This window comes from Magnolia sinica, chromosome 9, assembly GCF_029962835.1.
Source record: "Magnolia sinica isolate HGM2019 chromosome 9, MsV1, whole genome shotgun sequence".
In the NCBI taxonomy this organism is placed as follows: Eukaryota; Viridiplantae; Streptophyta; class Magnoliopsida; order Magnoliales; family Magnoliaceae; genus Magnolia; species Magnolia sinica.
The window spans coordinates 34,515,452-34,587,540 of NC_080581.1; the positions used below are offsets into that span (position 1 = coordinate 34,515,452).

At 39.3% G+C, this 72,089-nt stretch overlaps 2 protein-coding genes, 1 long non-coding RNA gene and 1 other non-coding gene across 4 annotated transcripts in view; 3 read left to right on the forward strand and 1 right to left on the reverse strand.

Annotated features, from left to right (window-relative positions):
• The first annotated feature begins 32,216 nt into the window (after positions 1–32,216).
• Positions 32,217–37,257, forward strand: LOC131254947 (putative receptor-like protein kinase At3g47110). The gene is made up of 3 exons (XM_058255646.1): positions 32,217–34,520; positions 34,607–34,866; positions 36,582–37,257. Exons 1-2 carry the CDS (start codon positions 32,217–32,219, stop codon positions 34,616–34,618), a joined length of 2,316 nt encoding a protein of 771 aa, XP_058111629.1. The 3' UTR covers positions 34,619–34,866; positions 36,582–37,257.
• Positions 34,650–37,024, forward strand: LOC131254948 (probable LRR receptor-like serine/threonine-protein kinase At3g47570). Its single transcript, XM_058255647.1, has 2 exons — positions 34,650–34,866; positions 36,582–37,024. Exons 1-2 carry the CDS (start codon positions 34,650–34,652, stop codon positions 37,022–37,024), a joined length of 660 nt encoding a protein of 219 aa, XP_058111630.1.
• A 2,068-nt stretch (positions 37,258–39,325) lies between the features above and the next one.
• LOC131256239 (uncharacterized) lies at positions 39,326–52,773 on the reverse strand. Its single transcript, XR_009176691.1, has 2 exons — positions 52,711–52,773; positions 39,326–39,497 (listed from the first exon to the last, which is right to left on the reverse strand). It is a non-coding gene; the product is annotated as an uncharacterized LOC131256239 (long non-coding RNA).
• Positions 52,774–72,041: 19,268 nt separating this feature from the next.
• The window catches only part of LOC131257039 (small nucleolar RNA R71), a 107-nt gene continuing 59 nt past the window's right edge, over positions 72,042–72,089 (forward strand). Inside the window, exon 1 of the small nucleolar RNA XR_009177062.1 lies at positions 72,042–72,089. This exon is cut by the window's right edge and continues 59 nt beyond it. This is a non-coding gene — a small nucleolar RNA (small nucleolar RNA R71).

Sequence of the window (72,089 nt, forward strand, 5' to 3'; positions counted from 1 at the left end):
CCCGATGTATCTATGGTAAAGATGACTACCACCTGCGCAGCTAAATTATTATTCAGGATTAAATCCTGTTTAATTTTACCATTGAACTGGATAGCAAATTGACAAACTTGTAGTTTCCTTACTATTAGTCTAGAGAGATTAGGCTCCAAATTGCAATAATGTTTCTTTCTCAAGATGGACCAGAAATAAATGCAATTGCAATTTGAGAGCTGCTTCCTCATATGACTACTAGACAACACAATACCTTTTGATAATTTCCATTGATTAAACTGAATGTTCCTAATTTAGTTTAATCGTGTATCCAAACAAGCCCTTGATATTTTAATTGAGATTGTTCTGTTCTAAGGGTAGAGAAACAGTCAGACATGTAGTTAATTAGTGAAAATGATTTGCAGGTGTTAAAAGAAGGTAATTGGAGACGAATGTTTTTCGCAACTGCCCTAAAATCATAGATATGCTGCATGACTGGTTAAGAAACCAGTCATAGTTCTATATAATACATTAGTTATTAGTAGCACTGGCATAGTTCTATATAATACGTTTTAGTTAGTTAAGAAACCTAACTCAGACATTTCTGCATGACTGGTTGTCAGAAATCATAGATAGGCTAATAAAAGAAGGGCTTCTAACTTTAGCTGGAAGGGATAGTTACACCATAAACAAGCCAAAGGTTAGATAAAATCAGATCTTCCTTTTTCTTCTCAGTGCTGTTTTCATTGAATTTGCTAATGGGAAAATAATGCAAAAACATCAGAAGCTCAATCCTGCATTTGGAGCTGTGAAGGAAGAGACCGATATGGAAATCCCAAATGGTGAAAAGACTCCCAAAATCATGGATGAAGATTACATGTACATGAAGGTGAGTACTTCCATTGTTCTAGTAGAGGCTGTTGTAACTTGAATTGCGATTGTAATGGTTTGTAACAGTTACCCAACACCGCTGTTACCATCATTATGTTTTGACTGATGTTATGGCCACGGAGTAACTGTCATCTATGTTGTGGTAGGATTTGAGTATTTAACTATGTTATGATGAATTTTTATTATTTCATGTTGAGTAGTTATTATAATGATCACGGACAGCCTGTAGCATGCTGAGTTCACATGCAAACACGCCTGAGCTGTGAAAAATGTGGACCCACCATGATCCCCCTCTGCTGTGAAAATCAAGCTGTCCACACCTATCTTTTGGGTTGCAGAGGCATTGATTTCGATGATCTGGCTGATCTCATTTATATGCCAAGGCATTAATTTGTCATCCACTAGTTTCTGTAAATGAAAATAAGAGAATTGATCTCAACAGTATTGTCGTCATGCACATAGACAGAAAATGCTTGCAATGAATGTTTATGAGTACTTGGTAATTTTGGAGTCCTTGATTAGGGTTTGGGCTGAAATTACGAGTGCTGAAGCCGACACTTTCGGAGTCTGAACTCATTCTTTTGAAAAATAGAAAAATGAGAATATCAGTAAATATGGATTTTCTTGTTAAGAAGAAAATGGAAGATGGATTAAAAAAACATAAAAGAGAATTTTTCTTCTTCTTCTTCTTTTCTTCAAGAGAGAGAGACGGAGAGGTGAGAGTGGGGAAATCAAGGGAGATAGTGGGGGAATGAAGTGGCCACGTGAGATTTGAAAATAGCGAGTGTAGTTTGATTTGAAAATGATGTTTCGCATGCGTGGCGTGCGTGGCTATGAGAGGTGTTTACGGATGCAGATATTTACTTGCCCATCTTTGTTCATGAAAACTTTAAGTTAATGTTGGAAAAGTAATTACTTTATTACAACTATTATTATTTAATTATATAGGGTTTTTACATTTTATTTAATTAGTATCCACATTGTAGATAGCATTTCTTTTATTCTCTCTGGTAATAACTGGTTTTGCTAATATTATTTGTATGTTGGGTTATTTGTGCATTGGTTGAGGTGTCTTTTTTTTTTTTTTTTTGTCTGCTATCAGGAATGGAATGTATGTTCAAGTTCATGGTTAGTTGAAAGGGCTTCAAGGAAAACAACATGTTGTTTCCTTCTTGGTTAGGTATGCGTTTACCTTTTTGTCAATTTCATGTGCTTCCAAATAGTCACCTATATAGCAATGCACTATTCTATGTGCATTTTCAAGTCATCTTGCAAGTTAGTGGTTGATCCGAGTGAAGTTTCTTTTTTACTACCATTGAAATGGATGTTTTATTTTGTTTTTACTTGTTTTTATTAGCATCTTTCTACATCCCCTTAAATTAAGCAAATTATACAAGAAATAAAAGGATAAAAATATATATTACCAACTTATTAATGTTTTCCTATCTTAGAAGAAGTGTTTTTAACTTGTCTTTAAAGGAATAACCAGGCATTTGAGATCATCATCATCTAATGCTCAGTCTTGTAAAGGAATAATCATGCTTTTGAGATCATTATGTTACTCATTATCTTATGCTCAGTCTTTCAACCTTGGTCTTTTAACTCAAAATCAACCTAGTACATAGAAGGAATATAGATACATTAGTAATTCCCCTCAATATCTTCATATAAATGTTTGTTGCTTTACTTACCTTTTATGTTGTTTTTAAATGTATTAGCTCCAAATTGATGGAGCAGACTTGGATATGTGTCGAAGCTATCCGAATGTTGAGCGGGGGTCCCTGGAAGGTGGGAACCGCTGTTATGACCATGATGAAGTTGTCTATTTCCTATGGACAACATTAGAGTGGCCTGACCATTTGGACAGGTCGTGCTTATGTGATTGCTCGAAATTGATGGAGCAGACCTAGATATGCGTCGGAGCTATCCGAATGTTGAGCGGGGGTCCCTAGAAGTGGGAACTGCTGTTATGACCATGATGAAGTTGTCCACTTCCTATGGACAACATTGGAGTAGCCTGACCATTTGGGCAGGCCATGTTTATGTCTGTATTTGCAAGGACCATACCCTTAACCTAAACCTTAACCTATTCTCAATTCCCTAAAGCTATAACTTATAACATAAACCTAAACCTTAACCTAAACCTATAACCTAAACATAAACCTTAACCTAAACCTAAACCTATAACCTTAACCTAAACCAAAACATATGACCTAAACCTTAACCTATAACCTATAACCTATAAACTAAACTTATAACCTACAACCTAACCTTAACATTAACCTAAACCTAAAACCTAAACCTTAGCTTATAACCTAAAACCTAAACCTAAACCTAAAACCTAAATGTATTCTCAAATCCCCAAACCTAAACCTACACCTAATCCTAATATCAACTCCCTAACCTAAACCTAAACCTAAACTTGAAAACCCAAACCTAAACCCGATCCCGAACCCGAACACAAACCCGATTTCCTAAACTTAAACCTTAACCTATTCTCAATTCCCTAAAGCTATAACCTATAACCTATCACCTATAACCTAAACCTAAAACCTAAACCTGAACCTAAAACCTAAATGTATTCTCAAATCCCTAAACCTAAACCTACACCTAATCCTAATCTCAACTCCCTAACTTAAACCTAAACCTAAACTTGAAAACCCAAACCTAAACCCGATCCCGAACCCGAACCCGATTTCTTAAACCTAAACTTATAACCTTAACCTACATCTATTCTCAAATCCCAAAACCTATAACCTAAACCTAAACCTAAACCTTAACCTATAACCTAAACCTATAAAACCTAAACTCAATTCCCTAAACCTTAACCTATAACCTAAACCTATAACCTACACTTATAACCTAAACCTAAACCTATAACCTTAACCTAAACCTTAACCTATACTTATAAACTAAACCTATTCTTATAACCTAAACCTATTCTCAAATCCCTAAACCTATAACCTAAACTTAAACCTATAACCTAAACCTATAACCTAACACTTATAACCTAAAACCTAAACCTAAACCTACACTTATAACCTATAACCTAAACCTATAGCCTAAACCTAAACCTAAAACCCAAACATAAACCCGATCTCGAACTCGTACCCGATTCCTAAACCTAAACCTTAACATATTCTCAAATCCCTAAACCTAATCCTAATCTCAACTCCCTAACCTAAACCTAAACCTAAACTTGAAAACCCAAACCTAAACCCGATCCCAAACCTGAACACGATTTCCTAAACCTAAACTTATAACCTTAACCTAAACCTATTCTCAAATCCCAAAACCTATGACCTAAACCTAAACCTAAACCTTAACCTAAACCTAAACTTATAACCTAAACTCAATTCCCTAAATCGTAACCTATAACCTAACCTCAACCTAAACCTATAACTTACACTTATAACCTAAACCTAAACCACCTACACTTATAACCTAAACCTAAACCTATAATCTAAACCTATAACCTTAACCTAAACATAAAACCTAAACCTAAACCTATACTTATAACTTAGACCTGTTTTCAAATCCCAAAACCTATAACCTAAACCTAAACCTTAACCTAAACCTAAACCTATAACCTAAACATATAACCTATAACCTAAACATAAAACCTAAACCTAAACCTACACTTATAAACTATAACCTAAACCTATAGCCTAAATCTAAACCTAAAACCCAAACGTAAACCCGATCTCAAAACCGAACCCGATTTCCTAAACTTAAACCTTAACGTATTCTCAAATCCCTAAACCTAAACCTACAGTTAATCCTAATCTCAACTCCCTAACCTAAACCTAAACATAAACTTGAAAACCCAAACCTAAACTCGATCCCGAACCCGAACCTGATTTCCTAAACCTAAACTTATAGGTTATAGGTTACGTTTAGGTTAAGATTTAGGTTATAGATTTAGGTTATAGGTTATAGGTTATAGGTTTAGGTTAAGGTTTAGGTTTAGGGTATTTTTGTTTATAATGTTAAACTTATATGTATTTATGTGTGAATGTGATGTGGATAAGATTGTTTGTGTTTGGATGAATGTAGTTTATGTTAGGATGGATTTACTAGTTTGGGTTTAGATGGATGTGAATGTGAATATGATGAAATATATTATATAACAGGTGTATATCAGGATGAATATGATGAAATATATTGTAACAGGTGTATATCAGGAAATTTGTGCGGAATTTTTTGCTGGATTATTTTTTTTAGAAAAAAGAGACTTTAACCTACGACAATTTTCGTAGGTAAAAGTTTTGTAAATATAAGTTTCTTACGTATTTTTTAGCGACGAAAATGTTCGTCGCTAAAAGGTTTGGAATTATTTTTAGCAACGAAAATTATCGTCGTTAAAAGGCTAACATTTATTTTTTAGCGACGAGAATGTTCGTCACTAAAAGTTTTGTAATTTTTGTAATTATTTTTAGCGACGAAAACTATCGTCACTAAAAGTTTAACATTTATTTTTTAGCGATGAAAATTTTCGTCGCTAAAAGTTTTGTAATTTTTTAGCAACAAAAACTATTGTCACTAAAAGTTTAACATTTATTTTTTAGCGACGAAAATTTTCGTCGCTCAAAAACTTGCCTTTGGCGACAATAAAAATTTTTCGTTGCTAAAAACCATTTGCTTCGATCTTTTAGCAATGAAAATTTTTGTCGCTAAAACTTTTTAGCTACGAAAATTTAGCTTTTAGAGACAAAAATTTTCATCGCTAAAGGTGGGATTTCTTGTAGTGTAGGGGCTGACAGGGCCTCTGAGGGGCCACTGTGATGTGTGGGTTTTATCCACACCACCCAATCATTTTGCCATCATCATTGTCGGTATTAGACTTGTTTGTTTGAGTTGTTTTTTTGTTTGCAGGGTTGGTGTTGTTGTATCATCCTTTCCTTTTATGAATAAATTTTAGCCATTCCAAAAAAATAAAAAATAAAAAAATCATTGTCTTGATTTGATTCATTCACCGTGATATTGTCAAAGTTGTGATAGTTACTCAGCCATAACTTTTTGAGGGACTGAAACTAAACAATTGTAAATAAATTAAAAGTATAACCATAGAAAAAGAAATCTAGAAAATGAATTGCTAAGACATGAAACAATGGGGATGTTAAATTGTTTGTGTACGAGTCATGATTCATTCTTAGGATGCATTGCATGGGGCCTACATGAAGAGATGAAGAGTCAGATGGTTGGAAGCAATTCATCAGCTGGGTTACTGTGGATGGTCATGGTCCAAAACCACACTTATGACTTAAATGATGCTTTTAACCCTCAATTGTGAGAATAGCATGTGGAACACTGACTAACATTGTTCACAACCATCTAAGTTCAGGAATTTAACTCCACATATCAATGATCAGGAGCATCAATTACGTGTGATTTTTGTACCGTGCCAATCCACAGGAACACACAGCATATTAGTGGTTCTGATCTTCCAACACAAATATCAGCAAAATTTAAAACTTTTGTCACTACTAAGAAGTTTTTAACAGTAAGTATTTATTTATAATTGTGTGGTCTACTTGAGCCTTGAATCTGACTTATTTTTTTGACATGTACCTTAAATAATATGTAAAAGTAAATGAATAATGTAGATTAAAAAAACATACATTACTAATTATCCACTAATTCATTAGTACACTGGGTTATATACCCCACTAGGAACTAGTTAGAAATGGGACGGTCTTATCAGGGCTATCATAATGGGACTGGATTGCATAATACCCCAGTCTCTAGCCACAAATGGACAGTTCCGTAGGCTGGCTCACCATGATGTTTCTGTTTATCCACATCATCTATTCCCTATCATACTAGATAATAAGCTTGGTTGCATTAAATGCAAGAGTCATCTTTAGTGTGGTATGCTTGAGTATTGGATATACTTCATTTTTATGCACATACTTTAAAATGATTTGAGAGAAGTGATAAACGGCATGAAGAAATGGATACATCAAGGTGGGATCACATACACAACTACCTGTTTATGGCTAGAGAGGGTAAGGGTAGGACACAATCTACATCCATCATAATGTTTATGTTTCCGACCCTATGGGCCTCACATAGCTTCCGACCCTAAACAAATGGCAATAAATGAAAGAAATTAGCTAGTAACCCTTGTTTGTATACTTTTGAAGTGATTTGCCATTTGTTTTCCTCCTAGTAACCCCCTGTTTGTATCAATGGATCATAGGAGATCCCGTTAACACTTTTTTGAAGGATTTTTTGTCTCTTACACATGCAACCTCTTCTCTTTTAAATTAGGCCTTAAAGATTGCATCTGTGACTGGGTAGACATTTCTTTCCTAGAAGTCATCGGAATTTGCTTACTTGGCATTGTATTTCTCTTCTCAGTATGAAGATAAAATGTGTATATTGTTCCATTGCCTTCTTTTGCCTAAAATGGTCCTTGTAAACCTTATGGATAGACCCGGATATGCGTCGGAGCTATCCGGATGGTGAGCGGGGGTGCCTGGAAGGTGGGAACCGCTGTTATGACCATGATGAAGCTGTCCATTTCCTATAGACAACATTGGAATGGCCTGGCCATTTGGACAAGCCCATGTTTATGTATTAGCTCAGAATTGATGGAGTAGATCCGGATGTGCGTCGGAGCTATCCGGATAGTAGTTATTCTGTGTGACTAATGAGTCGCATTTGTTTGTAGTTGGACTTGGAGAAAGGAATGATGGACTACTTATATGCAAAATGTGAGTTTTCAATTAGCTTTATTACAATGCCTCATTTCATAGGCTGAAAAATTGCCATTGAGTTCGTGTTTTATGTTCGGTTAGTAGAGAAGGACAAGCTCTTTATACCAGATGACTTATGACTGAAGAAAATTTTCACGTAAATTGTACAAGGTTTATAGTAATCTTGTAGTGCAGAAAATTTTCAAGTATGTGCATTTCAGTTCGAGTTCTTTCCTTAATCACGATAGCCTTGAGAGGGTTGATCCAAGGGACGAGTTGATTGCAAAAGGACCTATTAAAACTATATTAGGCTATTTTGCTGGTATAATGATTTCAGGACTAGCAAGATAACCCAATATAGTTTTAATCAGCCCTTTTACAGTCAACCCATCCCTCGGATCTACCCTCCCAAGGCTATCATGATTAGAGAATGAACTCGGACTGAAATGCATAGACTTGGAAATTTTTTGCACTCCAAGATTACTGTAAACCTCGTACAATATATATTTAACGATGTATATAATACAATGTACATAACATGAAATAGTACATGAGTGGGACAACAATGTACAATGTATATTCAACAATGAAATTAATACAATGTATATAATACAACATCTCTTCATAATTCCTCCCATGCCCTTCACAAATATCATCTACAGACTAGAGACAAGCAATCATATGCTATTAACTTCCTCACATCATCATAAAGGATTGATGAACTATTCATTTGTGATTTTTTGAGAAATTTAACTGACTCATTTTATGGACAACATAAGTGCTATCTAGTCGCTACATGTGATAGAGACTTGAAGTTGCATAGTATTTTTAGGAAATATTTTGAACATATTAGGATGGATTAGGAAAATGAAAGATTACTTTGGCTAGTTTATGCCTATTAGTCCCATATCTACTTGTAGAAGAAGAAGACCCGGATGTGCATCGCAGCTATCCGGATGTTGAGCGGGAGTCCCTAGAAGGTGGGAACCGCTGTTATGACCATGATGAAGCTTTCCATTTTTTATGGACAACATTGGAGTGACCTGGCCATTAGGACAGGTCGTGTTTATGTATTAGCTCGAATTTGTTGAAGCAGACCCGGATATGCGTCGGAACTATCCGGATGTTGAGAGGGGGTCCTTGGAAGGTGAAAATCGCTGTTATGACTATGATGAAGCTATCCATTTTCTATGGACAGCATTGGAGTGGCCTGACCATTAGGACATGCCGTGTTTATGTATTAGCTCGAATTTGTTGAAGCAAACTCGAATGTGCGTCAGAGCTATTCAGATGTTAAGCGGGTGTCCCTGAAAGGTGGGAACCGCTGTTATGACCATGATAAATCTATCCATTTCCTATGGACAACATTAGAGAGCCTGGCCATTTGGACAGGCCGTGTTTATGTATTAGCTCGAATTTGTAGGAGCAGACTCGTGTTTATGAAAACCTATAACCTATAACCTAAACCCAAACCTAAACCTATAAGTGTTGAGGATCGAACATTGCATATTAGACCCCCAATTATTACCTGAATTTATGAACATGATGCTGTTTAATGGCCTATTTTAATAGTGTTTGTACTGCAAGGTAAATTTACAGGCTTAGATTCAAAAAGGGTGCTAAAAGCATGAATTTAAAGTTCAGAATTCACTAAGGCAAGGGACGGACCCCATGGGACCAAGATCGACGGATTTATATGTCAGAGATCCGAGAAAATCAAGAAACTGAAGTTCAAGTGGCCCGAAATTGGTCCAGAATGCAAAATCAGGGGGTTCCAACCATCCGTTCGTCTCGAAACTTCATATATGGCCTGAACACCATAAATTAACCATAAACATAAAATTTTAACCATTCAATCCAACGGATGGATTAGCCCTTTAAATCATGACATGGGGCCCACCTGAGATCTGGATACACTTCCAATTTGGTCTCAACCCATTAAATAGGGAGAAAAAATGAATGGATGGATTGGATTTCTCATAAACATCACAGAGGACCCCACCTGGCATAGCCTGTGCACATTGTACAAGTGCACTGAAGGTGCACTATAATTCAAGACGGGTCAAACCGACTTTGACCCGTCTCCTTTTCAAAAACGGCAACTGCCTTTCTCTGTTGCTGCGAACGGATGGACATGTGATCTTTGTGGGTTCACACCGTCCATCACACCAACGATCAGGACCATCCATTAGGTCCAGTAGGTGTCCATGACCCTTACCAAGGCTTTTTCCTTGTCCTATGCATGCACACACAGATAGATTACATTCACTTGTAAGATGAACGGCAGAGAAAAAGATCTTGTGGGCCTCATCAATAGAAGGAAAAAATTACACATTTCCAACTGAAATTGAACCACAAAGCTGATGGACGGTGTGAATCTCTCAAATGATACCGATCATGTGGCTCATCAAGCATCAGCGCAAGTGCCTTCCGCAGGCCCTATTTTCGCGCGAACACTGGATGACTTTTTGGCCATTGCACGATCATGGCTATGATCGGATGGAAGATCTGATCCATTTATCGTGTAGGCCACTCAAAAACATCCCAAGGGACGTTATTCTTTTCGACAGAATCACAGGAACAGGGGAGTTGGGAGGATCCGTTCTTTTCTGTGTAAGAAGAGTTGCGTAAAACTCCACCGACCGACTTCTCTACGCACTCCAGCACTCCACCGACTTTCTCCTGTGCGTAAAGGCTACGCACGCAAGCTGCCACCGACCCCCTGCTCTTATAAAGGGAAGAAAGAAAAGAGAAGAGGGGGCCATTCCTTGGACGTGGAGCAGGGAGATAGAGAGACAGTAGAGTTGTTTTTTTTTCTTCCTTTTTCTTTTTCTTTTAATTTTTTGTTTAAGGGATCCAACACATTCATGTTGGGTTGAACCTCTTAGCTAGGACTAAGAGGAGAAGCTTGTGGAGTGATGGGACTGATTCCTACGGGGCTGATTTATGTTTGAATGAATTTGATCTTAGTTGATAATTAAGGAATGCCTTTAGTTGTTAATGGTTTGTTGTGACTGAAATTACAATAGATTTGCAATGGCTTGAGTATTTCCTTTTCCTTTTTGTGATTATGAAGTCAGGAAGCCCTGTTGTTCACCATTGTCTCCTGGGCATAGTTATATGATGGTACCCTTCGTACCGTTCATACATCTCTCAGATTAATTGTAGATCGGTTTAATTCTATTGTTTGCTTTGTCTCATGGGCATGGTTTTGTAATGGAATCCATTCTAATTTACGTCAATCTTATCTCTTTGAAACTGGATTAAAAGACGTTCAGATTTGATTTTCAAGTTATATCTTCCAACTGGATGAAGATGGGACTCGAAGTCCAATTGAGTTCATGAATCAACCGTAGATCTCCCTAATCTCTACAAGTGGATCCTTAGCACCCTAGTTTCCTACCTCTGAATTCCTTAAATTTTAGATAAATACTTCACCATTATTCCTTAAATTTATTCGATTTAGATTTCGTCTTAGTCTAGTTCTAGTTGTACTTAGTTTCAGGTTACATACAGGTTTCAGTCCTTGTGGATTCGACCTCGGTCTCACCGAGTTTATTACTACATCACAACCTTATACTTGTGAGTGAACAATAAGCTTAACCTAAACCTATAACCTATAACCTAACCTAAACCTATTCTCAAATCCCTAAACCTATAACCTATAACTTAAACCCAAACCTAAACCTAAACCTTAACCTATAACCTAAACCTATAACTTAAACCCAAACCTAAACCTAAACCTTAACCTATAACCTAAACCTATAACCAATAACCTAAAACCTAAACCTAAACTTAAAACCTAAACGTATTCTCAAATCCCTAAACCTAAACCTACACCTAATCCTAATCTCAACTCCCTAATCTAAACCTAAATCTAAACTTGAAAATCCAAACCTAAACCCAATCCCGAACCCGAACCCGATTTCCCTAAACCTTAACGTATTCTCAATTCCCTAAAGCTATAACCTATAACCTATAACCTAAACCTAAACCTTAACCAAAACCTATAACCTAAACCTTAACCTATAACCTATAACATAAACCTTAACCAAAACCTATAACCTAAACCTTAACCTATAACCTATAAACTATAACCTAAACTTATAACCTATAACCTAACCTTAATATAAACCTAAACTTTTAACCTAAACCTATAAACTAAAACCTAAACCTAAACCTAAAACCTAAATGTATTCTCAAATCCCTAAACCTAAACCTACAACTAATCCTAATCTCAATTCCCTAACCTAAACATAAACCTAAACTTGAAAACCCAAACCTAAACCCAATCCCGAACCGGAACCCGATTTTCTAAACCTAAACCTTAACCTATTCTCAATTCCCTAAAGCTATAACCTATAACCTAAACCTAAACCAATAACCTTAACCTAAAAGTAAAACCTAAACCTAAACCTAAAACCTAAATGTATTCTTAAATCCTTAAACCTAAACCTACACCTAATTCTAATCTCAACTCTTTAACCTAAACCTAAACTTGAAAACCCAAACCTAAACCCGATACCGAACCCGAACTCGATTTCCTAGACCTAAACCTTAACCTATTCTCAATTCTCTAAAGCTATAACCTATAACCTAAACATAAACCTAACCTAAACCTATAACATAAACCAATAACCTTAACCTAAACCTAAAACCTAAACATAAACCCAATCCAAAACCTATAACCTTAACCTAAACCAAAACTTATAACCTAAACCTTAACCTATAAACTTATAACCTAAACCTAAACCTATAACCTAAACCTATAAACTAAAACCTAAACCTAAACCTAAAACCTAAATGTATTCTCAAATCCCTAAACCTAAACCTAGACCTACACCTAATCCTAATCTCAACTCCTTAGCCTAAACCTAAACTTGAAAACCCAAACCTAAACCCAAACCCGAACCCAATTTCCTAAACCTAAACCTTAACCTATTCTCAATTCCCTAAACCTTAACCTATAACCTAACTTAAACCTAAACCTATAACCTACACTTATAACCTAAACTTAAACCTAAAACCTAAACCTAAACCTAAACCTATAACCTAAATGTATTCTCAAATCCCTAAACCTAAACCTACACCTAATCCTAATCTCCACTCCCTAACCTAAACCTAAACCTAAACTTGAAAACTGAAACCTAAACTTGATACCGAACCCGAACCCGAACCCGAACCCGATTTCCTAAAGCTAAACCGTAACCTATTCTCAATTCCCTAAAGCTATAACCTATAACCTAAACCTCAACCTAAACCTATACCTAAACCTATACCTATACCTATACCTATAACCTAAACCTAAACCAAAACCTATAACCTAAACCTTAACCTATAACCTATGATCTAACCTTAACCTAAACGTAAAACCTAAACCAAAACCTATAACCTAAACCTAAAACCTAAAACCTAAACCTAAACCTAAAACTAAATGTATTCTCAATTCCCTAAACTTAAACCTACACCTAATGCTAATCTCAACTCCCTAACCTAAACCTAAACCTAAACTTGAAAACCCAAACCCAAACCTAAACCCGATCCCGAACTTGAACCCGATTGATGTAATAATGTATAGCCCAATCACATGGCAACAAACAAGAAAATCTTGCTTTGTTGGCAAGCATACTCGAACTCAAGCATCACAATACATCTATTTCCATCTCCACTATCTCTTATAGCTAGATTATTTGAGATTTGGATTTATCTCATTTTTAGAGTCATCTCCTAACACAATATGATAATATTAATAGACAAGGTGGATTTATCACCAACATTATTCCAAGACCCATAAAACTTCTCCTTATAGGAAGTTGGGTAGGGCACATGCAGCTTGAATCCATCAAAGGAAATAAGCATCACCTCTCATATGTTCTCTCTTTTTTCATTTTTTTTTCCCTAGGATTGTTTATTTTGTGGTGTTTTCTCTAATATACATACAACATTTTATCATGTTAATATAATTATAAGTGGCCTAAAATCACCTTTCTAAAAATAACTAATAATAATTTCTACCTGATGAGAAATCACCAAGTACCATTAGGCTCAACCTAAAAGATAAATCAGCATTATCTTTCTTTCTTTTTCTTTTAACACACACTCACACCAGAGTCATTTACGACCACAATGGGTACTTGAACTCGTGACCTTGTATTGAAACTATTTTGAATCTACCATGAAGGCATGAGTAAGGACCTATGTGTGTGTGCACAGTCGGCGATGTGTTCACCACACTGAATTTTGTGAGCCCCATCAGGAAATAGGCTATGAATAATTTTTTGTATTTTATTTATGATGTTAAACTTATATGTATTTATGCATGGATGAATGTGATGTGGATAAGATTGTTTGTGTTTGGATGGATGTAATTTATGTTTGGATGATTTACGTAGTTTAGGTTTAGATGGATGTGAATGTGAATATGATGAAATATATTATATAACAGGTGTATATCAGGAAGAATATAATGAACTATATTGTAACAGGTGTATATCAAGAATTTTGAGTTGGAATATTGTAAAAAAAAAAAAGAAGAAGAGACTTTTACCTACAAAATATTTCGTAGGTTAGAGTTTCATCCACGTTTTTTACCTATGAAATATTTCATATGTAAAAGTCTCATCCACCTTTCTGAACTTAAAAATATAACACTTTAACCGACGAAACTTTTCGTCAGTAAAAGTGGTTTTTTGGTTTTTTACCGACGAACATATTCATCGATAAAACTCCGTGCCAAAACTTCCGACCTTAAAAATATAACACTTTTACCGACGAAAATTTTCGTCGGTAAAAACATTAGTCCCAATGGTTTTAGTTCGTCGGTGAAAATTTTTTAAGTTACAAAATATAACATTTTTACCGATGAAACGTTTCGTCAATAAAAGTTGTTTGTGTGTTTTTTACCGAAGAAAAGGTTCATCGATAAAACTCAGCGTGAAAATTTTTTATCTAAAAAATATAAGATTTTTACCGATGAAGGAGAAAATATTATTACCAACGGTTTTAGTTCGTCGGTAAAACTCGGGGCAAAAATTTTCAAAGTGAAAAATATATAACTTTTAAAGTCTTACCGCAAACTTTTCAAAACAACGGAAAAATTATCTATCGTAAACTTATTATATTTTTACTGACGAAACATTTCGTCGGTAAAAACGTTATTCCTAACGGTTTTAGTTCGTCGGTAAAACTCATGGTGAAAATCTTCTAAGTTACAAAATATAACATTTTTACCGATGAAACGTTTTGTCGGTAAAAGTTGTTTGTGTGTTTTTTACTGACGAAAAGGTTCGTCGATAAAACTCAGCGTGAAAATTTTTTATCTAAAAAATATAAGATTTTTGCCGATGAAAATTTTTGTCGGTAAAACCATTATTCCTGACAGTTTTATTTCGTCGGTAAAACTTAGGGTGAAATTTTATAAGTTAAAAAGATAACACTGTTTCATCGATAAAAGTGATTTTGTGCTTTTTACCGATGAAAATATTCGTCGGTAAAAGTCTTACCGCGAAATTTTCAAAACGGCGCGAAAAGTTTATCTTAAAAATTAAAATACTTTTATCGACGAACATTTTCGTCGGTAAAAACATTATTCCTGATGGTTTTAGTTCTTCGGTAAAACTCCGGGCAAAAATTTTCGGAGTGAAGAATATAACACTTTTATTGACAAAATTTTTTGTCGGTAAAACCATTATTCCCGACAATTTTAGTTCGTCGGTAAAACTCAGGGCAAAAATTTCTAAGTTAATAACATAACACTTTTACCGACGGAAATTTTTGTCGGTAAAAGTGGTTGTGTTTTTTACCAATGAAAATTTTCGTCAGTAAAAGTGGTTTTGTGCACTTTACCAACAAAAATTTTCGTCGGCAAAAGTCTTACCGCGTAATTTTCTATCTTAAAAAGTAAAATTCTTTTACTGATGAAAATTTTTGTCGATAAAAATATTATTACCGATGAAAAAAAATTTCGTTGGTAAAAACGTACTTTTACCGACGAAATTTTTTTCGTCAGTAAAAACGCTATTTCTTGTAGTGTAGGTAGCCTTTTGGGCTTGAGATGCATGTGAGCAGCATAATAAATTTATGTTCTCTCATTAATTATAAGGTTGGTGCAAGATGGTTCTGTCTTCATGTCTATAAGTAGGAAAAAAATATGCATAGAAAAAATGAAAGTGGCGATTAAAGACGCATCATACCGCACCAAGCAATGGCCCTGACTGCGGCCCCCGCAGTTGTGTGAGGTTATTCCCATGGCATATCCTTGTTTTTTAATAGAAAGAATTAGGGAGGGCTTTTAATATAAAAATTAATTTTGCTAACAACTTTTTAACGTGGGACAAAACTAAATACAATTAAGACAAGTGGATTAATAAAGACAAAAACTGATTTTTTCTAGAATTTTCAAATATTCATTTTAAACCATTTTAATATAACAATATGACAGTGTAAATATTTGATCTAACATATTTTAATGGCCAATATCTATTAAATAGTTCCACCCATCAAATTTCAATTTCTCATGCTAATCAAAGTTTGATTTGGACCATTTTACCATCCAAAAACATTTTTGATGGCATGAATTGTTCCATCTATATGGTGGAGATGGGGCATACTTTTTAAACAGAAAGAGAGAGAGACATGGCATTATTTTGTCGGTAGACTTCCTTTTTAATGCAGGACATGAATTTAAATATGATATGTAAGATTTCAGGCTTAGATCACACTAATTCAGAAACAGTCACACAAACTCCACATCCCACATGAAAATCCAAACATTCAATTAAATGAGAATCTATGCGGATCTATGCCTACACACGTTAGGGCTAGATCAACGAAAATTATGAACCAAACAATACTCAAAGGGAAATAGAAATCAACCACACATGCATAAGAATCAGTTCCTAATCCAAGGGATTCCCCAATCTCAATTCAAGGAACCTAGGATGAGAAAATGGGCAAATCAATTAGGGATAATGTAATCTAGGGTCAGGATTTATGAAATCATGTATAAAAGAGAGGAAAATAGGAGGAAACCTGAACCTGAGACAATCCCTGCGTGTGGATAGCGAGCCAGGTGTGGGCGCACGTGCGCCTGAGGCTGGTCGCATGTGTAGTGGGGGACGGAATCCAGAAACAGATTCCTAGGCCTTGGTTGGCCAGGCTTGGGCTGCAAAACCCCCAAATCTAACGTCGATCGGAGCTCTGGTCTGAGTGTGGTACTCCGCCGAAGTTTTAGCTCGTCTACGGGCCGAAATTTGGAAACCTGCTATAATGAAGAAATCTGATGTAAAAAAGGGATGAATTTAAAGTACAAATGGTGGGGGAAGATGGAAAAAAAATTATGGAGGATTGGTGTGAATCGGGATCGATGTGGCTTCGCACCACGGTAGTTAGCCCTTCGAAAAGGGAGGGCTTCGCACCCACTTTTGAATTCTTCCACAACTCATGAAGAAAGCAGAAAAATAAAACAGGATTTTTTTATTAACTTTAATGAATCAAAAGAACTACAAGGGGTGCCTATTTATAGGAAAAATCATATACCCCAAAACTCGCACCATGTGCACAACTTATTACTTGGCGATGAAGTAAACTAAAATAAAAACCAAACAGAGAAATTTAAAGCGTTCACGATATTTTAAATAATAACAATAAGCAAAACGTAAAATATGAAATCAATCCGACGAGTGGGCCACGATCATGAGATCCCATGATGGGATTTTCTTGATTATCGGGCCCAATTTTTTGAACCAAACTTCGTCTTCTAGGTAGGAGGCCCTCCCTGGACATCGTCATCGAGACAGATCGATGGTGGGGCCCTCCTACTCCTTGCGTACGTGCGTAAGTGAGGCAGCGTACATGCGCGTATGCGCGAGATATCCCCATCAATTCTCCTCTTCTGCAAAGATTTCACCAATGTCGAAATAAAACTCCTGAACCATTTCAGGACGTCAAGATCAAGTCTCTGAAGCTCCTCCGCAGTGAGCCACATGCTGTCTGAAGCTGGGCGTGACTTCCACTTGAACAGGTACTTCTGAAACTTTCCGTCCGACGTTAAAACTATCTGATGGTCCAGGATATCCTTTATTTCCTCTCTGGGTGTGTGAAGGTTAGGTATAGGAGGGAGTGTTTGAGAAAAAATGTCAGGAAGAATATGTATGGGAGGTAGAGGCTGAGAAAATAGGTTGGAACGGGTAGGTATGGGAGGTAGAGGCTGGAAAAATGGGTCGGGACGGGTAGGTATGGGACGTAGAGGCTGAGAAAATGGGTCAGGAAGGGTAAGTATAGGATGTAGAAGCTGAGAAGATGGGTCAGGACAGGTAGGTATGGGAGGTAGAGGCTGAAAAAATGGGTCGGGACGAATAGGTATGGGAGGTAGAGGTTGGAAAAATAGGTCGGGAGGGGTAGATATGGGACGTAGTAATTGGGAAGATGGGTCGGGACGGATAGGTATGGGAGGTAGAGGCTAGAAAAATGGGTCGGGAGGGGGTCATGGATCAATGAAAAGGTCTGATGAATCAGGATGGTTAGGCGAAAGGCTAGACAATGCATCAATGGTCCCTTGAAATGCAACTAGATCCTCCACATTGAATGCGGAACTAATTCCCATGGAGGGTGGAAGATTTACCACATACGCATTGAGACCATTTCGTTTTATAATTTTGACGGGTTCAGCACTATGCGCGTGTAACTTATGAACGGCCCCCGGAGGATACCGTTCGGGCCTGATGCGGACTATCACAGAGTCCCTTACATTGAATTCTTTGAAACATTTATCCTAGTTTGCAGAAAATTTGTTATTACTAGTAGTGATCTTCTGCCTGATTTCTTGATGCTATGAATGAATGTGATGCATAAAAGACTCTGCAGACTCTGACGGCCTATGGGACAATGACATAGGGACACGATCAATAGGTTTCTCAGGTTTATAACCATTAACGACTTCATAAGGACTGAGACCTGTGGACCTATCGACAGAACTATTAAATGCAAACTCGGCTGTAGGTATCACGGTGACCATCACAGAGTCTCTTACATTGAATTCTTTGAAACATTTATGCTAGTCTACAGAAAATTTGTAATGTTCATTACTAGTAGTGATCTTCTGCCTGATTTCTTGATGTCATAAATGAATGTGATGCACAAAAGACTCTGCAGCTCTGACGGCCTACGGGACAGTGACATAGGGACAAGATCAATAGGTTTCTCAGGTTTATAACCAGTAACGACTTCATAAGGACTGAGACCTATGGACCTATCGACAGAACTATTAAACGCAAACTCGGTTGTAGGTATCACGGTGTCCCATGTTCTGGTGTGTTATATCCCTCTTAGGGGGAGATTCATCCGGTAGATCATCAGGAAAGACATCACGAAACTCATCTGCTACCGGAATGGCCTCAGTGGGTAACTCTATACTAGCCTCTGAGGCACTCTCTAGCCATAAGGTCGTACGTGTTGTGCCACTCAAAATAGTGGTCTTGAGACCCCTATTGGGGTGGGTGCACGAGTGCATGCCCATGACTGATTCATTGGCCACCTCCATTCATTGGTCTATCCTCCTAGCCACTTGCCTGAGATTGGGCATTTACCCCAATGCCAAGAGTTGTCCTGGCGGAGGCCTTTAGTTGGGTAATGCGCATATCAAATTGATCAAAGTGTTAGTTTATATATTGTTCATAGCACTTACCCAAATATTCGATTTGTTGGGACAACTTGTTCATTGACTCTAGCAGTTGTTCCATGTTTAGTGTAGGGTGCAAGCCAAAACCATGACCTGTAAGTGTGGGCATACACTGGGTAACTCAACTTAAGGACTTTCTATAACGACTATATACATCTAAAAACTAAATGACCCTACGAGACTCTATATGAAGGAGACTACACACCGTTACGAAAATTCAGCTATATATATCAGGGACTACGGTTTTCTAGGAGCTATATATGATGGACTAGATGCATGAATGACTCAGACAAACTAAACGTAAATATGTGGTGAATTCCCCTACAAGAACCCTAGGCTTTGATACCAAATTTAATGCATGACGTGAATATAAATATGACATGCAAGATTTCAGGCTTAGATCGCACCAATTCAGAAATAATCACACAAATTCCACATCCCACATGAAAATCCAAACATTCAATTAAAGGGGAATCTATGTGAATCCAGGCCTACACATGTTAGGGCTGGATCAATGAAAATTATGAACCAAACAATACTCAAAGAGAAATAGAAATCAACCACACATGCATAAGAATTAGTCCATAATTCAAGAGATTCCCCAATCTCAATTCAAGGAACCCTAGGATGAGAAAAGGGGCAAATCAATTAGGAAAAATATAATCTAGGGTCAGGATTTATGAAATCATGTATAAAAGAGACGAAAATAGGAGGAAACCTGAACTCGAGACAATCCCTGCGTGTAAACAGCGAGCTAGGTGCGGGCGCAAGTGCGCATGAGGCTGGCCGCACATGTGGTGGGGGACAGAATCCAGAAACGGATTCCTAGGCCTTGGTCGGCCAGGCTTGGCCTGCAAAACTCCCAAATCTGACGTCGATCCAAGCTTTGGTCTGAGTGTAGTGCTCCGCCGAAGTTTCAGCTCGCATGTGGGCCGAAATCGGGAAGCCTGATGTAATGAAGAAATCTGATGCAATAAAAGGGACGAATTTGAAGTACAGATGGTGGGGGAAGATGGAAAAAAAGATGATGAAGGATAGGGGTGAATCGGGATCGATGTGGCTTCGCACCACAGTAGTTAGCCCTTCGAAAAGGAAGGGCTTCGCACCCACTTTTGAATTCTTCCACAACTCACGAAGAGAGCAGAAAAATAAAGCAAGAATTTTTTTTATTAACTTCAATGAATCAAAAGAACTACAAGAGATGCCTATTTATAGGGAACATCCTCTACCCCAAAACTCGCACCATGTGCGCAACCTATTACTTGGCGATGAAGTAAAATAAAATAAAAACCAAACAGAGAAATTTAAAGCGTTCACAATATTTTAAATAATAGCAATAAGCAAAACTTAAAATATGAAATCAATCCGATGAGTGAGCCACGATCATGAGATCCCATGATGGGCTTTTCTTGATTATCGGCCCAATTTTTTGAACCAAACTTCGTCTTCTAGGTAGGAGGCCCTCCCTGAACGTCGTCATCGAGACAGATCGATGGTGGGGCCCTCCTACTCCGTGCGTACGTGCGTAGGTGAGGCGGCGTGCGTGCACATATGCACGAGATGTCCCCATCACTTTTCAGTGTGTAAGGAGAATACATGGCATCGTGTTTTTCATTTTTCTTTTTTCCTTATCTTTTTTTTTTTTTTTTTTGTTTTTTGACTTGACTTGACTTCTTTCCCCGTAGGATGAAGATAGGGCAACTACATTGAGGTCGTGCCCGCTATTCGCAACTGAATTCCGGCCATGATTGTCAGCCACCATCTATGCCGTCGGATCTAGGATGGAGGAGGCTTGTCCTCCTGATGTGTGGTTGATTTAAACAGGCCATTGGTTTCCTTGTTTCGGCTTTTATTAGGTGGTTGCATCAATATGACTGCAAAGATATTTACATGTCCACCCAATTGCACAATCTGTCGTCCAACAGTTTATTGAAAAAATTAATGGAAAAAAATGTAGTTGAATATTTTTATTAGTAAGATATAGACATTGATGTTGAATCTGTAGAATGATTAAAGCTGGGAATGGGCTAAGCCTGGGCTAGGAAAAGTCGATATTTTGAGTAGGCCAGAGCCAAGGCATGCTCATTGCCGTCTGGGCAGTGATGATCAGTAACCTGAAGGCTAGTGTTGGTGCTGCAATATTTCTCTTACGATGCATGGCAGGTGTTTAATCGACCAGATACCGTCGTTATGTTTGGGGCTCGTTCCTAGGTTATTCTTTACATTGGTGTGAATGTGATCCTTATTGTGAATGTGATCCTTATGCCTGGTGGCAGTGTTGTAAGGTCCACCATGATGTATGTATTTTGCATCAAGACCATCCATCCATTTTTCCAGCTACTTTAAAAGAATGAGCCCAAAATTGAAGCAGATACAAAGCTCAACTGGACCACACCATCGGAAATGATGGAGGTTGAACACCTTACCATTAAAAACTTCTTGGCAGCCACAAAAGTTTTAGATCAAGCTGATATTTGTCTTTCCCTTCATCCAGGTGTATGTGATGGTATGAACAGGCAAATGAGCATAAGCATCACGATGGGTCATAGGAAGGTATCAATGGTTGGTGTCATAATTCCCACTGTTTGGTTCATTTAAGCTTTTGGATTGCTTCTTTTTTGGCTCGTGCCCTGAAATGAACGGGTAAAATTGATTGATGGAATTGATATAAAACACATACATACATCGGTGGCTTTCACAGTGCGTTGGTGTCATAATCCCCACTGTCTACGTATTCAACCTCTAAGGAAAGTGGATTGCCTACTGATCAGTAACTCAGTAGGCTAAGCGTACTGAGTAAACTCTGTGGGGTCCAACGAGATTTATATATTTTATCCACTCTGTTCATTCATTTTAACAGATAATTTTATGGCTTGAGACTAGAAATGAAGTATATAAAAATCTCAAGTGGACTACACTGCAGGAAACAGTGTGAACTGAAATTCTACCGTTGAAATTTTTTGTGGGCCACAGAAGTTTTAAATCAAGATGTTATTTGTTTTTTTCCCTTCATTCATATGTGTGTGATCTTATTAACAGGTTGGATGACAAATAAAAATCACTTTGGGCCCTAGAAAGTTTTCAACCGTGGAAGTCATTATTCCCACTATTTCCTGTGGCGTGGTCCACTTGAGCCTTGGATATGCTTCAATTTTTGGCTCAACCACTAAAATGGGCTGGAGAAATGATGAAAGCGGACTAAGTTACTCGGTACGCAATCCGATTTCACATCGAAGAGCCGTGGGGTCCAAAGCAACGGGTGGATCTGAACTTCTTCCTACCTCTCCATGAGGGTATTTTGAGATGTTTGGAGCAGATCTGGTGGTGTAGATATTCAATCTAACATATTCTAACCATCAACACTGTACATGTTAGACAATCTCATCCATCAATTTTCTTCAAGTTTCCATGCTAATTAATAAACAGCTGGGACATCCTATTAAAGTTTGATTTGGACCATTTTACCATCCAAAGTAGATAAAACTATTTGGATAGTAATTAATTGATACATCTTCATTTCACAGAAGAGATGGCTTTATCATGTTCAGGTTCCATAGGCCACACCATACCATCTTAGGATTCACAGAAGAGATAGGGCATGGTTTCTCTGTGGCCAAACTTACTTTTCAAGGTGGCAAGAGACACGGAATAACTTTTGTCCCTACGCTTTTTCAGTGGTTGGAGAAGATAAGCCATGACTTCTGTAGCCAGACTTGGCTTCCCTGTACGTTCTGTGAAGAACATGTGTACGGTGAGACAGTGCATCAGTTTCCCGAGTAGATTCGCATGTCTTTTCACATTGGATGAAGACCGTGAGCGACCCGAACAGCAAGTCTAGCGATCAGTCAATATCCAATGCCCGGGTGATCCTCCAAGCTAGTACCACTAATGTATGATTTAAACGGCTAATAGGAGGGCTATTTCGAAGAGGACGGATCTATTACACAGCTTACTTTGGCCTTTTTACAAAGGAGTCAAAAAGAGAGAGAAAAATAAAAAGAAAAAACAAAAGCAAAAGAAAAAGAAATCTAATCGCATCATACATTCTTTGGAATCTCAATTAGTCTATTCTTGCTCAGTTCTTCTATTACAATGAAATGAAGTAATGAAGAAATTCGCCGAGCCTTTAGAAGATTGAAATGGTGCCCACCTACATAATTAACTTCGTTGATCAATACTGTCAAACAAAGTTTCCATCTCCTTTTATATCATTGGACAAAAACCTAGGTGGATCTGAGTGGTAGGTGGGCAGTAGAAACTCTCTGTAGTGGATAAACTACGGACAATTAAATGGAATCTAAGATGGTGTGGACCACTTGATTATTAGTAAGATGTTGATATTGAAGTTGAAATTGTGGAATGATTAAAGCTGGCAATGGGCCAAGCTCGCAATGGGCCAAACTTATTTTTCAAGGTGGCAGAGACACGGAATAGCTTTTGTCCCTACACTTTTTCAATGGTTGGAGAAGATAAGCCATGACTTCTGTAGCTAGACTTGACATCCTTGTACGTTGGATGAAGAACATGTGTATGGTGAGGCAGTGCATCAGTTTTCTCAGTAGATTCGTATGTCTTTTCACATTGGATGAAGACCGTGAGCGACTCGAAAAACAATTCTAGCTATCTGCAGTCATTATCCAATGAGAAAATTCTTCTCCAATGGGCCTTCAGTCAAAGAAGATTGTAGATCCATTCATCTGTGCCATGCGTATGGTGAGTGCTAGTTAATTAATACTTTATTTTCAATAAATTTTAATCATACAATGCCTAGTATTATCTACACCAACCTTGTGCTAATTATGCTGGGATGGCTCCTCCACAGATCTCTAGTAGAATATGCCTAATTCGATGAGGGTAATGTATTTTGTGACGAGGGAATGAGCCCAAAATTGAAGCAGATGCAAAGCTCAAGTGGACCACACCATGTGACGTGATGGATATTGAACACCCTACCATTAAAAACTTCTTCGCAGCCACAAAAGTTTTAGATCAAGCTGATATTTTGTCTTTTTGTTCCCTTCGTGCAGGTGTATGTGATGGTATGAACAGGTTGGATGGAAAATGAGCAAGAGCATCACGATTGGTCATAGGTACCTTACTCTTGCTCTGGTGGTCGACTCTTAGGAGTTTCAACACCCGGTCAAGGGTTCGAGTATCCATAGGTGGTGAAATCCCACTACAGCGTGAGTGTGTGGAGGTGTGTGTGCACGTGTAAAAAAAAAAAAAAAAAAGTGGATGGTGTAAAAAAAAAACCGTATCAATGGTTGGTGTCATAATTCCCATTGTTTATTGTGGTGTGGTTCATTTAATCTTTTGGATTGCTTCTTTTTTGACTCATGCCTTGAAATGAATGGGCAAAATTGATTGATGGAATTGATATAAAACACATACATCATGTTGGGTTGGTGTCATGAAAAATTTTTGTGGGCCACAGAAGTTTTAGATCAAGATGTTATTTCTTTTTTCCTGTCATCCATGTCTGCGTGATCTTATGAACAGGTTGGATGACAAATAAAAATCACTTTGGGCCCTAGAAAGTTTTCAACAATGGAAGTCATTATTCCCATTGTTTCCTGGTGTCACTACAAGAAAAAGGGCCTTATCCGACCAAAGCGCCAACCCTTTACCGGCTTCCGGCAGGGTTCCTATATATAAAAGAAAAAAAAAACCTAACCTATTTCCCACTCTCACGTGACTCTCCCTCTCTCTACCGCTCCCTCTCTGCCTGCTCTTCCTCTCCCTCCCTCTCTGTGCCGCTCTCTCTCCCTCTCTCTGCCGCTTCCTCTCTCTGCTCCTCCTTCTCCATCTCCGGCCCTCTCCCTCTCGCGCGCATTCCCTCTCCATCTCCCTCTCCATCCCTCCCTCCCTGCCTCTCCATCTCCCTCTCCATCCCTCTCTCGCGCGCATTCCCTCTCTCTCTCCCTCTCCATCCCTCCCTCCCTGCCTCTCCATCTCCCTCTCCATCCCTCCCTTCCTGCCTCTCCCTCTCCCTCTCCCTCTCCCTCTCCCTTTCCCTCTCCCTCTCCGCTCGCTCTCCCTCTCCCTCTCCCTCTCCCTCTCTCTATCCCGATATCTCTCTCTCTCTCTCTCTCTCTCTCTCTCTCTCTCTCTCCTCGGCCCTCTGCTGCAACATCATGTATATCTCTCTCCGCTCGATCTACCGCACATCAAGGAGCATTCTTCTGCAACATCAGGTCTCTCTCTCTCTCTCTCTCTCTCTCTCTCTCTCTCTCTCTCTCCTTATCTATTCATATCAATTTGGGCATTTTTTGGCATTTTTTAATCCTTCAAGTAACATTGTGCAATGATTTGTGTATTGGGAATTTTTGAGTTTCGAATCCCTAATTAGGGATTTGTAGTGTCGATTCCCTAATTGGGGATGTTCTGATATTACAAATTAGGGATTTGGGGATTTTAGAATTTTGGGGATCTTGAGGATTTTTGAAATTGGGAATTTCAGGTGGTTTTGATAGCTAATTTGGTAGATTTGATGTTCATTTGTTCATATTTTGTTTATTTATAGGATTTTGATGGCCGATTTGGAGGATTTGATGGTTATTTATTCATGTTTTCTTGATTTTTAGGGTTTAGACTGCTGATTTGGAGGTTTTGGTGTTAACTACAATATTCCCTGGTGGCCCTTTGATGATGGACTAGCCAGTGTATCTAGTAGAGATAGGTTTTTCTATATACTTTCCTTTTCATTATCTTATTCTTTAATGGATGTTCCTCTCTTTTCACCAACAGTAATTTGGTGGCTAGCTTTCCATATACAGAAAAAGATCAGTGAGCTTACGCATCCTTCTAATTTGCATTTTGTATTTTTGGGAATGCCAATTACTTTGCTAAGAAATGATATAAATACATGAATCAAAAATTTCATGCCTTTTTTTGTAGGGTTAGAGAATGCTTTATAGCGAACTACCCCTATTCTGGGAAAGCAAAGAGTAAGTATAAAGATCAGGAACTATGGCTTTTGTTTGTCGAAATTATATAGCCATGTAATTTTTACTCATGGTATCTGAGGAAATTTCTTTATGTTTTGACTCTACATGCAAATAAATTTGAACACCCATCGTTATAGAACACCCATCGTTAGATACCTTAATAGGAACTGCTATCAATGGTAGAATTCATTTCCTTACAGGATCTTGAGATGGTTGAGTGATGAAGACGAGAAACTGAAAGCAACCAATAAGCAAAATACACATATTTTAACATTTCATTATCGAAGCTGAAAGGAGATTACCTTTCTGGCAGTTGCCATGTGACCTTGGTAATATTTTCTAGAGAAATTCTCATTTCTTTTTTTTTCTTTTTTTAACTTTTTTCCTTTTCTTTTTTACTTTTTCTTTTTTTCTTCTTACGCAGATCTAGTTTGATTTGGGAATGGATTGATAAAATACCATCATAGAAGAAGGAAAAAAAAATGACGGGTTCTATTATGTGCAGCTCAGAAAAAAAATGACGCAGTGATTTGGGCATTACAACTGATTTATTGTTAAATTTTGGCCATTGGTTGAGACTTTTTAACCATCTGTTTGTAATAACTGAAAGTCTTCTAGTGGCTAGGATCACCTAACGTTGTGGTTTTCTGAGGTATGGCTAGAAGAATGGTCCAGATCTCATGCATGACATCACATGTTTGGAGAAGTATTGCTGGACAACTAACTATGATGCAAGTGTCAAAACTGGTTCCTTTCTCAACTTGTTCAATGCAAAAGCTTGTTAAGTCTGAAACGAGCCCTGTTTTTTTGTAATGTTTGGTATGCTTCAGTATAGTCATATGCATTAGTTTTTAATTTCTCTATGATCCATTTGGTATAGTCATATGCATTTAATTTATTTTTTTCAATGGACATTGCTCTTGTCATGTGGCATGTTATTAACATATACTCACAGAGATAGGAATTTCCCGATCGGCCATTCAATATACATTGTGATATGTAGTCATATGATTTGCTGACTTCCAATTGCAGGAAAAAAAAAACCCACCTGAATTGACTGAATTAGTTATCTTGTTTATCTTATTATCCACATTTTTATTGTAACTTGATGTTATAGATGTGTGTGTGTGTGTATGATTGTAAGTGCCATTGATTTGACAGGGATTTTGGTGTCTTTCTTTGCAACCATTATTTATTAATGTTTTCACATACTAATACCTATTTGATTTGTGATTAGTGTATTTGTGTTTGGATGTATTATGCTTAATTAAAGTGAAACCAATAGTTTAGAGTAGAGGCTTAAAACAAACTGTTTCTCCATGTTTATTTTGATCCTAGTCTAGTCACTCTTCATCTAAAGAGGAATTGCACTTGTAGCATTTACAATTATAAAAGGAGTTTCAGCTGTCCTTGTACAATTTACTTTAATTTTAGCTATATTCATGGGATGTTAACTATTAAAGGAAAAACTGAAGAGTCGGTGACTAGGATTTTTCAAATTTGGGATGTTTATGTTAACTATAGGAAACACAACTTGATACTCACCATAAACACATTGAAACAAATTTGGTGACAAAGAGTTGCTATACATGTTGTCTTCTCATATATCTTTTTGACGATGCTTTTCTTCTTCTTCATGTATAATTTGTTAAATTTCATCTGTCAGTGTTTTTGTTAGACTTGCACTCTTGTTCACTTAGCTATCAGATGTTGACATTTATCTTGATGATAGAATCACTATAAGCATTTCATTTATGCATATTCTGAAGCTTCAAAGAGTGTTATGCAGATTTTATGGGAAATTGGAACATCTAGGTACGCTGGTTCTGGAACCACATGGATAAAGGAGGGGACCTCCGCCTTTGAATCGTTGACCCATTATGCCAGAATCTCTTAAATGATTTATCTACGTGTTGCCTTCCTTTTAGTTTTGTTGCAGTATAGTCATTTTATTTTATAAGCATCTGTCATTCAAGGTGACCTTTAAAGAGGATGCTTATGAAAGGGAAAACTTTCCGGCTACAAAATATCCTTACATGCATTAGATATATAATCTTTATATACATGGAGATGCACTTTACAGGGGCATTGCAAGTGTTTGATGGTGGTTTTCCTTTCCTTGACATTGTCTGATATATGATTTTGTCACTGCTTTCCTCTTCAATCTAAATGCAGTGATTTAAACATGTCCATCTAATAAATGCAGGATATCAACTGAACTTGCTGCCTTGTCTAGTTAGCAACATGGTGCCTCGTTTCAAAACCAAAGCAGCAACGATAATTTGCTGACTTCGAATTGTAGGTTAAGTTGCAAGTTATTATGTAGAGTTGGTTGGATATCTTCTATTTTTATATTGGCCCAGGTGGTGCATTTTGTCTTTTGGTATTGGTCTCATGACAGGTTTGGTTTGAATCTTCGCCGATTTGTTGGTCCAATTTTTTTAGGTTTCTCTGAGTTTGGCATATTTTGTTACTTTGTTGGTTTGAAGATTGCTTGGGTATTGATTTCCTTGTGCAGGTATTGGGCTTCAGGTCTGATTTCCTTGTGCAGGTATTGTTTTTTTTTTTTTTTGACTTTTTTTTTTCTTTCTTTATTTAGAGTTTTGTCTGCATATAAAGATTCCATCAAAGAGCCAGTTTGATTTACCGATTTCTGCTTGTCTTGACCTAAGGATTTTAGAGGCACCATGGATTTTGGTTTGATTTGTTTTGATTTCTGGCCATAATCTTCTAGTTTTCCGTCTAAGGGATTAGATTGATCTTCTACAGGTATATAGTGATCACGATTTCTGTATAACTTTGCAATAGGCCTTGGTTACTGCATTTAATAGTCACACCTCTGCTATATGTAATCTGCCTTCGGATTGAAATGTTTGTTATGGGCATTGATGTAAAGTTTTTTTTATCTAAGGTATTCAATATGTTTTTCAAGCAGTATTTTGTCTTTCAAACTCCTCCTTTTGAGGGCACAGAGTACTTGGCCTCTCTATTATTGTAATTTCCTTGCACATGCAAACAAATGCTTGAAAGAATTATTCTTTTCACTGGCTAAGTAAATCGGACTTCATTCTTCTTGAGAACTTCTAATTTTTTTTCTGGAATAATAGCAGGGTTTTGATATGAAACTAATCAATGTAAATCGGACTTGCAAAGTTACAAAGGTGATGCTCCTTTCTCTTTTATTTGGGTTCTTTCTTAGGAATATAGCATTTCTTGGAAACTTGATTCACTTTACATTCCCTTTATGAAACTACTGATTCACTTCACATTCCGTTCTTGTATTCGAAAATAGAAAATGCATGATAGAACTTTTTCTCTGCATATCATTGTAAAAATTTCTAATAATTTAAAATTTTTCGCATTTAGCACTTATTATGTGGATATATTGTGGAGAAAGACATCTAACAGATGTTTAACTTCATGGAGTGATGAAGTCTCATGGTTATGTTTTCCTTCTGTGTCCACTTACATAGACATACACAACTGATTGTTTGTCAAAATAACTCGAAGTATACTCCAGGTTTGTATGTGGTCTCTTACAATTATAGTTTGCTGAATTTCCAGTTAAACACATAATTTCAGTGGAATGTAGGGTTTTATCTTGTAGGGAGAGCAGGTTTTTAGATCTGATCCCTTATCCTAGTCGGAATACTCAGCTGAGCCAACATGCACATGTAAGGGATCTATTGACACACATTCTACTTTCCATTATCCAAATTTGAAGTCTCTAGATATAATAGTAAATTTCTAATAGTGAGTAAGATTGTCTTGTAATCTTCATTTTGTGGCCTATGAAATATATGTTGAACCTAGTAGATCTTCAACAACACAGGGAAGACAAAAACCTTTAAACCAATGGAGTTTCAATGGTCCCATAGTCTCTCTAAATCAACAGTCTTATATGTAGAGATAAAGACAGACAGTTAGTTTTAAAATTATGATTTAAATATCTTAATACTACAATCAAGAATTAAATGAGTTTGTGACAAAGAATTTAAGCATGGATGACATTGACTTGAATATATTGGATTTATTTTTTGTGTAGTTAGGAAAATCTTTTTTCTTGGGCCACCCAAATGCCAAGATTAGTGTCCTCCATGCAGCCCTGTCTTTTGAAGCCCCCAAATTATTTAAATCATGTGATGTGCAGAACAACATAAACCCATCACCGATTGGTGTGGATTAATCCCCTGCATCACCGATTGGATAGGTGGATTGGATACTACCCCACCACCACACGGACTAGGTGATAACCTACCATTGGAGACGGACGGTCCTGTCAGGGAATTTGCGAGACCAACTGTGATGTATATACTTTATTCACACCATTCATCTATTTTGATAGATCATTTTAAGACATTACTATAAAAATGAGGCAGATAAAGGTTCAAGTGGACCACACCACAATAAGTTGTAGGGATTGAACTTCTACTGTTGAAAATTTACTAGTGTTCACTGTGATGCTTATTTTATTTATTTATTTATCTATTTTTTATTAGCCTGTTAATACACCCCACTGTCAGTTGACACTTCACTGTTAGCCACCCCCACTAGGGATCGATACCACGCTTCACCGTGATGCTTATTTGCCATCCAACCTGCTCATAATATTACCTGGAGATGAATGAAGGGAAAACATAAATACCAGCTTGATCCAGAACTTCCGCAGAGAAGTTTTCAGTGGTAGGCTTTCCATCCCCACTGCTTCCTTTGTTGTGGTCCACTTAAGCCTTCAATCTTCATGTTTGTTGGGACCATACCCGAAAATGATATTTCAAAATGAATGGATGGAATGGTAAAATATATGACATGGACCCTGACAGGACCGTCCTTTTAGGTGGACGTGGATTAGCTACTGAGAGGTTGAGCAGGAGACTCCCTACTTAAGTGATGTCATCAAGTTTTGTGAGCCCCACCATGATGCATGTGTTGTATCCACACTGTTCATCCATTTGGAGAGATCATTTTAGTTCATGTTCCAAAGAATGAGGCAGATCCAAATCTGGAGTGGACCCCACCATCGAAAACAGTGGGAAGAGTGACATCCACAGTTGAAACCTTCCCACGGTCTACTGATGTTTATTTGAGATCCAACCTGTTCATGTATTAAATCAGACACAAATGAAGGGAAAACACAAATATCAGCTTGATCAAAAACTTTTGTGGCCCTTAAAAGTTTTTAATGGTGAGCATCACTCTCCGCACAGTTTTATGTGGTGGGGTCTACTCGAGCTTTGGATATTACTCATTCTTTAGATCAAGGCCTAATATGATCTCTCCAAATGGATGGACGATGTGGATACAAAGCATGCATCATAGTGGGGCCCACAGAACTTGGTGAGGTCACTTCAGTAGGGAGTCTCTCTATTCAACGCGGATTGGATACCGACAGGTTGAGTTGAGAGACTCGCTACTAAAGCGACGTAACGTTCTGTGGACCCTATCATTATGTATGCATTGTATCCGCAGCGTCCATCCACTATAGAGTAGATCCAAAGTTTTAGTTCACCCCACCGCAAAAAACAGCCAGAAGATTGTTGCTGCCCACCGTTGAAACCTTCTTAAAGCCCGGCATGATGTTTTTTCAAATTCCAATCTGTTCAAAAGTTAACAAAGACATTAAACAGGGGAAAACACAAATATCAGGTCGATCGAAAACTTTTGTAGCATTTAGAAGTTTTTAATGGCTGCGTTACTCTCCCGACTGTTCTCTGCGGGTGGATACAAAACATACATCATGCATCATGGTGGGCCCACAAAACTTGGTGACGTCACTTCAGTAGCAATTTCGCTACTCAACCTGTCAGTAGCCGATCCGCGTCCCACTTTTGGACGGCGACCTGATTGAAAAAGGAAAAAGAAAAAAAAAAAGAAGAAGAAGAAAATAATATGGTAAACTGGGGCCCACCAAAATCACCTGATTATTTTATTATAAATAGACTCCTCAAGTCATCAAGGGCTCAGAATCCACTCCATATTTGTATCCTCGCTTTGGCTTTCCTCACAAACGCTATTACGGAGCTCCCACCTATGACCATATGGGCATTTTGGTCATTTCTCCTTGTCTCTTCCACTCACGTTCCATGCTTCTTCGGATCAGTCGCTCACTTCTCCAACGAAACCGATCACCTTGCTGTGCTCCACTTTAAAGATCTGATAACCAACGGTCCTCTCCATTCCTTGAGCTCATGGCACCATACTCTCCACTTCTGTCGCTGGCAAGGAGTCACATGCGGTGGTCGCCGCCATCCTCAAAGGGTCACTGCCTTGATCCTCACAAACAAGAACTTGGTGGGCCCCATTTCTCCCTTCATAGGGAACCTCACCTTCCTCAAGAGAATCGATCTCTCAAACAACTTCTTCAGCGGACCGATTCCTGAACAGATGGGCCAATTGTTCCGCTTGCGGTTTCTCGTTCTGTATAATAACACACTCACCGGAGAAATTCCTACAAATCTGACCCACTGTTCGAAACTCGAAGTTCTTTATCTTTTCCAGAATCGGTTGTTAGGGAGGATTCCAACTGAGATTGGCTCTCTATCGAAACTCACTGAATTGGATCTTGGTGAGAACAGTCTTACAGGAAGCATCCCACTTTCACTTGGAAACCTTTCGTCTCTCTCTTTCCTTTATCTCACAAGAAACAGTCTGGATGGCAGCATACCAGATGACTTTGGTCGGTTGGCAAGCTTAGAGGAGTTTGACATTGCTCTAAATGAACTGTCAGGTAAGATTCCACCCCAGCTATACAATCTCTCCTCTATTAAGTTTTTGGACGTGGGATTTAACAGATTGCACGGAAACCTTCCTCCTAACTTAGGCCTCACTCTTCCTAATCTTCAAGAGCTTTACACTGGAACAAACCAATTCACAGGACCCATACCAATTTCATTATCCAATGCTTCAGGACTCGTAAGTATTGACCTTAGTAACAATAGCTTTAGCGGATCTGTACCTACGAATTTTGGAAGCCTCAAGGGTCTGTCCAGGTTACGTTTGTGGGGTAATAAACTTGGAATTGGAAAATCTCATGACTTGATTTTTCTCGATTCTTTGACCAATTGCAGTAGCTTACGAAAGCTGCAGGTACGCAGGAATCATCTCAGCGGTGCGTTGCCCGACTCCATGTCTAATATTTCGACCCAACTGACTTCGCTAACTTTGGGAGATAACAAGATATTCGGAAGCATCCCATCTGGGATTCAGAATCTTGTCGACTTAACAGTACTGGATATGGGGAATAACTTTTTAACAGGTACTATTCCCATTGGTATTGGGAAGCTTAGCCAGGCAAGAAAGCTTTGGTTTGAAGCAAATGAATTATCAGGGCAAATTCCGTCTTCCTTGGGCAACATCTCCCAATTGTTGGTACTCAGTTTATATGAAAACAATCTATCAGGGATCATACCTTCAACTCTTGGTAATTGCATAAACCTGCTAGCCATTTACCTCTACAGTAATAAGTTCAACGGTAGCTTACCCAAACAACTTTTCTTCTTTCCATCTTTGATTGAACTTTCCATTGGAAATAACTCTTTTACCGATAGTTTGCCAGTCGAAGTTGGTTACTTGAAAACTCTCTCTGCATTGAGTGTTTCAAATAACAAACTGTCAGGAGAAATTCCAAGCTCGCTAGGCAATTGTCTCAGCCTAGAGTATCTCTTATTGGATGGAAACTTCTTTCAAGAATCAATTCCTCCAACATTTAGTACTCTAAAAGGCCTTCGATCCCTGGATCTTTCAGGCAACAACCTTTCTGGGGAGATTCCAAAATATCTGGAGAAGCTTGCTCTAGAGTCTCTAAATCTTTCCTTCAATAATTTCAAGGGTGAGGTACCAAAACAAGGGGTCTTTGGAAATGCCAGTCAAGTTTCAGTGCTTGGAAATAATAAGCTTTGTGGGGGTATTCCAGAATTAAATTTGCCTCAATGCTCTAGCCAAGCTTCCAAGAAACGGAGAAAGTATCTTGCATCAAAAGTAAAAATCTCAGTTGTTGTTGTTGTCCTGTGCCTTATGTTAGTATCATGTATCTTTGCCAATTGGGTAAGAAAGTCAAGAAGGAAACCTGCTGATGTGCCTTCTGCGGAGGATCCTTTCGTCACCATGTCTTATGCAGAACTCTTTAAAGCAACAGATGGCTTCTCTTCTGCCAATTTGATCGGCACCGGAAGTTTTGGCACTGTATATAAAGGGGCTCTAGATCGTGATGGAACTATGGTAGCAGTGAAAGTCTTCAATCTTCAACAACCAGGAGCTCTGAGGAGCTTCATGGCTGAATGCGAAGCCTTGAAAAACATTAGGCATCGGAATCTTGTTAAGATCTTAACTTGCTGTGTAAGCATTGATTTTAAGGGCAATGATTTTAAAGCTCTTGTTTACAAGTACATGCCCAATGAAAGTCTAGACAAGTGGTTGCATAGAGATGGCGATGACCAGCTTGGAAGGAATTTGAAGTTTACTCAAATGCTAAACATAGCTATTGATGTGGCTTCTGCACTGGATTATCTGCATAATCATTGCCAAACGCCAATCATTCATCGAGATTTAAAGCCAAGCAATATTCTTCTCGATGATGACATGATTGCTTGTGTGGGTGATTTCGGGCTAGCCAAGTTCTTACCTGAGGTTGCTCAAACTAGCTCGGTTGGAATCAAGGGATCTGTTGGATACATCGCTCCAGGTAACAATTTTCTCTATTACCTTATTTAATTCCTTGTATATAAATACATAAATATGAACAAAAACACACACCCACCTAGTCTGGCTATTCGCTTCGTAGGAGAGTGCTGGAGGTGCGAACAAAGTAGGGTGGGCTGGGGTAGGCCCACTGTGATATGCATCTGAAATCCATTCTAACTAATAGATGCATTAGCCCATGTTAGGCCCCAGGTCAAAAAATCAGACTCGTTCTGATTTAGGTGAGCCATTCCAAGGGAAATAATTGGGGAGAGGGATGCCCACCATTGTTAATTTCTATATGGCCCACTGTGAAATCCACTCCGATCATTAGATATGTCATACCGAGTAAGATTGGGGACCAAAAATCAGGCTGACCTATGATTCAAGTGGGCCACATCAAACTAAAAGTTAGGAGAGAGGACAACCCTTAATTTTTACCGGGTCCACTGCCATGATAATATGAAATCAACTCTGACCATTAGCTTGCACACTAAAATAAGGCCCAAGGTTCAAAAATCCGACCCATCCGTGGTCCAGGTGAGCCATAGGAATTAAAACAGTTTGGAAGGTGAGTGTTTTTCCGTATATTATTTCATTGTGTGGTGTACCTAAATCATGGAAGGGGATGTTTTTTGGGCCCTGGTGTGAAATAAGGTGACAAACCTTGTGATCCGTGTGGATTTAAAAAAAGCATCCAATCCATGCAATAGATTGGCCCCATCACAAGGATTGTCTCATGAAAAAATCAACCATCAAATAATTGAGCAAGTCTATTTATCAATGGATGGTCATTGTTTTTTTTATAAATATGATCCACCTTATGGGTGGATGAAGCTGATTTTTGCAGTGCAAATGATCCTCATGGTGGGCCTAACCTATTGGATTGGTTGGATGCCGCATTCACTTAAGAGGTTGTAGGTTATTCACTGGGTAGAGCATAACTTGTGGTCCAACCAATTGGACATGAAACATTCTCTTTCTACACACACACCCAAAAGGTGAGAGCACACCCCTAGTAATTGTATGGACAAAAAGGCATTCTAGCCCCCTACATATCTTTACACTTATCAACTTGGGTGTGTGGGACAAGGTAATCCCAACATGAAAACAATCTTGTGCAAAAGTAAGGCTCATCCACTCGTATGGGCACTTTTAAGAGGTATACCAAATATACTAATTCATTATTTGGGTTCTAGCCTGATCATTCTTGTGATCAAGTAGGCCACCTCTTGTACATTGAATGTGGAACACTGGTAAATCTTACCTGAACCTAATTTTATTTGGTTTCGGATCCTGAAAGAATGACCTCGGATTTAAAGGATATACCCACCAAGATCTAAATAGACAAAGTTGTACTCACTTGCACCCCACATTAATCACACCATAGCAAGATATAAAGAAATATTTTCTTATAATGTCTTTAGTTAAGATATGTGTTATACAAAAATCATAACAATAAGTCTTTTGTTCAATTGATGATTTACATGTTGAGTTCTTTCACTTTAGTAATAGAGTCTTGATCAATTTTGAACATCTTTGTAAGCACTTACAAGTTCTTAGCACACCAATTGATGTTAGAAGTTTAGATCCTTAGAATAGCAAAAATGCTAATTACTTGTTTAAATAGAATATTCCCACTCTCTCTAAATTTAACCTTTGATATTATTTATATCCAAATGGTCACTTACATTCTAATATGAGATGTATAAATTACAGAATATGCGATGGGCAGTAAAGCATCTACACAAGGAGATGTTTACAGTTATGGAATCCTTCTATTGGAGATGATCACTGGAAAGGGGCCAACTGATGGCATGTTTATGGATAATCTAAGCCTTCATCATTTTGCTAAGTTGGCTTTGCCTGAACGAGTAATGGAGATTGTTGAGCCACAACTACTTATAGAAGACACTGAAGTTACTCAAGGCAATGGAAATCATATCAATACAAGAAATAGAATGCATGAATGCTTGATTTTAATGGTCAGAATCGGTGTGTTGTGCTCTTCAGAGTCTCCAAGAGAACGAATGTGCATGAAAGATGTGGCTTCAAAAATGCATGCAATCAAGAACCGGTATCTCGGGGTCAGGATTCACAGAGACATACAAGTTAGATCACAAATGTTAGATGGAGATTTGTCTTACCTCAGTCATTACTAAGTTATTATCGGTAGTTATGTTGAGAAATATTTTCAAACAAAGTTATTTTGTTGAATACATTTCTAAACAAGCTCTGGATATATTTAGTCTTGGGTTAAGAGTGTACTTGTATTCATATTGGATATATCAAAAGATGTGTTTCTTTTACTTTATTTTATATTATGCTAGACAATGAATTTAATATGAAAAAGACATTATCATATTATAATAAGAAGAATATTGGGTTAGTAAGATGTTTAATTGTTAATATATTTTATGCAAAAGTTTTAAAATTGATGTTTCAATAGTAGTAAGGAATTAGTTTAAATGTTGGACTTCCTACTTATTATTAGTTAATGAGTGTTATCATGCAAGCATGTTGTCCTCACTTACTTGACCTTTTCTTACTCTCCTTTAGCATTTATGTGATTAAGGTGCGATTTTACTTAGATGAGATAATGCATATAACTTAAAGTCACCACTAGTCAAATGAGGGTTACAATCTAAGGTCTTCTAGATATATATCATAGAATAACGCTTATAGGTTAGGAAATCATAGGACTCCCTATTGGAGTTCCGACACTTATCTCACACCACCATAATCTAATCCCTGCCACAATAAATCCAGATCAACCTTAGGTATTAGAAATTTGGATCTAATACCATAGTTAATTTATATACTTTGTGGAAGCATGTACAACAAAGAAAAAACAATCAAATAAACAATAACGAATAAAATAATCACACAAAGCATAAGATAATTAATGTAGAAAATCCTTTTGGGAAACAACTACGGCACAAAACGATAGAAATCCACTATAATTAAAAGCATTAGAGTTTACATCACTTATCTTCTTTGATTACAGCAGAAACCCAATCTCCCCTTACAACGTGCACCTCGAAAAACTCAGGCCCCTTGAAAAATCCCTTCTCATGCCTTTACAAGTGTAGAAAATTGACTCATCTCACAAAACCTTTGCCCTTAGAGAGAAAGCACTCGTATAATCTAAGTCCTAATTGAAAACGGACTTAAATACCATGATTTGTACTAATCTGTGTAACTTGTCAGTCGAATCGAATGAGACCTTCTGTCAATTTGAAATAAACCAACTCACATATTTTGATCGAAATGAAAATGTGTAAATCTACATAGTGAGAAAACTAAGAAAGCTTTCCTAATTCGGTTGAACCAAAAAGACACCGGTCGAACTGAGATATGGCTTCTCTACACTAGTGGATCAGCAGAATCCAAGGCATCACACACAATAATCTAAATCACCTTAAAGATCTCCCTTATAACCTCTACCTTGAGCATAAACTGCTCCCAGCATTCTCCACCTAGAATGCATATCCATTTACACCCTATGCAATGGTGCACAATCTTAATAATAGATGGAGAGATTGATCAAGCACAAGCAATGCTTGAACTCCCTTTGGTCATCGGTTTAGTCAACATATCAGTGGCAACCTTGTCCATGTGGATCTTTCGAAACAGAATATATTTAAAAGTAATGAGTTCATGTATCTTATGAAACATCACATTGATGTGCTTGGTTCTCGCATAATACACTTGATTCATCACTAGATGGATAAAACTTTGACTATCACAATATAAACGAATCACCTCTTGCTTCAACTTGAGTTCTCTTATCATACCTTTCAATCATAGTGGCTCGTTTGATTCCTTTATCGCAACTATATTGTAACACCACGTACCTCTGGTATACGGGTGTTACCTCTAAGGTCTATGGTTATAAGGACTAAGAATGATTAAACAGAGCAACTTAAGCTTTACACATGTAGGTAGGGACTCCTAGTCAACGATGAAAGCCGACACTATCAAAAAAAGGGGCAAAGGCTACGGATAAAATCCGTAGCCATAGACCTATGGCTACGGTTTTAGTCCGTAGCTAGTCCGTTTCACGACTGTCATCGTATGTCCCGTAACAATAGGTCTGGAACTTATGGCTACATATTTAATCTGTAGCTATAGGTTACAACAGCTACAGATATAATCCGTAGCAATTATATCTGTGGTGAAAACTTCAAACAGCTACGGATATTATTTATAGCTAAAAGTCCATAGCAATATGCCAAAATTGAAAAGGCTACACCTGTCTGATTAGTGGCTACGGTTAATATCTGTAGCCATTTTGTACATTAAAAAATTAAATCATTTGTTCATTCACTTACCACATGTACAATCATTCATTCATTCAATTACAATCATTTATTCATTCAATTACAATCCTTCATTCAATTACAATCATTTATTTATTCAATTACAATCCTTCATTCAATCAATTACATCATTCATTCATTCAATTATAATCCTTCATTCAATCAATTACAATTATAATCAATTACAATCGAATTCATTCAATCAATTACAGTTACAATTACAATAATGTTGAAAATACAAATCTTTGGCTTCATTAGAGAAATGTGCTCGACTTTACCTTGAAATTTCAAAAGCTTCGTATATTCCATCATCCTACAAACAGTCATATCATCCATAAATTAGAATGTCCATTGGGAAAAAGAAAGATAGTGGAAAAAGTGCATCACGTATAACCACCTTTTTTCTTAATGAATTAAAAAATAATAATAAAAAAGGAATGAAATTGACACAAAAGAAATGGTATCACCATATGATTATAGGTTTTGGTTTAGGTTTAGGTTATACGTTTAGGTTAAGGTTAGGCTATAGGTTATAATTAAGTTTAGGTTATAGGTTAAGGTTTAGGTTATAGGTTTTGGTTTAGGTTTAGGTTAAGGTTTAGGTTTAGGTTATAGGTTTAGGTTTAGGTTATAGGTTATAGCTTTTGGGAACTTGATTATAGGTTAAGGTTTAGGTTTAGAAAATCGGGTTCAGGTTCGGGATCGGGTTTAGGTTTGGGTTTTCAAGTTTAGGTTTAGGTTAAGGAGTTGAGATTAGGATTAGGTGTAGGTTTGGGTTTAAGGATTTGAGAATACATTTAGGTTTTAAGTTTAGGTTTAAGTTAAAGGTTTAGGGAAAAGTTATAAGTTTAGGTTAGGTTTAGATTTAGGTTTAGGTTTGGGTTATAGGTTATAGTTTTAGGGAATTGAGAATGGGTTATGGTTTAGGTTTAGGAAATCGGGTTCAGGTTCGGGATTGGGTATAAGTTAGGGTTTTCAAGTTTAGGTTTAGGTTTAAGTTATGGAGTTGAGATTAGGATTAGGTGTAGGTTTAGGTTTAGGGAATTGAGTTTAGGTTATAAGTTTAGGGAGAGGTTAGGTTTAGGTTATAGGTTTTGGGATTTGAGAATTGTTTTAGGTTATAAGTATAGGTTTAGGTTAGGTTATAGGTTAAGGTTTAGGGATTTGATTTTAAGTTATAGGATTAGGTTACGGTTTAAGTTTAGGTAATAGGTTTTGGGATTATAGAATGGGTTCGGGTTTAGGTTATAGGTTTTGGTTTTGGTTTAGGTTATAGGTTTTGGTTTAGGTTATAGGTTTTTGGATTTGAGAATGGGTTCGGGTTTAGGTTATAGGTTTTGGTTTTGGTTTAGGTTATAGGTTTTGATTTAGGTTATAGGTTATAGGTTTATGTTAAGGTTTAGGTTTAGGTTATAGGTTTTGGGATTTGAGAATGAGTTCAAGTTTAGGTTATAGGTTTTGGTTTTGGTTTAGGTTATAGGTTATAGGATTAGGTTTAGGTTATAGGTTTTGGGATTTGAGAATGGGTTCGGGCTTAGGTTATAGGCTTTGGTTTTAGTTTAGGTTATAGGTTTTGGTTTTGGTTATAGGTTATAGGTTTAGCTCAAGGTATAGGTTTAGGTTATAGGTTTTGGGATTTGAGAATGGGTTCGGGTTTAGGTTATAGGTTTTGGTTTTGGTTTAGGTTATAGGTTTTGGGATTTGAGAATGGGTTCGGGTTTAGGTTATAAGTTTTGGTTTTGGTTTTGGTTTAGGTTATAGGTTTTTGGATTTGAGAATGGGTTATGGTTTAGGTTTAGGAAATCGAGTTCAGGTTCGGGATTGGGTTTAAGTTTGGGTTTTCAAGTTTAGGTTTAGGTTAAGGTTAGGGAGTTGAGATTAGGATTAGGTGTAGGTTTAGGTTTAGGGAATTGAGTTTAGGCTATAGGTTTAGAGAGAGGTTAGGTTTAGGCTATAGGTTTTGGGATTTGGGAATAGTTTTAGGTTATAAGTATAGGTTTAGGTTAGGCTATAGGTTAAGGTTTAGGGATTTGAGTTTAAGCTATAGGTTTAGGTTTAAGTCTAGGTTTAGGTTTAGGGAATTGAGTTTAGGTTATAGGTTTAGGGAAAGGTCAGGTTTAGGTTATAGGTTTTGGGATTTGAGAATAGTTTTAGGTTATAAGTATAGGTTTAGGTTAGGTTATAAGTTAAGGTTTAGGGATTTGAGTTTAGGTTATAGGATTAGGTTTAGGGATTTGAGTTTAGGTTATAGGTTTAGGTTTAGGTTTGGGTTTGAGTTTTGGGATTTGAGAATGGGTTCGGGTTTAGGTTATAGGTTTTGGTTTTGGTTTAGGTTATAGGTTTTGGGATTTGATAATGGGTTTGGGTTTAGGTTATAGGTTTTGGTTTTAGTTTAGGTTATAGGTTTTAATTTAAGTTATAGGTTAACGGTTTAGGTTTAGGTTATTGGTTTTTGGATTTGAGAATGGGTTCGGGTTTAGGCTATAGGTTTTGGCTTTGGTTTAGGTTATAGGTTTTGGTTTAGGTTATAGGTTTTAGGTTTAGGTTTAGGTTTAGGTTTAGGTTATAGGATTTGAGAATGGGTTCGGGTTTAGGATATAGGTTTTGGTTTTGGTTTAAGTTATATGTTTTGATTTAGGTTATAGGTTATAGGTTTAGGTTTTAGGTTTTGATTTTGATTTTGATTTAGGTTATAGGTTATAGGTTTAGGATAAGGTTTAGGGAAAGGTAATAGGTTTTGATTTAGGTTATAGGTTATAGGTTTAGGTTTTAGGTTTAGGTTTTGATTTTGATTTATGTTATAGGTTATAGGTTTAGGTTAAGGTTTCGATTTAGGTTTTGGTTTAGGTTATAGGTTTTGGGATTTCAGACTGGGTTCAGGTTTAGGTTATAAGTTTTGGTTTTGGTTTAGGTTTATGTTTAGGTTATAGGTTTTTGGATTTGAGAATGGGTTATGGTTTAGGTTTAGGAAATCGGGTTCAGGTTCGGGATTGGGTTTAAGTTCGGGTTTTCAAGTTTAGGTTAGGGAGTTGAGATTTGGATTAGGTGTAGGTTTAGCTTTAGGGAATTGAGTTTAGGTTATAGGTTTAGGGAAAGGTTAGGTTTAGGTTATAGGTTTTGGGATTTAGGAATAGTTTTAGGTTATAAGTATAGGTTTAGGTTAGGTTATAGGTTTAGGTTAGGTTATAGGTTAAGGTTTAGGGGTTTGAGTTTAGGTTATAGGTTTAGGTTTAAGTCTAGGTTTAGGTTTAGGAAATTAAGTTTAGGTTATAGGTTTAGGGAAAGGTGTCACGCCCCAAACTCGGAAACCGTGCTCACAAAATTTTCGATCACCGAATCCGGCGTCGACAGCTTCCATAGAACCCTATTCTCGGCTCCCAGCGCCCATTCGCCAAGTTCCGATCCTGGGATACTATGAGGAGGATTTTTAATATCAGTTTGATTCGTAATAAGCATAACCAAAGACATAACCCACAAACAACAACCAAAAACTTCATCACATTTTCACTATGATAAAAAACTTTATAAGTACAATGAGCATAAAGGGAAAAATACAATGATGATGAACAAAAATTCTAAAATAATCTGCCACGTGCTCAAGCCTCAGCGCTGCTGCAATCCAATGTCACCTGCACGCAACGGTCGTGCATAAGCTTATGGAAAGCTTAGAGGGTGGTGTAAGTGTGTGCGTAAGGTAATAATATAATTATGCATTATCAAAGTAATGAGGAACATGCTAATGAATTCATAAATGTTATTAGCCGTACCAAGGCCATGCGATGCAAGACATGAATGATGTTGGCCATACCAAGGCTATGCGGTGCGAAATGCAACTCAAGCATGTGAATCCTCATCTAAGTCCACATATCAATATAACTCAACTCTGGAATATCACCGGGGTCTAGTACACTCCAACCAGATTGTCGCCCCATTGCGCAATAAGGTGAGTGGAAGAGACCTCATTATCCACCTGCCAATATTGGGCTTGACTCGTCGATAGCGGACCCATTCCTCGAGCTGGTCAGACTCATCATAGCTTTGCCCCCTCCTCTCGGGCGGGTAAGGCCGCATCCCCTTCCAACCAACCACGACACAGTGAAAAATACGGCCATCTAGTAATCGGCACTCGGCGCTCATGTACCCACTCGGTCTACACGTTGGAGTAACCTCTTAGTACCATAAGGGTTTAGGGACTTTCACCCAGGGATATCTATAGCACCCCATGTAGAACAAAATTTTCGGTATCCGATCATGCCAACCACGATGCGCCTGTAGAGGCTACGACCCTAATGTCACTAGGGCGTACAGTAACCACATCACACAATGCGAATGCATGAATCACACTATCCAGTCATGCAGCAAACCTGGGCGTATCGTACGCTCATGTAGGGCAACACTGCCTATCCGAGAGCCCTTAATCAATCTGCGCGAAGGCATGTGCTATGATCAGTCACTCCTCATATCAAGCATACATATGATGCGTATGATCATGAATCAAGAACTATACTAAACATGTTATATGGTGATGGATGTTGTTCTTAACGAAGGTGGGCCTAGACGACTTACAAGTATGGGCCTAAAAATGGGCCCTAGGGAGGATTATAATGTGGACATTTAACTAACATTATTCTTACAATGTGGACGTCAAACCAACATTGCTCCCAAGGCACGGTTGCCAAAAACATCATTACTTAAACCATGGTAGGGTTACACATTGTAATGGATTTGTGTACTCCTAATAGGCCTCAACCCATAGGCCTTAGTTACATCAAATGGGCCTCAGGTATATCAAATCGGGCCCACCCTCATATATTTTTGAGATCCGAACTATTCACAAGTTAACATAGAGATAGATGAAATGAAAATAAATATCAACTCAATTGGGAACTAATGCTGCCCTTAAAAGTTGAGCGGCGGATGCCACAGTCCACTATTTAAATGGTGGGACCCATTTGAACTTTAGATCTGATTCCCTCAATTTCCCATGTCTTAAAATGATCTCATAAATGATTGGATGGCATGGATACAACACTTGCATCATGGTGGGCCCCACCATTCAAATAAAGGACGGTGTAGATAACGCATGTACATAGGGAGTGGGTCCCACCGTCGGATGGACGACGTGTGTAAAACACATACATCATGTGGGACCTACATGTTACTGACGTTCAAAGAGAGAAAGAGAGAGATAGAGAGAGATATAGAGAGAGAGAGAGAGCAGCACGTGGTTACCTCTCCTCTTTTCTTTTCCTTTTTCTTTTCTTTTTTTTTTCGTTTTCCTTCTCTGACACAAGTAGAGACACAACAGAGGTGGTTTCCATGTAGGGCCCATCATATATATATATATGGGAAAAGGTACAGCGAGCTCGTCGAACTGTGTGGGCCCCATTGTTGATGTTTGCCAAACATCTAACCCATCGGTCAGATGCACCATTCCAGCGTGGGCCTAGGTCTTAAAAATCAAGTCAGTCCGTGACTTGTGTGGGCCGCACTAGATACAACAGTTAAGAGGGCTACCCTCCATTGAAAACATTCATAATCATTATCAGGCCCACCGAGATGGGGTTCACAAATCCAGCCCACCCATCGCGGGTGTCCCACTTGAATGAAGGGTCAGACCAAGTTCCAACCGTATCCAAAAACTTGGGTGGGTCCCACGGACACCAAGACCTTAGCGTTGAATGAGGTATCTTCCATTCAGTCTTGAGCTATGGGGGTCCACCGTTGAAACGAGGTACCTCCACTCAGTCTGCCTGTAGAGCTATGGATTTGGGCATCAGGGAGGGCCCCACACGAGGGAGTGGGTCCCACCATCCAAGGACGGAGGACACCATAGTGCATGGTGGTGTGGCCCACGCCAACTGGATGGACAGTGTAGATGGGTCCCATGGACCCCACACCCTTGTAGTACACTCATGTCAGCACACACCCTCCATGTTAGCCACCTTCATAGGGATCAATACCATGACCACAATGTTTGAAACGAGGTATCTCCACACAGCCTGCCAGTTGAGCTATGGGGCTGGGTGTCACTGGCCAGCGTCCAGCCCTCACACTGGACGTGCGGTCATAACACAAACATCATGGTGGGTACCACAGGGACGTGGCCCACCTGAATTTTTTTGAATCAAGCCAATATTTGTGTTTTCCCCACATCCAGGCCCACCCAAGAATGGTCCGCAAGGTGGGCCCTATGGATGGGACGGTGTGGATCATACATGAAAAGGGGGGGGTCCACAATACATGAGAAAGGGAGAAAGGGAGAGAGAGGAAGGAATCGGGTGGAGGAGAGGCCCCACCAATATGGGCCCCTCAATACAAAGCATTCATCAAGATGGGTCCCACCAAATGTGGGCCCTTAAATCAAAAAAAAGAAAATAAAGATCACCCACCGACTTCTTCTTGCACCCTAGGCTTCTTTAGCTCCTTAGCTTTGATTCCAACGGAGGAGATGAGGTTTGGATGGTTGAGAGATGGGAGATGAAAGGGTAGGAAATGGGCCACCTTTGTTGCTTGGGAAAGCTTGAAGAGGCTCATATGTATGGTGCTCTCTTGTTTGGGAAAGTGAATTGAAAAATGAAGGGGAGAGAGAATTGTAAAAGGAGAGAGAGAGTGATGGTGATGGAGTGATGGATGTGGTTAGTGATGGGTTTAAGGGACTTTTTGACTTTTTTGGCAAATGGTGTAAGAAAAGTATGGGCTTTAGAAGAACTTTTGACTTTTGTGGTTGCCTGGAAATGGGTAAAAGGTGATGTATACTTGACATGTTGAGATTGATGGATTGATGTGACAAATCATAGAGATTCTCTCGAAATTCACACGCGCGGTATTTTTCTCGCACCGAACGCTAGCCCACACCTCCAAACCATCGCCTTGGCGCACGAGTCGCGGCATCGAAATCACGGCGACGGTGCAGTCACTATGGTACAAGTCTTGGGTTGAGTCGACTTAGGTTGACGACATGTGAATCAGGGTCGTGTGTAATTGCCGGTTAAGGGTCGAAGGTTGCCGGAATTCGACCGGGAAGACCGCGGAAGTCTATGGAACGGTATAGTCTAGGATACGGGGCTTACAGCTCTCCCCTCTTAATAAAAATTTCGTCCTCGAAATTTACGCAATCATCGCAACTAGACATAAGTCATGAGGAAGAGACATGACATCATCATATAAAATCAGCGATAACATACAAATACAACATAATCAATCATCAAAAAGGTGGGGATAACGCTCACGAATCTCGGCCTCACGCTCCCAAGAAGCGTCCTCAACAGAATGGTGACCCCACTGAACCTTCACCAACGGAATGACCTTGGTCCAAAGGACCTGCTCCTTCCGATCAAGGATACGGACTGGCTGCTCAATGTAAGAAGCGTCCTCCCGAACCTCTAACGGCTGCCAATCTATAACAGGAACGATGTCTGACCCACACTTCCTCAACATAGAGACATGGAAAACGTTGTGGACGCCAGACAACTGAGATGGCAAGGCAAGCCGATAGGCCATGGCACCAACGCGCCTAGTGATCTCAAAAAGTCTTATGAATCTCGAGGCAAGCTTGCCCTTCGCTCCAAATCAAACTACGCCCTTCATGGGCGAGACCTTGAGATACACATGGTCCCATACATCAAACTCTAAGGGACGACGCCGACGATCAGCAAAACTCTTCTGCCGGTTCTGAGTTATGCGCATCCTCTACCTGATGATATCAATAGCCTCTGACGTCTCCTGCACAAGCTCGGGACCTACGAGACAACGCTCTCCAACCTCGATCCAACAACTCGGTGATCTACATGGTTTGCCATATAGTGCCTCAAAAGGAGCCATGTCGATGGTCACCTGATAGCTGTTATTGTATGCGAACTTAGCCAATCGCAGATGCTCATCCCAGCTACCGTCGAAATCAATCGTGCAGGCCCGAAGCATATCTTCAAGGATCTGGTTGACCCTCTCGGTCTGGCCATCGGTCTGCGGATGGTATGCGGTGCTGAGCTGCAATTCAGTCCCCATCACTCTCTAGAAGCTCCCCCAAAACTGAGACGTGAACCTCGAGTCTCGGTCAGAAACGATCGAGACTGGAACACCATGCAATCTCACAATATCCTCGATAAATAATCTCGCAAGCTGGTCTAAAGGCCAAGTCGCACGAATCGGAAGAAAATGCATTGACTTCGTTAGACAATCCACAACAACTCAGATGGCGTCATGACCGCGCTGAGTCCTTAGCAAGCCCATAATGAAATCTGTCGACACGTGCTCCCATTTTCACATCGGGACACTCAACGACTGTAATAGACTAGGGGGTCTCTGATGATCGGCCTTGATAAGCAGGCATGTGTCACACTCGACTAGAAAACTAGCGATCTGTCGCTTCATCCCCGCCCAAAAATACTATCGCCTCATGTCGCGGTACATCTTCGTCGAGCCAGGATGGATAGAAAACCGCGATCGATGTGCCTCAGTCATAAGATCTCTGCGTAACTCAGGAATATCTGGGACACATAATCGGCCTTTAAAGCAAAGTCCACCGTCTGAACCAATCTGCCAATCTGTCTGACTCTCAGATGCTGCCTCTGCTCGGTAATCCTGTAACGACTCATCTGCCTGCTGAGCCTCGATCACCCTTACGACAAGAGAGGGTTGAATCGACAGGCTCGATAACAGCACAATAAAAGATTGCAAGCCAAACTCAAAGTCATACTCTGTTATATCCTCGAGCATCCTCCACTCCTGAATCATCATATGTGCCACCAGGCCTTGTGGCTGACGGCTGAGGGCATTTGCCACCACGTTCACCTTACCCGGGTGGTACTAGAGATCGAAATCATAGTCCTTCAGGAGCTTCATCTAGCGCCTTTACCTCATGTTCAACTAAGACTGCGAGAAGAGGTACTTCAAGCTCTTGTGATCAGAAAAGAGCTCGAACCTAACCCCGTAGAGATAGTATCTCCACACTTTTAATGCGAAGACAACTGCAGTCAACTCTAAATCATGCGTGGAGTAGTTCAGCTCATAGACCATAAGCTGACGAGATGCGAAGGCCACTGGTCTCCCGTGTTGCATCGGGACAGCACCCAAACCAATATGCGAGGCATCGGTGAATACAATAAATCCATCACTCCCAGAGGGAAGAGTGATGACAGGAGCGAACGTGAGGCGGTCTTTCAACTCCATAAATGCTCGCTCGTAGGCGTCACTCCAAATAAACTTTGCGCCTTCCAAGTCAACCTAGTCAGGGTTGCAATACGAGAAAAGCCCTCAATGAAACATTGGTAGTAGCTCGCTAAACCAAGAAAACTACAAATCTCGGACGCTTTCGTGGGCTGGCCCCACTGACGCACTGCCTCAACCTTCGAGGGGTTCACTGCGACACCCTCCCTTGTCACCACATGACCAAGGAACTTTACTCCTCCTGCCAAAACTCGCACTTCTCCAGCTTCGCATACAGTTGGTGTGCCCGGAGGGTCTACAACGTAACCTCCAAATGTTACTCATGCTCCTCACGGGTCCTCGAATAGATCAGAATGTCATCAATGAAGACTACAACAAACTGATCGAGATAAGGGCGGAAGACCTCGTTCATCAACTGCATGAATACTGCGGGCGCATTGGTCAGTCCGAAGGACATGACCTGAAACTCGAAATGACCATAACGCGTCCTGAATGCTGTCTTCAGAATGTCCTCCTCTCGGACCCGAATCTGATGATAATCGGAACGCAAGTCAATCTTCGAAAAGAACTTTGCATGGTGGTGTGGCCCACGCCAACTGGATGGACGGTGTGGATGGGTCCCATGGACCCCACACCCTTGCAGTACACTCATGTGAGCACACACCCTCCATGTTAGCCACCTTCATAAGGATCGATACCATGACCACAGTGTTTGAAACGAGGTATCTCCACGCAGCCTGCCAGTTGAGCTATGGGGCAGGGTGTCACTGGCCAGCATCCAGCCCTCACACTGGACGTGTGGTCGTAACACAAACATTATGGTGGGTACCACAGGGACGTGGCCCACCTGAATTTGTTTTGAATCAAGATGATATTTGTGTTTTCCCCACATCTAGGCCCACCCAAGAATGGTCCACAACGTGGGCCCTACGGATGGGATGGTGTGGATCATACATGAAAAAGGGGGGTCCACAATACATGAGAAAGAGAGAGAGAGAGAGAGAGGAAGGAATCGAGTGGAGGAGAGGCCCTGCCACTATGAGCCCCTCAATACAAAGCATTCATCAAGATGGGTCCCACCAAATGTGGGCCCTTAAATCACAAAAAAGAAAATAAAGTTCACCCACCGACTTCTTCTTGCACCCTAGGCTTCTTTAACTCCTTAGCTTTGATACCAACGGAGGAGATGCGGTTTGGATGGTTGAGATGGGAGATGAAAGGGTAGGAAATGGGCCATCTTTGTTGCTTGGGAAAGCTTGAAGAGGCTCATACGTATGGTGCTCTCTTGCTTGGGAAAGTGAATTGAAAAATGAAGGGGAGAGAGAATTGTAAAGGGAGAGAGAGAGAGAGTGATGGGCGATAGAGTGATGGATGTGGTGAGTGATGGGTGTAAGGGACTTTTTGACTTTTGTGGCAAATGGTGTAAGAAAAGTATGGGCATTGTAAGAACTTTTGACTTTTGTGGTTGCATGGGAATGGGTGAAAGGTGATGTGTACTTGGCATGTTGAGATTGATGGATTGATGGATTGATGTGACAAATCGTAGAGGTTCTCTTGAAATTTTCACGCGCGGCGTTTTCCTCGCACCGAATGCTGGCCTACATCTCCAAACTAAGGTATCGCCTTGGCGCGCGAGTCGTGACATCGGAACCGCGGAGACGGCACGGTCGCTATGGTTCAAGTCTTGGGTTGAGTCGACTCGGGTTGACGGCGTGTGAATCAGGGTCACGTGTAATTGCCGGTTAAGGGTCGAAGGTTGCCACAATTCGACCGGGAAGACCGCGGAAGTCTATGGAACGGTATGGTCTAGGATACGGGGCTTACAAAAGGTTAGGTTTAGGTTATGTGTTTTGGGATTTGGGAATAGTTTTAGGTTATAAGTATAAGTTTAGGTTAGGTTATAAGTTAAGGTTTAGAGATTTGAGTTTAAGTTATAGGATTAGGTTTAGGTTTAGGTTTAGGAATTTGAGTTTAGGTTATAGGTTTAGGTTTAGGTTTTAGGTTTAGGTTTAGGTTTAGGTTTGGGTTTTGGGATTTGAGAATGGGTTCGAGTTTAGGTTATAGGTTTTGGTTTCGGTTTAGATTATAGGTTTTGGGATTTGATAATGGGTTCGGGTTTAGGTTATAGGTTATAGGTTTTGGTTTTGGTTTAGGTTATAGGTTTTGATTTGGGTTAAAGGTTGACGGTTTAGGTTTAGGTTTAGGTTTAGGTTCAGGTTATAGGTTATAGGATTTGAGAATGGGTTCGGGTTTAGGATATAGGTTTTGGTTTTGGTTTTGGTTATATGTTTTGATTTAGGTTATAGGTTATAGGTTTAGGTTTTAGGTTTTGGTTTTGGTTTTGATTTTGGTTTTGATTTAGGTTATAGGTTATAGGTTTAGGGAAAGGTTATAGGTTTTGATTTAGGTTATAGGTTATAGGTTTAGGTTTTAGGTTTAGGTTTTGGCTTTGATTTAGGTTATAGGTTATAGGTTTAGGTTAAGGTTTAGGTTTAGTTTTAGGTTATAGGTTTTGGGATTTGAGAATGGGTTCGGGTTTAGGTTATAGGTTTTGGTTATAGGTTATAGGTATAGGTTAAGGTTTTGGTTTAGGTTATAGGTTTTGGGATTTGAGAATAGGTTCGGGTTTAGGTTATAGGTTTGGGTTTTGGTTTAGGTTATAGGTTTTGGGATTTGAGAATGGGTTCGGGTTTAGGTTATAAGTTTTGGTTTTGGTTTAGGTTTCGGTTATAAGTTTTGGTTTGGGTTTTAAAGTTTAGGTTTAGGTTTAGATTAGGGAGTTGAGATTAGGATTAAGTGTAGGTTTAGGTTTAGGGATTTGAGAATACATTTAGGTGTTAGGATTATGTTTAGGTTTTAGGTTATAGGTTAAGGTTTAGGTTTTTGGTTTAGGTTAAGGTTAGGTTATAGGTTATAAGTTTAGGTTATAGGTTATAGGTTGTGGTTTTAGGTCATAGGTTTTGGTTTAGGTTAAGGTTAAGGTTATAGGTTTAGGTTAAGGTTTAGGTTTAGGAAATTGGGTTTGGGTTCGGGATGGGGTTTAAGTTTGGGTTTTCAAGTTTAGGTTTAGGTTTAGGTTAGGGAGTTGAGATTAAGATTAGGTGTGGGTTTAGGTTTAGGGATTTGAGAATACATTTAGGTTTTGGGTTTAGGTTTAGGTTTAGGTTATAGGTTTAGGTTTAGGTTATAGGTTAGGTTATGGGTTAAGGTTTAGGGAATTGCGTTTAGGTAATAGGTTATATGTTATAGGTTAAGTTTTTGGTTTAGGTTATAGGTTTTCGAATTTAAGAATAGGTTTAGGTTAGGGTTAGAAGTTTAGGTTAAGGTTATAAGTATAGGTTTAGGTTTAGGTTAAGGTTAAGGTTGAGGTTGAGGTTTAGGTTTAGGTTTAGGTTATAGGTTAAGGTTTTAGGTCATAGGTTTTGGTTTAGGTTAAGGTTATAGGTTTAGGTTTAGGTTTAGGTTATAAGCTATAAGTTTAGGGAATTGAGAATAGGTTAAGGTTTAGGTTTAGGAAATCGAGTTCGGGTTTGGGATCGGGTTTATGTTTGGGTTTTCAAGTTTAAGTATAGGTTTAGGTTAGGGAGTTGAGATTAGGATTAGGTGTAGATTTAGGTTTAGGGATTTGAGAATACATTTAGGTTTTAGGTTTAAGTTTAGGTTTTAGGTTTTAGGTTAAGGTTTAGGTTTAGGTTAAGGTTGAGGTTTAGGTTATAGGTTAAGTTTTAGGTCATAGGTTTTGGTTTAGGTTAAGGGTATGGTCCCTGCAAATACAGATATAAACATGGCCATCCGGCGCAAATGGCCAGGCCCTTCCAATGCTGTCCATAAAAAATGGACAGCTTCATCATGGTCATAACAGCGGTTCCCTCCTTCCAAGGACCCCCGCTCATCCAAATAGCTCCGACGCACATCCGGGTCTGCTCCATTAATTTCAAGCAAATACATAAACATGGCCTGTACAAATGGCCAGGCCTCTCCAATGCTGTCCATAGGAAATGGACAGCTTCATCATGGTCATAACAGTGGTTCCCACCTTCCAGGGACCCCCGCTCATCCGGATAGCTCCGACGCACATCCGAGTCTGCTCCATTAATTTCGATCAAATTTAATGGAGCAAATACATAACCACTTGGCCCCAAATACTTACTTTATAAAAGAAAATTTTTTCTGTTTTTTCAAATTTTCCATTTCGATCTTTTTTGGCCTAAATCCATGTTAATGCATGAGAATCATGCATAAACATGGATTTTAAGCAAAATACATGAGGAAAATTACAACATAAATATCATACACACGATATCACATAATGTATTGTTTGATGAACTACACATGTGCATTCTTAACAAGAGACATACCAGATGCTTGAATTTGAAATATGCAGCTCCAACCCTCCCACATGCAACATCCACTTGAAAGAATGCGCATAACCGTCATGCTTGAGTAATCAATACAGGAATGTACAAGTAAAACCATAAAACCAGAGATACTCACTGCATTTTCAGGACCTCCTCCATAGTTGACGATTCATTCTAAAGCCCTTCTTCCTCCTCCTATACCCGGGCTTGGGACCGATAATGCAAGGAGTTGCATTGGCGGAGTTAAAAAGGGCTTAGGCTCCTTTTGGTTTTAAAAAAAAAATATTTTCATAAATACTAATGTGATGACCAAATGGAGCCTAAAACTATAAATACGTTCAAATATAGAGTACAAAATTCATTCAATATTTTTTTTAAAAAAGTGCCAAATTAGTTCAAAATTAGTTCAAAATGCACACAACAAGTTCAAAATTAGTTCAAAATGCACATAACACATGTTCAATTATACAGTACCAAATTTGTTCAAATTATTGAATTCTCAAAGCCTCTTTCCCCCATTACACAAATGATCCTGGACCGGCCTCTCCAAGTGTAGATGCAAACCCATCTTCTTTCTACAAAGGAGCGTGAGGTTGTATAACCTCAGTCAGGACAACAACAAAAGCTCCATCCTCCAACGGTTCGCAATGGAAAATTGCATTTGGATTAACTTTGTGTACTTCACCACGAGTAACTACACCACATTTTCCAAAGCCAAGCAAGTCGCATCTCTTACCGATATATATATAATATCCAGCTACATTTATATATAAAATGACATTGGTATTGTTAGCATTTATAATATAATTGTAAGCTCATTATAGTAAAAAATTTATACTTGCATACCGACGATGCCTGAGTAGATTTAGCGACTATTGGTGATGAGAGATTTTGAGTATACTGTCTCTCTTTCTACATATTCATCAATGTTTTCTTCATTTCAACTATATCTTGAGTCATACCATCCAATTTTTTCTTCACCTGAGATAACTCTTGAGTTATGCTCTCTTTTTCTTTTGTTACATTCTCTACCTTTAAACAAGCAGGGGCTGACTTCTTCAGTCCTACCTTGCTTATTGAGCAACCTAGACTCCGCATTCGCCCTCTATTGTCAGAACCAACCAACCGTAAAACATTATAAATCAAGTTATTAGGATATTCATAATTACTATAAAACTTAAGTAATTTTTAAATTTTATTAGTACCTCTATAAGGGCATCATCCATGCCGGTCATCCTAGAAGCAGGATTGCTACTATAGAGCTCATCTAGTTTTTCCTGTGAAAAAATATAAATGAATGCAATATAATTCAAAGTTATACATAGGCTTTTCATAAGGGTACTAGTTAGTGGTACGAGGGATGCACTTACAGCAAGGTCAGGATATTGGACAACTTTGTCCTTTCTTGTATGGGCTCTTAGGAAGACTTCACAGCTACTTATCTCGATATCAGAGGTATGATTCTTCTCCATCACCTTTGGCACATTACATATCATTCAAATACACATCATTAATAGATTTAGATGAATGATAATTCAAATTTAAATTTAATTTTAAACTGTAATATCTATTTTTAAATACATACCATCTTATGGCGAGTAACAACCATGCTGTGCCTCCCAAGACACGCAGGTCCTTTTAGCTTGGCCCGATTGACTTTATTCCTTGCGCTTACCCTCTTGAATTCCTCGGTGGTGCGTTGATCCACGAAGGCCCTCCAATCCTTCATAGGGATACCTGGGGGGCAGGACCATCTCTCACAGTAATGGGATCCTTGTTTGTAATATATTTTACAGTCAATCTTCTCTTGTAATTCCTCCACGCATCATTGATGCGTTTTGTAATGTAATCAAGACTTGCAGCCTAACTTTTACCCTCAAAGTCATAAAACTGTGACAATCTTTCTGTGACCATATGAATTTGTTCATAAGGCACTTGGCGAAAGTCCAGGTATATGATTGGGATATGAGAACGGGTGAGGACACCGACATGCGATGCAAAGTCTCTATGATCGGAATAGTCCTCATTCAGTTGCCCGAATTCATTCATTTTTAGGACTTTTTTCCTATTAGGTGGCATAAGTAAAGAGACCCCCTAGTAATGCCTCTTTTTTTAGATGAAGAAGAAGCTGACACAAATACATAAAAAGAATAACAGTTATATATACACATCATTGATTATTACCAATATATAAGAAAAAGGAAATTTACATATATAATTAAGGAGAAGTATCTTATTACCTTTGGTGTTGCTTGAATCTGTACTCACAAGCACCTGCACACCCAATACCTCTGGTTGTGAATCCATGTGCCTATTTCTTCCCTAATATGAAAAGATAAGAAAAGAAAAAAAAACTACTGGTTAAGAAATAATTTAAATCACAGATAAAGTACAAAAAATTCACTATATTATCCAAACCTTGTTTAGATTTCCTCCAATAAATATCATTCTGTTACATGCTTAGAAAATACAAACAAATCAGTAGATTCTTTTCAATCATTTTCTTTTCTTTATTTTCTCGACCATAACACTGACATCTTCAGATTCATTGAATATCAACTCATCAACCATTGCTAATGAGGTGAGATTAGGTCCTGCATCGGCATTACTTACAGCCTTTAATCGTTCCGTTAGAATGCACGTTTCTTCTTCGACAATTTTTTTTTTGGAAACCTCCAAGACCACATGCCAGTCAGGATTTTTTGGATCTCTGGCGTAGAAAACTTGCGTGGCATGCTCTGCAAGAATGAAGGGCTTGTCACCGACTTTGTCTGAACTGTAAAGACTAGACAAATTTACTAATCTCAAATTCGTTTTTGCATCAAAAGAAACACCATGATATGTCACTTTCACTCAATCACACTTAAATAGGACGGGCTTGTACCCTGTTCGGTACTCCAATTGGATAATTTTATGAAGGACTCTGTAGTAAGGTTGATTTTCATCCACTGTATTGATATCCTTAGCACTTGATCGAAAGGTTGTCATACTGTCTTTCCTAACCCCACTGTTTTGGTTCATTTTATTTTCCTCATAGTCCTTAGTGACAAAGAGGAAACCATTAATACAATATTTATTGTATTACATAAAAAAAGCTAGAGTTCCTCTCACAACATCTTTAAATTCATTATCGTTAGATTCAATGAACTCTGGTTGCCTCTTCAACCAAGATATGAATTCGTCCTCGCTAGGCACCCTGTTGATCCTCTTATAGCATCGCTGCAAGAAATCTTTATGCTTCCTGCACGATATTCGATAACATTGTTATATTGAAATCACATAAAGTAAGGAAGATATATATATATATATATATATATATATATATACACACATATATATGAGCTTATTATACATACCCTTCCCACTCGTCGTAGCTGGGATAACTCTTCAGTACCCATCTACGAGCTTGTTCGTATTCGATACCCGCTATGATAACACTTTGACCCAAACCTGTTGGACCAACATCGTCATCATTAGGGTCATCATTAATGATATCTTCCAACTTACGTAGTCCTGGAATGACTCTGTTAAACCGTTTTTCCAGCTTTTCCAGTAGGCTTGTTTTCTGTTTTCCTTTATATTGATTGCAGAATATAACTGTCTCCTCTTGGATGTACTGCTCTATAATACAACCCTCAGGTCGTGTCTTGTTACAGATATAGGCCTTGAATGTCTTCATGAACCTGACAAAGTTAATGATACATTATATATACATAAAAATGTAGATGTTAAGCCGATTTATTCTTATTAAGCTCACAACGTACCTTTCGAATGGATACATCCATCGATAGTATACATGACCACATATGTGAGCCTCGTAAGCCAAATGGATTGACAAATGCATCATAATGACAAATATCGATGGCGGGCATATAGTCTCAAGATGACATAACATCCTGGCTATGCCCCTCGCGAGAGTAAGGAGTGTTTAAAGATCTACGGTTGTCGAGCACAAGGCATTAAAGAAGGTGCAAAAGCTTGTAATTATAGGACGAATGACCTTTTCTATCCCTGAATGCATGTTGGATGAGAACTGGGAGTAGATTTTGCATCAACATATGGTAAGAATGAGACTTCATTCCCTTTAAATCCACGCAATCTTCCTTTATGATGGTCCTCCAATTCGCACTAAAACTGATCGGAACACGCAGCTCATGCAAAGTCTGGATGAAAAGTTTTTTTCTTCTTTTCTTAGATAGAAAGGACTTTATTTCTAAATCACCTTGCCATTGTTCTTTTTCAGCCATAGACGCTTCTTAATTCCCAATTGTTTCAGGTCCCTGCATGCATTAGCATCATCCTTAGTTTTACCAGGTGTGTTCAACATCAAGGCAACAAGGATTTCACATATATTTTTCTCAATATGTATGACATCAAGGTTGTGACGCACGGGAATATCTTTCCAATACTCCAGATCAAATAATATAGATCGTTTGAAGAACCACAGTGATTCAACATCATCCGCTAGCTCTTGTCGGCCTCCATCAATACCCCTTATATTACTCTTCCCAGTCTTCCCCCACTGCATATTCAAGTTCGCGGTTTGTCTTTTGACCTCAATCTCATCTAGACGGATCAGTTGACATCGTATCTCCACCTTCTTGTTGAACATGCCAGCACTTGTGTCCTTCCTAGCTTATTCTGACATTGGCAACCATCGTCTGTGGCCTATATAAACATGTTTCTTTCCATATTGGAGTCGCAAATAATCTGTGTTAGGACCACATACAGGACAACCATACTTACCCTTTATCCTACAACTAGAAATGTTACCATATGCTGGAAAGTCATGGATTGTCCAAAATAGAACGACACGCATGTTGAATTTGTTTTCATGGTAATCATTGAACGTTGTGACCCCTTCTCGCCATAACTTTTGCCGTTCATTAATCAATGGCTGTAAATAAACGTCAATATCCTTTCCTGGTTGTCACGGTCCCTCAATGAGCAAAGTCAACATAGTAAACTGAGGTTTCATGAAAATCTTTGGTAGAAGGTTGTACGTCACACACATAACGGGCCATGAACTATGCGACATACTGAAAGTGCCAAATGGGTTAAACCCATCTGTAGCCAAACCCAATCGAACATTGCGAGGCTCAGCTGAAAAATCTGTATACTTGTCATCAAGATTCTTCCATGCAATAGAATCAGCCAGATGCTCCATCTTTTCATATTAAAATTTTCTGGTTGAGTGCCAAGACATTTCTTTCGCCAACCATGGCACACTGAACATTCTTTGTAGCATTGGTGTTAATAGAAAATACCTTAACACCTTCCTAGGTATTGTAGATTATTTTTTCTCAAAATCCATTTCAGTCTTGTACCTAGAAGTTTTACAATTTGGACAAATGGTTTTCATCTCGTTTCTCTCTAGTATAAGATGTAGTCATTTGGACAAGCATGGATTTTCACATAATCAAGACCCAACTTTTTAATGATCTTCTTCACTTGGTAGGTATTAGTTGGGGCCTTGTTACCGGAAGGTAACACCTTCTTTAGTAGTTGAAGGAGCTCTGTAAAGCTTTTTTCACTCCATCCATGATTCACCTTTAATTTGAAAAGCTGTACAATGAAAGTCAGCATGGTGAAATCTTGGGCCCTAGGGTATAGCTCAGCCATTGCGTCTCGTAGATTTGCTTCAAACTCATTAGTTTCATTTTCTCCAAAGACGCCTTCAACTATAGGGGTCACGTTGGGCTCATCCTGTACAACTTCATCTAGGTTATTACCACCAAGTTCTTGAACAATCGCGTTGTGAACCTCAATTAAGTTTGAGACACTATGGTATTATTGGGAACTTGATTCATGTACAGTACACTTAGGTGATACATGCTCCCCATGCATGTTCCTAACCCTATAGCTTGGGTCGAATTCATTTTTCATTAGATGTATTTCCATATCATCATAAGAAACCGGAAAACGTGCACATCTGCAAGTGGTGCATGGACAAGGAACGAATTCTCTACCAGGAAGGTTTTCTTGTGCAAACTTTGAAAAACTTTTGATTCCAGAAAAAAAACGTGGGTATGGAAAACTTAGTGTCATCCACTCTCTATTCATTATAGTCAAATCTCGATTAACCAACGAGTCCATTTTCAACCTATACCTTACTAAAAATTAAAGTTAGAAATTAACCTAATGCACCATCCTCCTCAAAAGTTAGAAATGAAGGAAGTGCTATCAGATGATTGGACCCATACAGATATTATGTACTAAATACAATGTATTAAGGAGTTTGCAATATTGTATTTTTACAATAAATTAATAATGTAATTTATAAGTAAAATCTTAAATCACTTGCATAGATGAAAAGTCTTGCATGCAATTCTAATATATCAAGCTAAATGATGGATCGTACTACTTAAAGACTTCACCACACAAGGGCAATGGAATGCTTACAAAGACCTAGGATGAAGAAACCACATAAATATCAGCTCTATCCAAAATTTCTTCAACCTACATTAAGTTTTAATGGTGAATTACCACTGTTTCTTGTGCATCCAATCCATTCATATAGTATTGACTCATCATGATGAAAAAAACTACCCAAAAATTGTATTATTCCGAGATTGAAGTGGACCATATGGTGTATATTTAGAATTTTTAGGTATAATTTTATAAGTGGCCAGACTAGGAGTTGAAACAACCTGATTTTTTGAATAAAAGCCAAAAATGTTTACCCCCAAGCTAGTAAAAGAAACCCAAGGTACCCAGGCAGGGTACCGAGGCATGTTCCAAATTTCTCTCTTCTTCCTTTCTCTTGCATCATCACACCTGTCACGCCTCGAACTCGGAAACCGGGCTCATAAAATTTTCGATCGCTGAATTCGGCGCCGACAGCCTCCGTAGAACCCCATGCTCGGCTCCCGGCACCCATTTACCAGGTTCCAATCCTGGGATACTACAAGGAGGATTTATAATCATCAGTCTGATTCATAATGAGCATAACTAAAAGCATAACCCACGAACAATAACCACAAGAACACCATCACAAAATCTACTATGATAAAAAACTTTTAAGTACAATACGTCTGAAAGGAAATACAAGATAATGATGATGATAGAAACTCCAAAAGCTTGTCTGCATGCTCTTGCTGCTACTATACTACGGCTGTGTCCTGGCGTCACCTGCACGCATCAATCGTGCATAAGCTTATAGAAAGCTTAGAGGGTGGTATAAGTGTGTGCGCAATATAAGCATGCTCAGAATGCAAGGTTAGAGTAATGCGGAATCATGACGATGAGTACATGAATGCAATCAGCCATACTAAGGCTATGTGGTGCAAGATATGAATGCTATCGGCCATAACACGGCCATGCGATGCAAGATGCAACTCAAGCATGCCAATCCTCATCATGTATCAGTATAGTTCTCATTCTGGATAATCACCGAGGTTCAATACACTCCAAATGGCACTGTCGCTCTCCTAGCCGCGCAGTCCAAGTGAGCGTAAGAAACCTCACTATCCTCCTGGGCAATAGTCTGTCAATACCTATCCGGCACGTCGATAGCAGACCTATTGGTGAGCTGGTCAAACTCAGCCTAGTATTGCCCCCTACCCTCGGGCGAGTAAGGTCACACCCTTTTCTAACCGACCACGACACAGTGGGAGACGTGGCCTCCTGGTATTTGGCCCTCATGCGCTCATATATCCACTCAGTCTTAACGTTGGAGCCATCCTCTGGTACCATTGGGTTTATGAATTTTCATCGAGGGACATTTATGGTGCCCTTATGATAGAACCAAACATTTTCGGTATCCAATCTAGCCACTCACGATGTGTCTATGGAGGCTATGGCCCTGATGTCACTAGGGCATACAATGAGCATAATCACATGAATGCAAGTGCATGAATCATACCATCAGACATGCAACAATCCCGCGCGTACCGTGTGCTCATGTAGGGCAACTCCGCCTATCAGGGAGTCCATAAACCATCTACCAGAAGGCATATGCAGTGATCAGTCAATCCTCACATCAGACATACATATGATATGTATAATCATGAATCATGAATCTATACTAAGCATGTTATGTGGTGATGGGTTCTGATCAAAACAAATATGGGCCTAGACGGACTACACATTACAGGTATGGGCCTATTAATGGGCCCTAGGGAGAGAGTGACAATGCGGACATTTAACCAACATCATCCTTACAATGTGGACATTAAACCATCATTGCTCTCAAGGTGTAGCCCGCTATAAAATCAACACACATACCATGGTGGAATCATACTACAATAGGCCTTATGTACGTCCTATAGGGCCTTGACCCATGGGCCTCCAGTACATCAAATGGGCCTCATACATGGGTCTCGTATATACATATTAAGGTGGGCCTCAGTGACGGGCCACAAATGCATCAAGATGGGCCTAGTCACATGGGCCTTACATACATCACAATGGGCCTCATAATATGGGCCTTAAATTATCTCCAAAATGTTTGGACGGTTTAGATGAAACACAAACATCATGATGGAGCCCACACTAATGGAGAATGTGGATTACAATACATACATAAGTGGATCCCATGTAGGGCCTACCATAATGTTTATTTTCGATCCAACCCATTGATAAGGTCACTCAGACCGGGGGCCCACAGTAATGTTTATTTGCCACACAACCTGGGCCCACTTTAATATTTATTTTCCACCCAACCCTTTGATAAGGTCACATGTGACTTCGACCCACAGTAATGTTTATTTGCCACACAACCTGTTTAAAGGGTCACGTGGACCAGGGGCCCACCATAATATTTATTTGCATCCAAACTGACCAGGGGCCCACAGTGGTGTTTTTATGACATCTAAACTATTGATGAGGTCACGTGGACCAAGGGCCCACGGTGATGTTTATTGCCATCCAAACCATTCATAAGTTTACGTGGACCAGGGAAACTGGGGCCCACCGTAACATTTATTTTCCATGCAACCCGTTGACAGGGTCACATGGTCAGGTCAGGGAGCCCACCGTGATATTTTTATTTTATTTTATTTTTATCATGTGGACAGGGAGCCCACCGTGATGTGGTTCACAAATCCAGCCCACTCATTAGGTGCGTCCCACTTGGCTGAGGGTTCAGACCAAGTTTCAGCTGCATCCAAATTTCAGGTAGGCCCCACCAAGTGTTTTTATATGTTTAGGCATGTCTTCACATGATTTTAGATGGTGTGGCCCACTTGAGTTCCGTATAAGGCTGATTTTTTGGGGTGGACACCTGGTCTGTGGGGACCCATTAAATTCATGGTGTGGATGTTCGAAATGCATCATAATGGGGCCCACAACTGGGGCCGTGAGGGCCTACCAGGCTGTTCGTCCATCAAGCACAGGCGCTACCTGTGTCTGTAGTAGCAGCAGTAACAGCGCTGCCTGCTTAAAATTTTTTTTTAAAATTTTTTTTATTTTCCTGTGGTTTTCACAGGAGGGGCCCGCATCATCAAGATCCACACCAACCATTGGTCCCTGTGGCTCGATACAAACTTATCAAGGCCAATATTGAATGGTTTTTTGATGTACAGGAACATCAGGGTGTATTTCAATGGTAGAAAACTTGTTTGCTATGCTAAGGCCCACTATAAATTCTGATTGAGATCATTTTTGACTCAATGCCTAAAATGATCTGGAAAATAGGATGGTCGGCTTGGATTATATAAAAACATTAAGGTGGGGCCTGCATGAGTGGCCCACCACTCCCTTCTCTTTTGGCTAGCTCGTTAGTACACTCCCATGTCAGTTTACACTTCACTGTTCGCCAATAGCACGTCCAGCGTCCCGGGACGCTGGATGACATACGTAAACACATCATTGTGGTGGGTCCCACGTGGACGTGGCCCACCAACATATATACATAGAATATATATCTTATATTATATATATATAATACATATTATATTATATATATTATATATATTATATAAAATATGACATATAGAAAAAAGGATGTATTGGGTCCATCCAAACAGTGGATGGTGTGGATCATCACCTGCGATAGGGTGGGCCACACCGTCTGATGTATATGGACGGGGTAGATATAACAAATATTGGTGGGATCCACACCATCACAAAGAAAGAGAGAGAGAGAGAGAAATATACGGTGAGATAGAGGGACACGGCCACTATGGGCCACTCTTGATTAAATCACATACATCAAAATGGGTCCCACCAACAAGTGGGCCCTAAAATTGAAAATAACAGTAAATCACCCACCTATCGGCCTTCTCCTTACTCCCTTGGACTCCTTAGCTCTTTACCTTCACTTTTAATGGAGGTTGATGAAAGATGAATGGTTGAGACGGGAGATGAGAGGGTAGGGAAAGTGGGCCACACTTGGCTTTTGGGAAGAGTTAGAGAGGCTTGGACATGTGAGGCTTTGAGTTGCTTGGGAGATTTTAGAAATGAGAGAGAGAGTGAGATGATGGGAGTGATATGGATGGGTGAGGTGTGATGGGTGATGGGTTGGGTTGAAAATTTTGTAAAAGATGTATGGTTGTGGTTGAAATTTGGAAAAAGAGGAATGGTGAGGTGGAGAGAGAGTGGACTTTTGAAAAAAAGTAGGGATGGGTTGTTGTACTTGGGGTAAGGCTTGTACTTGACATTGATTGATGAGACATATCGTAGAGATTCCTTCGATAATCACAATGCGCGACGTTTCTTCGAAATGAACGCAGGCCTACATCTCCTGGCCTGGGTATCGGTTTGGTGCGCAAGTCGCGGCGTTGGAACAACGGCAACGGCGCGGTCGCTATGATACAAGTTTTGGTTCGAGCCAACTTCGGTATGTGGGACCTAGCTTAGGATCGCGCGCAAACATCGGATATGGTGCGAAGCTTGCCAGAATTTGACCAGAAGGACCGCGGAAGCTATCAAAACGGTACGGACTAAGATACGGGTCTTACAACTCTCTCCTCTAAATAAAAATTTCGTCCCCGAAATTTACATAATCTTCGCAACCAGACTTAACTTATGATAGAAGAGTAAACAAGGCATCATCAATAAAATCGGAGACAACATACATGATGTAACATACAATCAATCATCAAAGAGGTGGGGATAGTTCACACCCCAAGTGCAGGGTTGTGATGTAGTAATAAACTCGGTAAGACCGAGGTCGAATCCACAGGGACTAAAACTTGTACATTTCCTGAAACTAAATAGAACTAGAACTAGCCTAAGATGCAATCTAAATCAAATATAAATTGATGAATAATGGTGAGAGATTAATGTAAAAACTTAAGGAATTCAGAGGAAAGAAACTAGGGATTCAGAGGATCCACTTGTAGGGATCAGGGAGATCTTTTGCCTGCTTAAAAAATCATGAAAATTAACTAGACTTTCTTTGATATAGTTTTCAAGAGATGACATGTATATGAATTAGAATGGATTCCATCACCAAACCATGCCCAGGAGACAAAGTCAATAACAAAATTAAATTAATTACCAACCAACCAATAATGTATGAAGTTCAGGAAGGGTACTGTCATCCTATCATGCTCATGGAACAATGATGAACAACAGGGCTTCCTGACTTCATAAACATAAAAAAGGGGAAAGAAATACTCAAAGCCATTGCAAACTCATTGTAATTTCAATCACAACAGACCATTAAAGACTAAAAAAATATTCCTTTAATAAACAACTAAATCAAATTCAGTTTATGGATTTTAAATTAAAGGCACAAAATAGAATCTCCCATCTCGCTACAAGCTTCACCTCTTAGCCCTAGCTAAGAGGTTTAGTCACACATGAATGGGCTGAACAACGCAACAAAAATAAACATAAAAAGAGAAGGAAAAGAACAAGAAGGACAGAGAGAACCAAATCTCAATCCTCTCCAAACAATTTCCAGCAGTCCGGCAGCGTCCCTGCCTCCTGTCTTCTCCCTCACGTCCTACTGCTGCATGCTCCATGGCTCCTCCCTCCTGGAATTCAATGTTTCCCCTTGCAATCGTCCAAGCCCTCCTCCTGCCTCTCTTCTCTTTCTGTCTTCAGCTCCCCACTTTATATATGCATTAGGCGCATGCTGTGGCTCCTGGAGTCGGTGCGGAAAGCTCCTAGAAAGTTTCTTACGTAGCCAGCGATGCAGCAGCGTGCGCAGCAACGCAAAAGGAGTTGCGTTTGGCCTCAGTTTGGGAGGCTCGCCATCCAGTAAACTCAAAACCGACTTCTTGGCTGGTCTTATGGGTACCCGTTTTCAGCCTGTGAACGGTCCAGATCATGGATTCGGACGACCTCTTGATCACAGAACGGTCCCTCAGCGCCGGATTTCACGGACATGCAAAACAGAGCCAGCGCTTCTTGCGCTGGCTGTCGGTGGGACCCACTTATTGAGTTCGAATGATAAATCCACTCCGTTATTTGGATTCCTGACGAAAAACTGGTCAGGAAGGGTGGGTTTTCTTCAAATTATGTACGGCCCATTGGACCAGATCCATTCACCGTCTATCTTTCTTTTGGACGATTAAAAATGAATCTCCGGGACCTTTTGAGAATTTTCCACCTAGGCATGCATGATATGACCCTTGTGATTCACATGGACGGTCCAGATCTATCTTTTGAACAATGCCTGGGCCCCACAACTCAAAATCGGAAGGCTAGCATCCGTCCGTTACACGGACGCTGGAGTCTCGGTTAGAGACGGAACGAAAATTGTTTCCGTTGCTGTGCACGGCTAGTGCACTTATGCACTATGCACACCCGTCTCCTATGGTGTCCACATATGATGTTTACGTGAAATCTGCACCGCCCGTCTTCTTCCCCTTTTAATTTAAGTCGTTGAGTCCAAAGATGAGGTGTATCCAGCGATCAGGTGGGCCCCAGATCAGTAAATTGTGGGCTGATCTGTCCGTTGGGCCACTTTCACAGCGATCCAATGGATGAAATTTTACATGTACAGTTAATTTATGGCCCTCAAGCGATGTATGAATTTTCGAGCTGAACGGATGGTGGAAACCCTGTGATCTTGCATTCTGGATGTCTTTTGGGCCACTTAAGCTTTAGTTTCTCGATTTTCTTGAAATCCCTGGCGTGCACATCCGTCGATCTTGGTCTCCTGGGGTCCGTCTCTTGCCTTGGTGATTTCAGACTGCTAAATCCATGCTTTTAGTACCTTTTTTCCAGTCCAGGCTCGTAAACACGCCCTGCAACACAAACACGTTTTAAATCAGGCTGTTAAACAGTATCATGTTTGAAAACCCAGGTAATAATAGGGTCTGATATGCAATATTTGACCCTCAACACAACCCCCAACCAGCATCTTGCTAGTCCCGAGCAAGGTATGCGAAAAATAAATTGAGAATTACAGGACAATTTCTACAAACTCAAGAGATTTATGAAAACAATTCAGATTCTCGAATTCTAAGATTCATGAATGTTGGCATTACTTTCTCCTGAAATCAAGCTCATGGTAAACTTCATAATCAAGCTCAAATATTAATCCATTAATTAGAACGATTCTAAATATTGAATTCCATGAGTGTATCGTGTAATCTCGGCTTATCATTAAGGTTCACTTCTTAATTTCAGGATATCATTGGTAACCACAAGAGAATTCATGATAACCAACACCTAAACCAAAGCTTAATTCATTCTTCCAGCTTTTGATGATTTTTACACTATGTCAACTTGTTTAAAAGTACAGCCAAGGAGGAGAATTGAATCTACACCTATAGGGAGCAAACCTATGGTAAAGACCGGACGCCAAAAAGTTTATGAATGTCAACCTTGGGGAATCAAACCTTCACCTGTAGGGAGCAAACCTATGGTGAAAACCATTCGCCCAATCTTTTCAATTTCTCAGGTTGGTTCCTTTCAAGCTTAGTGATCACTAAATTAATCCTTCAATATCGAATGAAACCTTAATGCGTAAGCAAGATGTGACATGTAAAATTAGGATTCAATCAGTGTTTAAAACTTCTAATCATGGATTAATAGTTCTAACTTAACTGTGAAATCTAACAAATAGTTGAATCTAAGAGTCATCAATTCCAACATCACTTATCTTGTAATTCTAAATTCAAGATGGCCATCAAAATCGCTTTAAATTCATACGAAATTCTAGAAAAATGTAAAAATTTTCACAATTTCTACTCAAGACTAAGAAAATACAGATTAGGAGACCTAATCTCCCACCCCCAACCTAAAATCTACATTGTCCTCAATGTAAAAGAAATAAGCATGCGATGCACATGGGAGAAAATAAGTAAATGAGAAGTGATGGAAAGATAATACCTAGATGAAAGAATCAAGAGGCTTTTCAAAGATATCTATGTAAGAGCGGGTCAGCACAAGAGAGAAACCAACAGAAGTAAAATAAAATAACAAAAATAAAATCCTACCTATACCACTTTCCTAGGTGCTCTCGATTGCATTTAGCGTATGCAATAAGCCTTTAAACCCCTAAGTTGCCCCTAGTGGACGAGTTGTAGTCTCGTGAGGGTTTGCAGTAATTTTACCCACAAACATTGAACTAACTAATGATAAAAATGAAATGAAATGAAGAACTGGGTTGCCTCCCAGGAGCGCTAAGTTTACCGTCTTCAGCCAGACAAATAAAGCAACTACCCTAGTCCTAAGAAAACAGGAAACCTACCTATACCTCCATCAGACTAGGAGATCAATCCTGGTAAACAGGATCAGTCAGAGGCATGGACATGTCCTCTGAATCAAATTTCTTGACAAATGGTTTCAATCGATGTCCATTGACTTTAAACTCCTTGCCATTGTCGGGATCTCTTATCTCAACGGCCCCATGCGGAAAAACAGTGACAACAATGTAATGGCCGGTCCAACGAGATCAAAGCTTACCCAGAAAGAGATGTAATCGAGAATTGTACAAAAGGACCTTCTGACCAGGCGTGAATGATTTTCGCAAAATGTGTTGGTCATGAAATGCTTTCATCTTGTCCTTGTAAATTCTCGAATTATCGTACGCATCATTCCGAATTTCCTCAAGTTCATTCAATTGAAGTTTACGTAGCGAGCCAGCGTTGTCCAGATTGAAATTAAGATTTTTGATCGCCCAGTACGCTTTATGTTCCAGCTCCACAGGCAAGTGACAAGCTTTCCCATAGACAAGTCTAAAGGGAGACATTCCAATAGGGGTTTTTAAGGCAGTACGGTATGCCCATAAGGCATCGGTCAATCGGATTGACCAATCCTTACGATCAGGGTTAACCGTTTTCTCCAAAATGTGTTTAATTTCCCTATTAGAAATCTCAGCTTGCCCACTTGTCTGTGGGTGGTACGGGGTGCTTACCTTATGAGAGATACCGTATTTCTTCATTAAGCTCTCGAATGGTCTATTACAAAAGTGTGAGCCCCCGTCACTAATGATGGCTCGAGGCGTTCCGAATCGAGAAAGGATGTTTTCTTTTAGGAATTTAATGACCGTGCGATGGTCATTAGTTCGACACGGAATCGCTTCAACCCATTTAGTGACATAATCTATGGCGAGCAAAATATACAGATTTCCAAACGATTGGGGGAATGGTCCCATGAAATTAATGCCCCAGCAATCAAATGCTTCAATGATAAGGATAGGATTCAAAGGCATCATATTTCGACGGGACAATGCTCCTAATTTTTGACAACGCTCACAAGCTTTGCAAAACTCATGAGTGTCCCTAAACATAGTGGGCCAGTAAAAGCCACACTGCAGAATCTTGGCCGTGGTCTTTTTAGCAGAAAAGTGACCACCACAGGCCTGTGAGTGACAGAAGGAGATGACGCTCTGATGCTCATCGTCTGGTACACATCTCCTTAGGATTTGGTCTGGACAATATTTAAATAAACAAGGATCATCCCAGAAAAAGTTGCGCACCTCGGTGAAGAATTTCTTCTTATCTTGCGCAGTCCACTGTGTTAGTATAGAACCTGTGATAAGATAATTAGCAATATCAGCGAACCAAGGTGAATGGGAGACTCTGAACAGTTGTTCATCAGGGAACATATCATTGATATGGGTCGCCTCAAGGGAATCAGAGGTATTAAGGCGAGAAAGGTGATCGGCCACTACGTTCTCTACTCCCTTTTTATCTTTAATTTTCAAATCAAATTCTTGGAGTAGAAGAATCCATCGTATCAAGCAGGGCTTAGAATCATTCTTAGAAAGAAGATACTTCAGTGCCGCATGATCTGTATAGATAATGATCTTGGATCCGATCAGGTAGGACCTAAATTTATCCAAGGCGAACACTACGGCTAAGAGTTCCTTTTCCGTAGTTGAGTAGTTCACTTGGGCAGGATTTAGAGTCCTACTCGCGTAATGAATGACGTAGGGCCTCTTATCTTTTCTCTGGCCTAGGACCGTCCCAAGAGCATAATCAGAAGCGTCGCACATAAGCTCAAAAGGAAGGCTCTAGTCGGGTGGCTGCATGATAGGTGTAGTGGTTAACGTGCCCTTAAGCTTGGTGAAAGCTTCCTGGCATTGCTCAGTCCACTCGTATGGAGCATCTTTTTGAAGAAGATTACATAAAGGACGAGAGAGAAGACTAAAGTCCTTTATGAATCGCCTATAAAATCCTGCGTGTCCTAAGAAGGATCACACGTCTCTGATGTTTTTGGGTGGAGGTAGGTTAGATATAAGATCGATTTTTGCCTTATCTACCTCGATTCCTTTGGACGAGATGATATGCCCAAGGACAATTCCCTTCTGAACCATGAAATGACACTTCTCCCAATTAAGTACCAAGTTCTTTTCTTCACATCTTTTCAGCACACATTTAAGACTTTCCAAGCACTTGCTGAAAGATGGACTGTAAACAGAGAAATTGTCCATGAAGACCTCTAGATATTGCCCCACCATATTAGAAAAGATAATAAGCATGCATCGCTGAAAGGTGGCAGGGGCATTACATAGTCCGAATGGCATCCTTCGATAGGCAAAGGTGCCGTAGGGACATGTAAATGTGGTCTTTTCCTGGTCTTCAGGGGCTATCTCTATCTAGTTGTAGCCCGAATACCCGTCAAGGAAACTGTAATAGGAATGACCAGGTAAACTTTCCAGGATCTGATCAATGAATGGTAAGGGAAAGTGGTCTTTCCTCGTGACGGTATTCAACTTCCTGTAGTCAATGCACATTCTCCAACCAGTAGTGACTCTAGTTGGCACGAGTTCATTATTGACATTGGCTACGATGGTGATTCCGGACTTCTTAGGGACCACTTAAGTTGGACTCACCCATTGACTATCAGATATAGGGTATATGATACCCACGTCCAATAGTTTAAGAACCTCGGCCTTAACCACTTCCTTCATGTTTGGATTTAGTCTACGTTGTGGTTGCCGAGCGGTTTTTGCATTATCCTCAAGGTATATGCGGTGAGTACAAATCGAGGGATCGATTCCCTTGAGGTCCGCTATTGTCCATCCCAGGGCTCCTTTATGCTCAATGAGAGTAGATATGAGCATATTCTCTTGTTCTTTCTCCAGGCGGGCAGAGATCACCACCGGGGATGTCTCATCTTGACTTAAATAGGCATATTTCAAATCAGAGGGCAAAGGTTTTAGGTCAAGCTTCGGCAGCTTGAGGTTAGACGGTAGAGGCACTACATCGGTTTGTGGCAATTCTTCAAATTGTGGCCTCCACCGGTTAACTTCAAGTATCGGTGCAGTATCAAGCAAGGCGCATGTCTCCCTAATCATGTCATCATCAAAATCATGGGAGTGGGCCAGGCACGTCTCTAGAGAGTCAGAGGATAAGGTTAGAGGTGTCGTATCTTCCACTAAAGAGTCAATCATGTTAATGTCATGGAAATCGTCATCTTCCTCTACGTTTCTGCCGTTATTGAAAAAGATGTTTGACTCCAATGTCATATTCCCAAAAGACATAGTCATGACACCATTCCTGCAATTGATAATTGCATTTGAAGTGGCAAGGAATGGGCGGCCAAGAATGACGGGGATCTGAGTGCTTATGTTATTGATGGGTTCGGTGTCCAGGATGATAAAATCTACAGGGTAGTAAAATCTATCAACTTGGACCAACACATCCTCGATTATCCCTCTTGGTATACGAACAGAGCGATCAGCAAGTTGTAGTGTGGTTAGGGTGGGTTTCAATTCACCTAAACCTAACTGTTTGTATACCGTGTAGGGAATCAGATTGAAGCTCGCTCCTAAGTCAAGAAGTGCATGATCAATTCGATGATCCCTGATTACACATGATATGGTTGGGCTACCGGGATCTTTGAATTTCTACGGCACGTCTTGCTTTAGGATAGCACTCACTTTCTCAGTCAAGAAAATTTTCTTTTAAATACTTTGCCGTCTTTTGGTCGTGCATAAGTCTTTCAGGAATTTGGCATATGAAGGTATCTGTTTAACGACATCAAGCAGAGGAATGTTGACTTTCACTTGTTTCAACACCTCTAGACTATCCTGAGAGTTAGAGAGAGGTTTTGGTGAAACCAACCGTTGGGGGAACGGAGCAACTGGCTTCTCTAGAAGTTCCGGTTCTACTTTTTGTGGGGCATCACTGGATCCATCATTGTTGTCCTCTTCTGGTTCTTGAGGCTTTTCGGGCCTAACCGAAAGAGTTTTATCAATGATCTTTCCACTCTTAAGGGTGGTGATGGATTTAGCATGCCCAATCTGATTTGAAGAGCTGGGATCATTAATCTCATACTGCGGTTTAGGATTGGGGAGAGGTTGTGCAGGAAGCATCCCCTTTTCTATAACCGTCATACGAGAATCTATCTTTTGCATAAAATCTGTAATTCCCCGCATAGCCTGAGCCAGCTCTTGTATGGAATTTTGAACCGGTTCCTCTTAAGGTTTCACTTGATTTGGATTTTGATTGAAGAAACCTGGAGGAGTAGCCGTTTGTCCGTTCCTCCAACTAAAGTTTGGATGATTTTTCCAGCCAGGATTGTATGTATTGGAGTTAGGTCCAGTAAAAGGTCTTTGATAGTTGTTTACGGCATTGGCTTGTCCATTCAACACTCCTCGAAAGGCAGGTATTGTAGGACAGTTTTCAGTTGTGTGAATATTGCAATCACAGATGTCGCAAACAATTTCATTGACCTTATCCTTCTTTCCTTCCATGGCCTCAACTTTCCTTATGAGCGTAGTCACTTTACACTTGAGATCATCCTCTTCTTTCAAGAGATATAATCCACCTTTCTCCTTTAATTGAGTCGGCCTAGACGTGGTGCTTGACTTTGGGTAATAGTCCCAAGATTGTGTTTTTTCAGCCAAACTGTCGAGGTAGTCCCATACCTCGTCGACATCTTTATTAATGAACTCTCCATTACACATTGTCTCGATCATTTGGTGCATGGAAGATGTCAGTCCATCGTAGAAAAAATTTGTAATGCGCCACGTTTCAAATCCGTGTTGTGGGCATGAACTGACCAAATCTTTGAACCTTTCCCAA

What these genes read in the sequence shown, in the direction of transcription:
- LOC131254948 (XM_058255647.1), top strand. Translation starts at nt 34,650, where the DNA reads ATGCTAAACATAGCTATTGATGTGGCTTCTGCACTGGATTATCTGCAT. An exon ending in TGTTGGATACATCGCTCCAG is followed by an intron (nt 34,867 to 36,581) that starts GTAACAATTTTC and finishes TATAAATTACAG; the next exon opens with AATATGCGATGGGCAGTAAA.
- LOC131254947 (XM_058255646.1), top strand. Translation starts at nt 32,217, where the DNA reads ATGACCATATGGGCATTTTGGTCATTTCTCCTTGTCTCTTCCACTCAC.